General features: G+C 43.0%; 1 protein-coding gene across 1 annotated transcript; it reads left to right on the forward strand.

Annotated features, from left to right (window-relative positions):
- Positions 1-22,476: 22,476 nt before the first annotated feature.
- On the forward strand, positions 22,477-44,216 carry RCN1 (reticulocalbin 1). The gene is made up of 7 exons (XM_066638027.1): positions 22,477-22,649; positions 22,750-23,042; positions 29,962-30,155; positions 32,783-32,961; positions 34,214-34,274; positions 40,920-41,119; positions 41,870-44,216. Exons 2-7 carry the CDS (start codon positions 22,798-22,800, stop codon positions 41,975-41,977), a joined length of 987 nt encoding a protein of 328 aa, XP_066494124.1. The 5' UTR covers positions 22,477-22,649; positions 22,750-22,797; the 3' UTR covers positions 41,978-44,216.
- Positions 44,217-72,089: the final 27,873 nt, after the last annotated feature.

Raw genomic sequence — 72,089 nt, forward strand, 5'->3', positions numbered from 1 at the left:
TTTTTATCACTTAGGAACTATTAGCTGCAAATGACAGAATATAAAATAAGGAAATCTTGATATTCTCAATATGTGGAAGAGCCCAATTATCATATGGGTTGGCCTTTCAGCAGTGACACCTGAGATCAACAGCGGTTGATGGTGGTGCTAGGAGAGCCCAAGGGCCAGATAAAGAACTTCCCCGGGCCACATTCATCCCCCAGGCATTATGTTTGATACCCATGAACTAGAAAGTGCTGTGTCTGGCAGGAAGATAAGAAGTTCCAGATGTTTATAAGGTAACAGAAATGGGTTTTCCTAGTTAGTGCTGTTACCTTATAAACATCTGAAACTTCTTATTTTTCCCAGTTGGAACTAGTTGCTCATGACAGATATGGTAGCTTCCTAGAACATAGTTCCTAGTTTACTAGTCAAAACTAGTTATAATGGATTTTTTTGTTTTACTGTTATATACCAGGGGTCTCCAAACTTTTCAGCATGAAGGCCACATTGTATATATCTGACATGGTGCCAAGGGCTGGAAAAATTATTAAATTTAAAGAATAAATAAATATATTAGAGATGGAAAAGAGGAGAATGAATTTTGAAAAAGGATTGGGGGGAGCAGAAGGCAAAATTGATCTGCACAGGAAGGGGGGGGGATGAATTTTGAAGAGTAAAATTAATTTTGGGAGAATTAATTTTTGAAAGAAGGATTATGATAGAAAATCAATCTTGGGGGGGAAATTGAGGGAGAAATTATCTGGAGGGGTTGAAGAGAAAATTAATGTGTTGGAAGGATAAAGAGTTGTGGAACGATGGAATAATAAGTAAATTTGAAAGAAATCTGAGAAATAAATTAATTTGTAAAGAGAAAATATGCTTTTAGTATGTGTTAGGTGGAAGTGATTGGCCAGCAGTCTGATCCAGGACTTCTGGAACTCCTTCTCTCAGGTCTCCAAAGGGTGTGTTATTTTGAGGAGTTGAGAATCAGGCAGAATTTACTCTTGTGTTTCTCTCTCTCTCTCTCTCTCTCTCTCTCTCTCTCTCCTTCTGGGGAAATCTTCAGGGAAGCCTCTTCAGCAGAAGCATCTCTCTGCATAAGGCTCTGCCTTCCTGGCCCATCAGCAGGTTGCCACGGGCCAGAACAGTCAAACTGTTCCACCATGTGCAGTGGGCCAGATCAAATCCTCCCACAGGCCAAATGTGGCCCCTGGGCTGGGGTTTGGAGACCCATGATATATACCAAACATATCTTGGGGGGAGGGAGTTGAATTATCTAGGTCTGAAAAAATATGTGGTTTGTGTGTGTACACCCTTGTGCTTGCTCATCATGCTCAACTAAGAGCCACTCTTACATTGATATTGCAGCATTGATGCATATGCCCAGTAGTAGCATTTTTTTTTTAAGCAAACCACTACTGATAGGGAAAAAATGTTTGAGGAGACCGTTTGACCTTTTTAGTTTGAACAAAATGCCATGGCTTGGGCAATACAGAAACACTCCTTATTTTATCATATAGTTCTTAAAAACTGTTCCTTCAAGAGTCCACACCAGGAAATGACAATGAGAAGTCTCATGCTTAGATTTTAAGATGTGAATTATTTTCTATGGAAGTTTGATTTAATTTGTCAGTCTTTGCAAGCCTGGATCCCAGGCTGGAGATTTCATGAGATAACAGGTTTTTTCATGAAATTTTATGCTCTGGTCTAGTCAGAAATATAACAAAACAGAAGATGGAGTCAAGAAAACAATCAAATATTAAATAACTCCTTATTTATCTGTTAACATCTGGAACTCACATATTTTTCATAGTAAGGAATGGTTTGTCTGGTAGACTGAATGTGTGTGTTGTAGTCCCTACTATTCTGTTAATACATTGTTAATACAAGAATACTTAATTAATTGAAGCTGAGCTGTTTTGGGTTAAAGTCACAACATTTGTAAACGAAGGTAAGGCTAAAGAATCAAAGGATCACCACTGTTTTAGTTTGATTAGCTTGTTTTAAAATGGAGTTTTTAAAACATTCCTTCTGTGCCTTTTATGGGTTAGTGACTTTTTGTAGTTGTTATACGCTAGATTATACCACAAGTCAAGAACACAGCAATGAACATAGTTAATTTTTTGGACAGAAAATTGTACCTTTTTGCATGGAGTAAAACCCATTGTTAATGCATTGTCTCTGAATCTGTTATTGAGTCTTGTCCTAAATTATTTTTACAGTCATACAACTCTACTCTAAATAATGCTTCCATTTAGCCAAATGTCTTTTTATCTTAATGTTTTGGATTCTTTCCCCCTATCAATTGTGGATAAATAACCATAGGCTAAATTATATTGAAACAAGGTGGTGATGCAATCCTTCAACAACTTACTTCCAATGGTCTCAGCTGAAGTCTGTTGTGTTACTCTGGAGCGACTGGCTTGAAAGTGCATTCTAAAAAGAGGGGGAGATATGTGGTCTGTTTCCCTGTTTGGAGCACATTCAGCTTTCCATAAGCTGGATGTGATCCTTTCCCCTTGGTATGTTGCAGTGGAAATGTAAATTCAGTCTCCTATGAACTTAGCACACATGGGGGCAGGTCCTTTTATGGATCAATAACTGGTTAAAGAAGAGGAAAAAATGAACAGTTTCACAGTGGAGAAAAGTCAACACTGGAGCATTTGCATTAGGAACAGTGCTATTTAATGTATTTGTTTATTTAAAAGATTTATTTGCTGCCTTTTGGTTCCATTTGAGGGACCAACAATGCAATTTAGAATATACAAAACAATAAAGTTATGGGATTTTTTTTTTTTGCTGGATCTAAAATGGAATGTAAGTGGTCCTTTTATATATCCTCCAGCAGGTGGAGCTACAGCAGTTGCCAACAGTAAGTAATAAGGGATATTTGCAATTAGTATATCTCTTTTAGACTCAGGAACGATGTTTCAAAAGTTCAGGGCAAAAAAAAATCACATCTAGATGCATATCTTTTAAAAGTATCCAGTTTGTCACATGCTTAAGTAAAAGTAGCTGAATTTCCAAGAAGACCCAGGTGTGTGCTTCACTGATGTAGCCTGATATTCCAGCGTATGTTAGGCAAGGAGAATACTATTCAAGGAGATCTAAACATTTGGCAACCTACAGATGTATTAACAGTAAGTGAAAAAGAGACATAGGAAAACAGGGCTTCTACCTGGTATACTGTCCTTCACAGTATACCAAATATTTACAGTATAAGAATGATCTGTAATTTGTTATCTATATGCACTGCACTTGTGATCTTACGCCTCACAGTTCACTGAGGTAATTCTGTATTTATGAGTATTTATGTATTTATGAGTATGAGTATGAGTATTTATGAGTACAGTCATCATGACTTGTAACCCACAATAGATCAACCATCTCGTAGATAATGTGTGGAATTCCTCGCCTCATGGGGTTATGATGGTTCCTGGCCTAGATCCCTTTAAAAGGGGATTGGACAGATTTATGGAGGAAAAATCCATTACAAGCCCTAATGACTGTATGCAACCTCCAGGTTTTAAAGGCAGCCTGTCCCTGAATTCCAGATGCAAGGGAGTGCCAACAGGGTAGAGGTATCTTATAGTCTTGTGTGCTTCCAGAGGCATCTGGTGGGCCACTGTGAGGATACAGGAAGTTGGACTTGATGGTCCCTTGGCTTAAACCAGCAAGGCTCTTCTTATGTTCTTAGTGAGAGCAGCACTCCCGCTCCTACATCCTCTTTCTCACATCCAGTTCTCTAGCTTCTCTTGCTGCTATTATTCTCCCTCTCTGTCTAACTTTCCCAACCCATAACACATTTCAAATATCCTCCCACAGAGCTCATCATCACTCCAACATCTCAAAACTTCTCATCACAGTTCCTGCTTCTTAATTCCTCAGTGTACTCTTTCTACCTTTCTTCAATGCTTGAATTTTGGCAGAATAGGTAGTGGACTCTTAATTAAATTCCTAAACCCCTGACTCTCTCTAATTTGAGCCAATGCAGGCTACACTCTTGTAGCCTTCTTAAGGCCCAATCCTATCCAATTTTCCAGTGCCGGTGCTGCTGTGCCAATTGGGCATGCACTGTATCTTGTGATGGGGCAGCAGTCACAGAGGTCCCCTTAAGGTATGGGAACATTTGTTCCCTTATCCTGGGGGTGCATTGCGGCTACACCAGTGCTGGAAAATTGGATAGGATTGGGCCCTAAAGCAGGAAACTATGTTAAGATAATAACTATGTTAAGGGGACCAAGTCCTCTCTGTCCCCTGTGGTTTGAGGACTGCCTTTATCAGTCAAGATTATAATTAAGTATTCCACAGATGGGGGCACTGCTCTCTCCTTTTCATAGGCTCTGTCTTCATGAGGGAATTTACACTGGCACTAAGAACCTTTCGTAAGATATGGGCTGCTCACTTGGTTAAATGGGCTACAAAATCAGGACAGCACACAAACATATTTAAAAACAAAGTTTATAAAATCATATCCATTCACAACTAACAGAAACCAGTTCTCTTTCAGAGTTTCTACAGGTTACCAGTTACAGTTCCATGAGAGGAAGGAACAGACAAAGTAAGGAAGTACAGAACCAAGAGAGGCTTTTAATCCTTTGTCTTATTATCTTGGTGCTTTCCTGGTCCACTGGTGGGTTTTTCAGTAGCACAACTATTCTGATGCCTGTCAGAGCTCTCCATTGTCAAGTACCATTTTGTCTCACTGCTTTTGATGATAAATCTCTTTTGATCTAATATTCTTCTTGCACTTTCTCATTTTTTGGACATTGAAACAGTAAATGTCTCTCTCTTTCAATCTCTTTTCTGTCATGTTCATTACACATATTCTTCTGCCTGAGATTTGTGTGTTCTGACTTCTGCCATGAATTTATGATCACTACTAGTATATTTGGTAGGGCTCTGCTTAAGTTTTGCACATTTCAGAGAGCTAAAGCTCTCTGAAAGCGCATGACTAGTAACCATGGATAGACCTGTCCCCCATGAATATGTCCAATTTAAAACTACCCATGCTCATAGGAGTGCAGGGAGTTCCACAGACTGTGTGCTGTGTAAAGGAAGATTCTCTCATTTAAATGGATCAGTTCAGGCCAAAAGCAAAATCCACAGTGTAATCTGGGTTGTGTGTACTGAACCTTAGGGTGGGGCTAGTCAATAAATGCTCCTGTTTTGTAGCAGTTAGCTGTGTGACTGTATCAAAAAAAATTTTGCTCATTGAAAAAATGAGACAATAGGATTATGACAAACTGTGTGCTGATATATTTCATTTTTCATTTTGAAACAATGGAATTGTAAAGAGGAATTGGTTAAAAATTCATTGCATCTTCCTGATGATACATCGAAGGCTAATCAAGTGTCGATCACACTATGCCTTAGAACATGTCTTCACGGGAGAAATTTCACAACTGCTGCATATCTAGGATCTGTGTCATATTAATAGTTGTGATCTAGAACCAACATGAAGAACAGAAAAAGTAACCCAGTATAACTGCTGGTGGTTTCCTCATTGCTGTCTGCACTTGGATGGTGTAGTGTTGGCATGAGGTCATTCTAAACCAGTTGAGTGGTTTTGTGGCCCTTCTTCAAATGTCCTGCTGAAAGAGGTGCTGGAAGAATTTTAACTAAATAAGAACTTGTTTATGGGATGTTGGTATTATAATGAGTCCTAACAAGTGTACATTCCTCTTCTTTTTTAATGGCAGGGAGGTCTGTCTACTGCAGGGGTGCCCAAACCCATCCCAGGGGCCACTTGCAGCCCTCAGGAACTCACAATCCAGGGAGCCCCTAGTCTCCAATGAGCATCTGGCCCTTTGGAGACTTGCTGGAGCCCAGGCTGGCCCGACGCAACTGCTCTTAGCATGAAGATGACAGTTTGGCCTCTCGCATGAACTGTTGGACAAGGATTCCCTCCACTGCTTGCTATTTCATGTCTGTGATGCAGCAGTGGCAGTGAAGGAAAGGCCAGCCTTGCTTTGTGCAAGGACTTTTATAGGCCTTGAGCTATTGCAAGACCTTCACTCATTCATACAAGTTCCATCTCTAATATATTCATTTATGTAAATGTATTCAAATTTGAAATATACATTAATTCAGCCGCCAACACAGTGTCAGAGAGATGATGTGGCCCTCCTGCCAAAAAGCTTGGACAACCCTGACCTGGATAGGTGATGAATGAGGGATTGCTCACATACTATTCAAACCTTCACTTCCAAAATGTGTGACATGTCAAAATGAGGGACGTTTTCATTTTGGATGAGTAAAGCCGTAACATATACATGCTTGGTCAGACCTTCACAGTACAATCAAGGAATCCAAATGGAGTCAATCCTAATTATTTGTGCACTCCTTTCCCACAGATTCCCTTATCAGTGGGGAACAAGTGTGTGACTTGCTTCGCACCATTTGGATCTGTTCTTAGCTGGAGCTCAGAACAATTGAATGCTAACTAAACTGTTGTTCTCATGGCTTCTTAACAAGTGGTTTATGCTGTTTCAACACTCTGTACTCTGGTTTATAATTTCAACAAAGCAAACTATGCAGAAAAGCATAGTTCTAATGAAATAAGAACATAAGAACAGCCCCACTGGATCAGGCCATAGGCCCATCTAGTCCAGCTTCCTGTATCTCAGTGGCCCACCAAATGCCTCAGGGAGCACACAAGACAACAAGAGACCTACATCCTGGTGCCCAGGATGTGTTTTACCAAGATATAGAGTTCAATGTAAGATTCAGGTTTATAAAGTTCATACAGTGTATAGCAAAAAGGATCTAACCCCATTTTTCCCATAGTAGCAATGATTCAGTGTCCGCTGATTCAGTATGATCCACAGGGTTTTCCAGGAACTTAACCCTGCGGGTAACAATTTACTGTATATTTTTAAAAGCAAAACATGATGCTATGCACAATGGCAGACTGTTGAGAGGCATGATCGCTTGCCATCTTCTAGTGGCCTTCACGTTGGTGGACTTCTGTGATGTCCCCCATTGCCATGAGGTTCCTGGGAAGACTATACAGAAATGACTGAGTAACATTTGAGTGGCTTCTGTATACTGAAGACCTTTCTCCTTTCCTGTGACCCTGGTCCAGCATTTTGTGTATTCTTTCTAGCTGGGGATAGGATGAAGGCAAGCAAAACTGAATCCAGAAAAGGCTGAGTTTTTGATGATTGGCAGGCCCTGTAATACAAGGGGAATGGAGACACTTTTGGTTAATGTGGTTTGGCCTGTCCATTTATATTTGCAGTCTTGTGGCATTCCTGTGCTGAAAGACATGAAAGCCCAAGAAAAAAGGGAAACATGGAATGGGGGACAGAGGAGAGTTCAGTTTTTGCCTGAAAATGAAGAAAACAGAAATAGCAAAAAATCCTGAAAATAAAATGAACTGAACTGAAAAGAAAGTATGAAATGTTTTCTAACATGAACAGTGAAATCATTTTTAAAGCAATGCTGGAAATGGCATTGTCAGTAAAATGTTTAGTTAAAATAATTTGTAATAGATATAGCTTTGTTAGCATAGCATTAGGCAAATATGCCCTATGAAAGAGAAGCAAAATATATCTGTTTAAAACTCCATGGCATAATCTTGTAGATTTCTACTTGCCTTCAGTTGGGGTAGTTTGCTACTGAAAGGTAAGAAGCACAGTAACTTCCTGATCACCTTAGGAAAGCAGCCTACACATCACAGAGGCATTAACCCTTGTCAGGTGTTCTTCAAATGCATTGAGAAGATTGGATACATAGACATCTGTTTCAACCTTAAGCAGAATTCATGGTGATGAGGAGGCAGTGTTGTCAAGCCCATTGCGTGGCCTGTTCTCTATGTAGCCTAGGGCACAATCCTATTCAGGTCTACTCAGAAGTAAGTCCTAGTTTGTTTATTGGGGCTTACTCTCAGGAAAGTGTGGTTAGGATTGCAGCCTTAATTGCATTTCAGAAGGACTACTGCCTTTTCTCCAAAGCAGTAAGAAAGGGCAGGAGGTCTGGTCTAGAGGGTAGAGCCTCCATTTGCTTGAAGATAACATCCACAAGGTCGCCAGTTCGAGGCCACCGGCACCATGTGACCTTGAAGCAGCTGACAAGCTGAAGCCGAGTTATTCCATCTGCTCTGAGCATGCGAGGATGGAGACCAGATCAGAATGAAACATCTGAATTGTTGTGGCTCTTGAAAGATAGAGCCTTCTTTCAATTGTAAAAATCCCTACGGGGATTTAAATAAGCCTGCCTATGTAAACCACCTTGAATAAAGTCTTGAATAAAGACCAAGAAAGGTGGTATATAAATACCTGTATTATTATTATTATTATTAAGAAATGGACAGCCTCTTACAAACAAAGTCTATGACCAGCTGATTGGGCTTTCAAGAAATTTGTCCCATAAAAGCCGCAAAGAATAAATAATGCATTCCATCTTCAGGCCTTTGATGTTTGGGGGCTGAAAAGGTCTAGATATACTGAGGAATAAGTTTACACTGCCTGAACCTTCAGTTGCCCAATGGAATATCCTCACATTGGAGAGAAAATGACAAGTGAAAATTTTTTATTTCTCTTGAAATCACCCTATCCACATCTCGGGAAGCAAGGGCATCAGCAAAGCCACAACCTTTGCATCTAGCATTGCTTAGATGTGCAAGGCTATTTAATGTTCACCACACATACGATGCTTACAGTGCGGGCAGTTTCCTTTCAGTTCCCCCCCCCTTCATTTTTTAACAAGGAAATCTGCCCCTCCAAATAGAAAAGCTGCTTGTTATTTTGAGTCAGTGAGGCAAAACATGCAGCATGAAGACTACATTTGGCTTGCCGAACAGATGTCTACAAATCACTTGATGTTCATTTCAACATAAAAGCTATTATATTCCTGGCCTTGCCCTATTAGTTGTTAAATAATTATTTGTGGTTGGAGCATGAAGTCTGCGAATCTTAAAGAAGACCCATCAACACTACTGAACTAACTGCATTTGACGTGAACAGTCTTCTGTCATGAAGGAGCTTCAGTCTAATGTTTATTTCATATACAATTCCATTTTGTAAAATAAAAAGTAATTCTGCATTTCTATTTTCACAAAACCTAGACATAATGTGACCACTAACACTACCTCACTGGCAAGGAATTAAGACAGTTTGGTTCACTGACATTTACATTGGCTTATTCCAGCGCTCAGATTATTCCATTTATCAAAATAATCTTCTTCTGACTTCACAGCTCTGTTGTTTGTTAATATGTTTCAAGTTTAGCTTTTAGTATTCTTGGTCCACGCTACATGTGCTTTAAGGAAGATGTTATTCTTCCAGTAGCTGATACGCCTTAATAGTAACTGGAAAAGGCTGGCTGATATTTTACTGATTTAAATATCTTTTGTGAATAGAGAGAAATGGCCCAGATGAAAAATTTCAGCTGTTAGCCAATCTGTTTAAGTGAACAAGCCGAACTATTTCATACAAAATGTATCAAATTTGAATGAGTCTTAACAGGAGTTAAAAGTGCAAAGCACTGTATGGAGATACCGAAACAAACCTCTGGCTTTCGTATGCTGCTGTCGAAAGCTGTTTTGATGATTTGCTCATCTCGTAAGCATGCTTTTCTTTTGTCTAATTAAACTTTTGCATCTCTAACACTCAAACTAGAATGTTAGAAAGTTGAAGGACAAACATTCTGAATGTAGCATTAGACACAATTCAGTTGAGATGCCTACTTCAATTGCACTTGTCTACTGAAAGAAGCACTGTCTTTCCATTAAAAGAGGCGTTGTGGCTGCATTTTTAGTATGCCTTCCCCCTCCTCTTGTTTATTATTCTTTTGCAACGTCCATTCGAATAAAATGTAGTAATCCAAACAAGGCAGCAAAATGAATTCAAGTGCAGAATTTACACTGTAGTGTATCCTCGGCTTCCTGTCCTAAACTGCCATCAAGGGTCGCCAAGCCTAGAAACTGCAGAAATTATTACACTACAGAGGACATACCATTTATGCAATTGAGCCCGAGGTTAGAGCAACAGCTGAGGGATGGAAAAAGTCCCTACAAGAACTCTGTGAGATAGCTTGCTATTATTTCCATGTTAGAAATGGGGAACTGCAGTTGACAGAGAGGAACTAGCTCAATCAATGACTTAGGGCCCAATCCTACCCAATTTTCCAGTGCCAATGGGGCATGCACTGCGTCCTGTGGTGGGGAGGCAGTCACAGAGGCCTCCTTAAGGTATGGGAACATTTGCCTCCTTATCTTGGGGCTGCATTGCAGCTACACCGGTGCTGGAAAGTTGGATAGGATTGGGCCCTCAGTCAAGACTTGGAGCCCAGGTCTTGACTGGCAGATAAAATGTCAAGGTCAACACAGCAGATCAAATGGAAAGCAAAATGCTGAGGCTTTCCCTTATTTTTCCAGCTTTCTGGTTTCACTAGCTCTAGAGCTGATGAGTGCAGCCATGATCTTTAGGGGGTCCCAAAGACAATTGTCTTCCACGTTCTCTTTATCCCCATCAGAAAGCTTCCTTACTTGCTGGGCACTGTGAATTTCATCTGTGGCCTGAGCATTTGAGTAGCTTGGGGGGACTTGGAGAGGGGTTAATGTCTGCTTTCATGAGGGAAAGGCTGTGACCGAGGAACAGATTTTGTCATAGGATTGGTTTTACAATTATTATTAATGACAGAACAATTTCTCTCTGCAGGTGTCTGCTGTCTGTGATAAATGCAACGTTTCCTTGAACATTATGGCATAAAATAAACTAGCAGAGGAAGGCAGCCACCCAGGCAGAAACTGCAAGGAGGAGGGAAAGTAGCAAAACTCATTTACATCCATCTTTATTTATCAAACTTAGCAGATTTTTGACACGCTTCAACTGGAGGTAATTTTAAAGATCCCTGGTAAAGTCTGCCTCTTTTGCTAAATGTTGCATGCAATTAAACTTTAAGGAGGATGGTTGGCAAGCTCCTCCCTGTTCTCTCTGTCAAGTGAAAAATCACATGAAAAGCCTGAGCAACATATGAAAGAGGCAGGTTCATATCATACAAAGTACATAGAACAAAGCCTTCCCCTCAAACCTACTTCAATCAAATTAATGCTAATCCAAATTAGCTATATATTACTGAGTGTTATCTTTCTTGGAGGCTTCGATTTGGTTCTGAAGCCTGGGCTTTAGAATACATGGGCGGTCTGATCCGGCCATGTATTTTATTCTATTTCTAAAATATTTCTACCCGTTCTCCGAGGATCTCTGTACTACATTCAAAGAGTTCCCAGGAGGTGTACAGGCCCAAATAAACTGTTCCGTGATTAATATACCGGCTGTGAGTGAGCTCAGGTTCTTACAGTGACGCAGCAACTCTGCCACTCACCCCCAACTATAGCTGAGCTATTAGGGCTAAAGATATATAGAGTTGTTAGCTCTGAATTTGATTGTGAACACTTCCTGTGGGACTGGCATCACTTGTCTTGTTTCACTACATATATTCCAACTGTTCCCAATGACCAGTGTCAGTCCCTATTTTCTGATCCCTGACCATGGCAAAATAGTGGAGATGACGCTTATTGGTAGAGCACATGCTTTGGCAGCAAGAGGTCCCAAGTAGAGTTCAGAGTGTCTCCAGGTGGGATTGGTGGGATTGGGAAAGAGCCCTGTCTAGAGAACTGCTTCTAGGAAATACAGACAACCCAGAACTAAAAGGTCTAAAGGTTTGATTCAGTGTAAGGAAGCTTCATACTTTCGTGGTCCCAATTCTTGTCTCCTAGGGTTACCTGGTTAAGAGAGCAATCCAAACCTGCGTTGGAGCAGGCAAGCCAGGAGGCTTGCGCTGCATCCAAGCCAGGTTTGTGGGCAGCAGCGGCTCAGCCAGAGGCAAGGGGAAACTCTTCCCCTTACCCCTGGGTAAGGGCTGCTGGCCCCCATGGGTCTCCTCGGAGGTAGCGCAAGTCCGAGGAGAGCGGAGTGCCTTGAAGCCGCTCCGTTCTCCGTGGGGATGGGGGCTGGAATCATAACAGCCAGGTCCCAGCCCCGCCTCTGGCTCCCCACATGTCGTGGAGGCTTATGCCAGCCTCCGCAGGCCGGTGCTTCTCAGAGCACTAGCCTGGCTTCCCTGCGAGGAGACGCAAAGGTGCTTTATGGCACGTTTGCAACCCTCTCATGCCATCCCAAGGGACTTGGGCAGACATAAGGCACACTTTGGATTGCTCCCTAAAATGCTGTTACTGTAAATTGCTAAAGTTGTCATTCTTTAGGGCTGAGCTCTTCTTCTAGGGTCTCTGAAATATGAATGTCTGCATGAGGAACAGATTCCTCTTTTTTTCTAACATGTACCAATGTAAATGCCTTTCCATAAGCACTAAGGCTTCATGCCAGCCATTTTATGCAGAGCAGCAGTTCAGATATACTTTGAACTGCAGATAATGTATTCTGTTGTTGAACAATTTTTTTTTATAATATCATGAACTGGATGAACCAATACTATCGGCTTTAAAACCAATAGAGAATTGACTATCACAGAGTAGCAAACCAATAAAGTATCTGGCAGTTGGAGTACAGCTCACAGCACAACCAGATTAAAGCTACAATCCTATAAACCAGTGGTTCTCACACATTTAGCACCGGGACCCACTTTTTAGAATGAGAATCTGTCAGGACCCATTGGAAGTGATGTCATGACTGGAAGTGACATCATCAAGCAGGAAAATTTTTAATCCTATGCTGCAATCCTACCCACACTTACCCAGGAATAAGTCCCATTTACTATCAGTGTTAAAAGAATATACATATTAGCTTGTTAAAAGTACAGGTCTGTAACATTTCCCCAAATGCAGTCACATACCATGGTAGCATCAAGTCTAATTAAAAATAAAATATTGAAATGAATGGGGACCCACCTGAAATTGGGTCCCGACCCACAGTTTGAGAAAAACTGCTATAAACTTTCTTGGGAATAAAGCCCATTAAACACAGTAGGACATACTGGGGCCATAAGTTATGCCAACCTTAAGAGGCCCCATCTCAAAACTTTACCCCCAAAAGTTTATTATTCTAACAAACAATAGATATATGCAAATTTTATATTTGCATTTATCCATAGATATTAAGCATAAATCTCTTGCACCAAACCTATCTGCATTACAAACTACTTTCAAATTAAAATACTTTATTGTTTTTACAATTGATTGATTTGATTTATACTCCGCCTTTTCCCCGAAGGGCACCCAAGACGGATCACAATCAATAGATTGAAATACAGTATAAAATACAGATAAAAACATTATAAAATAATTAAAAACAAACAATATAAAATACACAGCAGTCAGCAATAAAACGCACAGTAAAAACATTAAATTAATAAATACTTGATTAATTAATAATTTAATAAATAAATAATTAATAGTAATTTATTAGCATATATACAAAATTTAAATATACAACAGAGGAACATTTACACAAATCAGCAATGGAAGCAGGTTTTAGCAGGAATACAATCTGATCCTGCAACATGTCTGTTTGTACATCATATAACATTTAAAACATTTCCTTTTGTGATTTTTCAAAAGCAATCTACAGCACAATTCTATGCATGTCTGCTCATAGGTTAAGTCAAAAAGTTTACATTTCATGTAAAATGAAAACTTTTGTATTTATGGATCCCTATAGTGTGAGTTTCTAACTGTAGCTTACTTGGCTTGTGTGTAAATCTGATCATGTATGCAGCAGTGTGTAGCAGTGGCGGATAGGCAATGAGCCTTCATGTGACAACTGCTTCAATCATGCCCTGTGAAATGGTGGAGGGTGTGACACTAGAGTTGGTGGACTAAGGAGAGGTACATTTCTAGAAGCATGAGCAATAGTATGTGCATGTTAGATCAGGATATCTTGATCTTTCACTACTGCCAGTTGCTGCTGTCTGGCAGTATTGCAGTAGAGAACTGCAACACCTCCGTCTTCCTAAAGAGCATATATCGCAACTGCCACTTCTATCCATTAGCCTTTTTAATTGTGAAGTTTAAAAGAGCAAACCTCTGGACCAAAGATTTATCACTCAGAAAGAAAACTGGTCCTCTCATAAAACATTCTGAGGTAGCAACTAAGGGCCCAATCCGATCCAAATTTCCAGCGCTGATGCAGTCATGCCAATGGGGCATACCAGTGGATCCTGCAGTGGGGGGGATCTGTCATGGGGGCCTCCTCAAGGTAAAGCAACATTTGATCCCTTACCTTGGAGCTGCATTGTGGCTGCATCAGTGCTGAAAAGTTGAGCAGGATTGGGCCCCAAGTTTGTTTGTGACAGCCAGCAAGGAACAACACAGTGGAAAGCAGCTGGCTTCTGCAACCTAACACTGCAGCTATTATGGTTAGCAGTTTACTATGCAAAAATACAAATATGATCCTGGATTAGGCCACCACCCGGTCCTGAGATGAGCTCCTGTGAAGCAAAGTAGAGAAAGGCTCTTCCTTGAGGATATGGTATGTCCTCATAAAAATAATGGACATTAGTGAAAGACAACCTCACACCCTATGAACGTACCAGCCCAATAGAGTACTCTGGGGAGGCTTTCTCTAAGTTCAAATACCAGGAGAGATGAGATTGGTAGGAACTTGGGACAAAGTCCTTTCTGCAACTGAGCCCAAGTTATGGAACTCTTCCCCCTCCCCCCCACCCTGCCCAGGTTCATGTGGCCACTTTCTGGAAGCAAAGAAAAAAAAACTCCACCATGTGTGTGTGTTCTTTTGAGTTTGATATGATTTTGCTTGGCTGTTGTGCACTTTATAATGTTTTTGATGTTTTAATATGTTTTAATTTTTAGTTGTAAGCCACTTTGATTCTGTTTTCAAGGTGGTGCATAAACATTTTAATTAATAAGTAAATAAATTATTGGAGATTCACTTGCCAGTGGGGTGGGGAGCTAAACTAGTCTTGTCTAGCTAAGTACAATAAATGCAAGGCGAGACTCAAAGTAGCTGTTTGTTTTGGGATTTGAGGGTGCGGATTGTTCCTTTAAGGATAGCACTGCCCGTCTGTATGCTTGCTTCTGCACCCCCTGCAATACTGGCTCCAGCCTGCATGTTTGATCATAGGATGTCCATTACAAAGACACCTGAAGTCTTCAGGGCTCTCTCTTCCAAGGAAAGCACTTGTAAAGGTTGCTCTAGAAAACAAATAATGAAAACAAAATAACACTCAAGTGTTAGCCCTTATGCAGAGTATAAAATATCTAAATGTACCAGTAAAAAAAGAAAGCAAATACATGAGAATATGAAAAGGTGGGGAACAAATATTGTTTATATCAGAAGGAAAATGTCAGAACTCAGCAGTGCTCCATGATCTATACTGCTTTCCACTCCATAAAACCCTCATGTTTGCCAGGCTTTCATTAAAAGCACATACAGTGTACGTCTCAGTTTTCTGATAGCTGCTTAAGCCTATCACTACTGAAACTGTAGTTCATGCAGCTGAAACCTAATATTTTTTAAAATGCTTTACGCAAGGCTGCTGAATGCTTGAAAACTCAGACAAGCCATTTAACAAAACAGCAGATTAGGAAAAGGATATCTTCATGCCGAACAATATTTATAATTCAACTTCAGTGGATATTTCACTGCCAGCATTATGCTTAGGCAATAAGCATGTTCATTAAAATATTAAAGAAAAAAAAACCCCACAAATCACAAGTGATTTAAGAGTCTCAAAACACAAACTCAGGATCAAATTAGATGTGAATTCGGGCAGTAAAAGAAAGTAACCAGGGTGTGGGAGTAGGGGCTGTAATGCTGTGCACCTGCTATAGTCCTCTGATCTTGATGAGATTGGGACTGATCTTGATGTCCTGCCCAATTCATTGGCTAGTTCTCCTGAAAGGAAAGTTCCCAATAGTGTCATTAACAGCTTCATGTTTGAGACAAGGAGCAACCATGGGAGGCCCAGTCAGGATTGGGGCCGTGGTGGAGACCAACAGTTAAAGATTCTCTTCTTTCATGCTTTACTCCAATCCAAAACAGCTCCCCCCCCCCCAGCTACTAATGAAAAACTCCCCACAACTCATCAAACATCACCAATGTGAGTTTTTAATTGCATAGTTAAAAATAATGTATTGTTTAGCCCTCAGTTCTCTAGGTTATGGATCTAGGAACAGTACTTGTCCCCCCTTGATTGGTACTACTGCTTTGCCTCCACATTTTTTATCTGCCACTCTTTGCCACACTTGTACCAAATGAAACGTATGCTACCCTGGTTACAGCAAGTGAGATGGAGGAGAGAAAGGAGGAGTTTGCAAAGGCTGCTTATGCAGCTCCCTGAGTGACAGTAGACCTCTCAAGTAAGTGTGTCAACTGGCACTTCTACGTTGGTTAATTATGGCCCTTTTCTTACACAGTACTTTTATTATTTTGGAGAGAACTCAATAATAATCTTTATAAATAAATACCCAAAATATTTTCATAATTGGGCAATGCTTCCTTGCAGGCAAAAGTGTGCAAAACACATGGAGATCATCATTTGTAGGCAGTTATAGTAGGTAGGCAGTTATAGTATATAGATAGTAGGCAGTTATGGCAGTATGTTAATACTCAGAAAGGAGTGCACATGCTGCTAGTCAGTGTGTATATGTGCTGGACAGGTGTGGCTGATTCTGATCTCCTAATGCATGTACACACCACATGGAGATACAGCGAAATTAATGCATGTGCATTTCACACACATGATAATTTACATCTGGCTCGCATACTTCAAAGTCACTTCAGTAAGTTCTTAAGTGTTCAGAAGATTATTGTTCTGAATGTGTATCAAGTAAAATATTCCACAATAAAGTAGACTTTGCATACTAATTCACATTACAAGTTTCCCTTGCCTTTCTGATTCAAGATTTTGTCTGTTTTTGAAAACAATGCAGAAGTTCTGCTTCTGTGTTTGCCTTTAGGAAGCTTTTCCCTTCTTTGTTTAATTATCCACTTGGCCTTCCTGTGTGTTTAAGCACAAGCAAATTTTAGACAAAAAGTGCTTTCTATCAATTTGCATTCTATTTGGGTTTGTCAGTACTGAGACTTTTCAGAGTCTGTGCTGCAAAATTAAGCCATTTCTGCCCAACGTTGCATATACGCAACAGGGATAAAATGTGTACACCTGAAGGCTGGGCAGAAATAGGTTTAAAAGAACCATTTAATAAAATCAGTGTATGGACTTAATTGATAGTGTAGATTAGTGTTAATCAATGTGCTCCTAGGAACCCTGGGGCTACCTGAGACCCATTCTGGGGTTCCCCAAGTAACTCAGATCTCTGCACATGCCCGGGTGGGGCTCCCTGAGATTCCCTCTAGGAGTGTAAAGGGTCCAGACATCAAAAAACTTGAGAACCACTAGTTTAGATTGTTAAATTCCTGTATACAGGTGTCCACCTCTTAACGGTTCGCTTAATGATGGACGGCATATATGATGGTGGTTAAAGCATAATACAGATGCTCTTAATGAGGCAATCATGTCTCCCATAGCCTGCAGCAGAACATCTGTTTACACAACAGATAGGCTCTTAATGCAAAGAAGAGGCAATCTATCTCCAGTAGCCCGTGCAGCCAACTAGTGTCTGGCAGGGAGTTTCTGTTTGCACAACAAAGGCAATAGACTGGAATGAATGTTCACTTAATGGCCTAATCACATAACAACGGAAACGGAGAAAAGGAAATGGAAATGGAGTTAAGTGGAGCACACTTGTATCTGCTAAGGCTAGCTGAATCTCAAAACACATAGACGAACAGGCCTTGCTGAGGGAGAATCAGCATGGCTTCTGTCAGGGTAACTCTTGCCTCACAAACCTTATAGAATTCTTTGAAAAGGTCAACAGGCATGTGGATGCGGGAGAACCCGTGGACATTATCTATCTGGACTTTCAGAAGGCGTTCAATACAGTCCCTCAACAAAGGCTACTAAAAAAACTCCACAGTCAGGGAATTAGAGGGCAGGTCATCTCATGGATTGAGAACTGGTTGAAGACCAGGAAACAGAGAGTGGGTGTCAATGGGCAATTTTCACAATGGAGAGAAGTGAAAAGCAGTGTGTCCCAAGGATCTGTCCTGAGAATGGTGCTTTTCAACCTCTTCATAAATGACCTGGAGACAGGGGTGAGCAGTAAGGTGGCAAAGTTTGCAGACGACACCAAACTTTTCCGAGTGGTGAAGACCAGAAGTGATTGTGAGGAGCTCCAGAAGGATCTCTCCAGACTGGCAGAATGGGCAGCAAAATGGCAGATGCGCTTCAATGTCAGTAAGTGTAAGGTCATGCACATTGGGGCAAAAAATCATTACTTTACATATAGGCTGATGGGTTCTGAGCTGTCTGTGACAGATCAGGAGAGAGATCTTGGAGTGGTGGTGGACAGGTCGATGAAAGTGTCGACCCAATGTGCGGCAGCAGTGAAGAAGGCCAATTCTATGCTTGGGATCATTAGGAAAGGTATTGAGAACAAAACGGCTAATATTATAATGCCGTTGTACAAATCGATGGTAAGGCCATACCTGGAGTATTGTGTCCAGTTCTGGTTGCTGCATCTTAAAAAAGACATAGTGGAAATGAAAAAGGTGCAAAAGAGAGTGACTAAGATGATTACTGGCTGGGGCACCTTCCTTATGAGGAAAGGCTATGGCGTTTGGGCCTCTTCAGCCTAGAAAAGAGGCGCCTGAGGGGGGACATGATTGAGACATACAAAATTATGCAGGGGATGGACAGAGTGGATAGGGAGATGCTCTTTACACTCTCACATAACACCAGAACCAGGGGACATCCACTAAAATTGAGTGTTGGGAGAGTTAGAACAGACAAAAGAAAATATTTCTTTACTCAGCGTGTGGTTGGTCTGTGGAACTCCTTGCCACAGGAAGTGGTGATGGCGTCTGGCCTGGACGCCTTTAAAAGGGGATTGGACAATTTCTGGAGGAAAAATCCATTATGGTTTAGAAGCCATGATGCGTATGTGCAACCTCCTGATTTTAGAAATGGGCTATGTCAGAATGCCAGATGCAAGGAAGGGCACCAGGATGAGGTCTCTTGTTATCTGGTGTACTCCCTGGGGCATTCGGTGGGCAGCTGTGAGATACAGGAAGCTGGACTAGATGGGCCTATGGCCTGCTCCAGTGGGGCTGTTCTTATGTTCTTAAGTTAAGAGACAAGCACCTAACAGGTGGGGGAGGAGAGAACAACAGCAGCAAGATTTTGCCAGTTTTGTACATTAAAAACAAAAGCACAGATAAACTAGTAGGAGATCATTTAATTTCTCAGAGATGTGTTTGATTATCCCAAGGGCAAGGGATAACTTCTGTTCCATGGAAGAAAACTGATATATAATCTACAAAAGCCACCATTCATTGTTAGATGAAACCACCTTTCATAATTCATAATCTCAGTTACTGTATTATGTCAGAGCCCAAACAAGCAAACAGCCTATCAACAGTAAAAGACACAGTGCCATTTATTTCAGTGATGAGTACTGCCACCTTCATTGCCAGTGAGAAAGTCATAGGGCCAGCCATAGCTAAGGGCTTTTAAGTCTCCTAATTCATCAATGGAAACAAATAGGAATTACCTTTGGCTAGATTATGGTCATAGTGACGTTTGTGCTCTACACTTCTTTTTGCACTGGGAAGTTCAAAGGAAACTGTTTACAAGGTTAATTCCTTTTTTTTGAATGAGAGCACACTGGAATAGAGACCTATGATTAAAAAAAAATGGTTTATGTGTAAATGTACAAGCTGAGCAGGTGGCAAGCAAGCTTGGATACTGTACGCATATGCAGCGCTAGCCCCAAAGTAGCATCAGTTCTATCCTACAAAGATTCTAAAAGCTGCTTTTACCAGAAACCTCTTAGCAATTTAATACACAAAACTATTTGTCCTCTTTTTGGCTTTCCCAGCACTCAACTTCTCACTCAAACTATGCAAACCAGGTTAACAGCTTCCCTCAACTAGATGTAAATTCAAATTCATTCCCAAATATGATTTTGGTAAAGATTGGCCTAATGATTCTAGTGTGCTTGGTTTCAGCTGGGAGATTCCTGTCTTGTACCTTTAAAACTGCCTTTATCCAAGGGGGGCAGGAAGTAGCTGTTTCTCCCACTCATCTCATCAATCTGGTCCTTTTTTTCTACCCCATCCACAGCCTGCTGAAGCAAGCAAGAAGGGCCTGGAAAAAATTACTGGAAGTAGCCAAACAAGCAAAAGGTACTGTTGGTCCTCCTCTTGAAGCAGCTGCAGAAGTAAAAGGGAATCTTCAGTTTGCCGTGGTCAACTATAAATAGGGCATAAATGATAATTAAGAAAACAACTATGAATTGTTGTGAATTCACAGACTGTTCAAGGATATCAGAAGAAAGCTATCCTTTCTCTTGGCACAAGGGAATGGCAAGGCTCTGACACAGTGGTTCCCAAACATTTTAGCAGGGATGGGAACTTGAGTCAGGTGACTTGAGTTCAAGTCACAACAACACATATTTTTTTGCAGGTTCATCTACACTTGAGTCATGTGGTCTGAGGCCACCGACTTGGAAATGAGTCCCCATGTGTTCAGACCCAAGTCTGTCTGTATCTGGGTGTGCTTGCTTACTTTTTCATGGTGTGAAAGTCCTTGTGGGGTTATCATTCAGACTGGGTGAGCAGTAGCAGGAAAGTTCCAGCCAGGAAGCAGGGATGGATTAATGTGTTGGTTTTGCATCAAGGGGGGGGGAAGAGGGAGGCAGGAGCGGGCTCCCTTGTCTGTCTCTGAAGGAACCAATGATCAAATGTTTTTTCCCTGAATAAGTGAGAGAAGGTGGGGAAAGTGGTTCCTAACCATTGAAGAGAAACTCAGGGCTCCAGCAGGCTCACTGAATGACCAACCATAATGGGACTACTTCTGAGTAGAGCTGCAAAGGATTGAGTCATACTGGTAAGCCTCCCAGCTGCTGTGCACGACCCTCCTCCCACTTGCTGCTTCTGTCCCTGCTCTCATGCAGTCCATCACACCCCCTCCCACCTTGCTAAGCTCAGGCACCTCCCAGTCCATGTTGCTCTGTGCCCTGGCATGCCTCCTTCTAAAGGTGTGATGTGAAGAGGGGGGGGAGGGAGATGTTTCATCACTGGGGTTTGTCATCGGCACTTTGTATACTTTATTTACAGATGGGATGGGGACACCAGGGGAATGTTAAATGAAAACTCTGACACACACACCCAGGAGTTGTTTTTTCCTGTGGAGCCACACCTGACATGTGTATCAAAAAGACTCCTGACTAGAGTCAAATAGAGTTCTGAAAATGCTCTGAAATGCCCCACAGCTGCTCATTAAGACTTGAATCAAAGAGGGTGGAGACTTGATAGTCAACTTGAGGCTAGCTGCAGTGGATTTGCTCATCCCTGCATTTTAGCATTGGGACGCACCAAAAACAAAAGTTTCACTTTACCAGCCTCTCAAGCCTCTGTAACCAAGAGAGTTACAGAGTGTTGGGCCAAGAGTGCTCCCCCCAAATAGCAGATTATTTAGCCCTTGATGCACATAGCCTAATCTACCCTGTCGGTTTTGCAAACCACCAAAAATGGGGTCATGAACCACTGGCTGGTCCCAGACCTATAGTTTGGGAACCTCTGCAACAGTCTTTTATTCTGCATGGGACATCACCTACTGTGCAAGCCAGAAGGAAGTGCCATCTCTTTTTTAAGGAAATACAGGTCATGGAGGGAGAAGATCGCAGCCCTTTGTAGCCCTGAACGATAATGGGCCATTCAAAGAATTTTAAGTTCAGGAGTAATCAGTGGCGTAGCTAGAGGGGGTGCAAAGCACTAAGTCTTGCAGGAAGCCTCACTGCACTGTGCAAGCAGTCCCCCTTCGGAGCCATTCCCATTCCCAGCAAATTGGAGGTCATATGCCTGGAATGGCCCTGAAGGGGAGTGGGACGGGCCACTTGCACCGTGCGGAGAGGCTCTCTGCAAAACGGAGTGCTTTGCACACCCTCTAGCTACGCCACTGGAGTTCTGCCTTGTTGTCAGCTCACCAGATTCATGGGAGAGGCTTGGAATTCACTCGCTTTTGCCATTTAAACTTTAACTGATGCACTGATGGATTCGAGTTTGCAAGCTAGCAAGAGTAACAGACCTTAGTCTGGGACTAGTTAAACTATTTTAAAATATATTTGAAACAGAAAAAGTGTCCTGGCCTTTAAAGAGGTCTAGGGGTGGCGTGCACTGGAGATCCACGTTGTTTCTAGCAAGGGGGGGGGGACAGCAGAGAGATACAAACTTGAAACATAGTTTCAGGTCGGCTCTTCTGTGAGTTCACTCAGATAAGTCCCAGAAAACTCAGCTGCAGTGACTTCCACATCCAAGTGCCTCTGGAACCCTCGCCCAGCACGCGGCGCTGGGACCGTCCCCCGACCCCTTCCCGTCTCCACCTCTGCTCTGCCTCCAAGGAAATCTGATCCGCCCTGCAAACGTGGCGATCCGGCAGCCCCTTCTGCTCTCCGCCCATCGCCAGGAAGCTGCCCTCGCCCAATCGCCAGAGTTGTAGCATTGGAGGGGCACGGGAGGTCGGTCTTTTTGCAAGCGCACTCCTGACTGGTTCATTCGGGGGGGGGGATTGCAACCCCAGCCCAAATTGGGTCATTCATGTGCATTGCTCCAGCGAGACTTTCCCAGCCGGGCTGGTGCGATGGGGTTGGGGGGAGAAGTGCCACCTCCCGCTGACTCTTGCAGGTGAGAGAGAGATCCAGGCGAGCTGGTGCTGGGGAGCTGCCTGCTGGGGCACGTGCCTGGAGTTGCATGACCCCAACTTGGTCCCTGATCCCCTATGCAGCCTCCCCCCTTGTAACTGATCGCGCCCTGCCTGGACCCCCACCGCACCATGGACTTGAAGGAGACTCTTCGCTGCATCGCGCTGGGGGCGACGCTGCTGCTTTGCCTCCCGGGCTCCTTCGGCGTCCCCACTTTCAGGAAGGAAAGGGGGGTCCATCCCGACCCCGAACTGAGCAACCAACAGCAGCACGAAGATAACCAGAGCTTCCAGTACGACCACGAGGCCTTTCTGGGCAAGGAAGACGCCAAAACTTTCGATCAGCTCACCCCAGAGGAAAGCAAAGAGAGACTAGGGTAAGGCGGGCTGGCTGGGACCTCCCCAGGACCCACTGAAAGTCAGCCAACTTCCCCCCTGTCCGTCTCAGAGCGGATCAGTAATAGAAACTTACTCTGAAAGGCCCTAATTGAGTGGAGGCGGAGTTAAAACAACTCTTCCAAGTTTTCATTGTGGATGGAAGTGCCCCAGTAAAGCTGTAACTGACTTTAGCTCTACTTTAAGCTTTCCCAGCCCGGGAACCTCTCTTACTATACTGGGAGGGGGGAGGAGGAGGAGGAGGGATAGAGTCCCCATCAGTTGTTGTTAACGTGGCAGAGGGAGGTCTCACTACACAGAGCTGCTTACAATGAAAAAGCTGGTTTCATTATTAGAAGGGAAAGTGTGAGAAACCAGAAAGGGAACATATGAATATTCCCCCCCTTTGTGTATTAGATTACAACACAATACCAGCTTTTAAAGCTTGGATCTCTGGATACAAAGATGAGGAACTGCTGGCTTTTATTACCCCCCCCCCCATGGGGAAACTTGACATTGCGTCTCTTTGTCCCAGTTGCTCTTGTCTGCAGTTTGAACTCTTTGGTGTTTGCATGGTCTCTCCTCAAGTCCTGCACTCCATCTCTGCTGCAAACTTAGTGTGTCTCCATCATGTCCAGGTTTTCTTGTCCAAGCTGTGTTCTGCTTAACATTTTATTCTCATTAAGAATAATTCTATATTGCTTTTCAACAACCAAAAAAAGTTGATCAAGTGGGTTAAATTAGTAAATGGTTCCCTATTCTCAAAGGGCTCATAAATCTGAAAAGATGCAAACATAAAGCAAACAGGCACTGGAAATGATGCTGTGCTGGAGTGAATATGGGAAGTTGCTCTCCCCTGGCTAAGTTTAAGAGGAGCACGACTTTAAAAAGTGCCTCTTTACCCTGTTTGCATGCCTGAATTAGAGTTTGAGAGCTCAAATGTTTGTTCACTATTTTGAGACATTACAGCTGGTCCTCATAATGGTACTGGCCTACTATGGTTTTCAAATCATGAAGTTTAGCCGCAGTTGAGAGAAGTGTGTGTGTGCTCACTTACCCTCAGTTCAGTGTGCTATTCCCTGATCCCATGGAGTGGCTGTTCGACCACCTCTTAATGCATGAATCAAATATGATTTTAAACTAGTGTTTAGTCTGCATGTTGATTACGTGCTGGTGTATCCAGACTGGAGGAGACATGCATGCCCCTGTGTTGTTGCATGTCGCTCTGTCCTGGCACCCCTCTGATTGGGAAGTATCATCAGAGTTTCATCTGAACCAACCAAAATGTGTTGTCACATCAGCTTTTGCAGGCCAGAGTCTATGTTGAAACCTACATTGGCAGGTAGATTCTGACACCTTTCTGTCTGTGAGCTTCACTTCTCCACCTCTAACACCCTCAACTGCCTGAAAGTCTCCTGCTCCCTCTAAGACCTCCACCCTTTCTCTTTTGCTATCCCTTATGCCTGGAACTGCCTCCTAGAATGCTTTCATGATGTCACCTTATGCCAAAAATGGGTGTGCTGTACCCAGCGAGGGGAAGGGGCAGATGAATGGCTTCAGAGCCATTTAAATTTAAATCCCCTTATACCTCTGTAAGACTTGCAGTAGGTCTCCTCAGACTCTCACTGGTGATTCGGCTAGCACATGTCCAAGGAATGAAAGGGGGTGGGGTGGCTGCAGAAAAGGGGGGTGGGCTCCAGCGCATTCCATCACCACTGGATCCACCTCCACCCACAGCCTCTCCACCTCATGTTATATCCCTCCTTGCCTAGTTTTGCCCCTCCCCCACCCCTTCCACGCCCTCCTCCACCCCTTCCAGGTTCTACCACTGAATTACCTGCTCCTGCGGGCAGTAGAAGAGCTGATGAAGTGATAGGAAGGCACCAGTCTTCCCATCAGCATTCCTGGCAGAACGCTACTGCACGTGTTGCCAGAGCACCTTTTAAGATGACTGCTTTAACAGTCAGTGCCATTGGAAAAGGTGCTAGGGCGTCGGCCGGTAAGTATAGGATTGGGCCATCAACCCATTACTTAAAATTCACCTTTTCTCCATCCTGCCAGAACCTCTGTTTCTCTCCCTATCTTTTCTGCATGTCAAATTGTAAATCCTAAGGCACCTAGACTCTTGTACTCTCTAAGGTGTCATGTGCATTAATTGAATAATATAATATAGACAACATAAGACAGAAGGGGGAGCATGTTTTTACACACTGTGGTCAGATGGCTTATGATGCAAAAGACAGATGTGTCCCTTTACCACCCAGAGTCAAATTCAAATAAAATAAGGTACAGGGAAAAGAATAAAAGATCAATTCAGAGTAGGTGTGACCTACTCCCCTGGCAATAAATAAACCTATCAGACATCTAAAATGGTAATGCTCAGAAATCTGTTCTGGTGGGGGCATTTCAGTCTCTCTGGACATTGAGTTAGACTTGAAAGTTCTCTAAGACTTGAAGGTTGTCCTACTGGAGCAAAACAAAAAAGTTTCAGAGGGAGACTCTGCTGAGCTGCAATTCATATGCAGATTTGATATTGTCACAGGGGCTGAATAGAGACTGAGTGGGTAGCTCTCTGCAGAAAGCAATTGTTCCCCTTCTGGTGTTTGTATACACTATTCATCTTGCTTTGCCAATTCATTATCAGTTGGGAATGGGTCATACTCACTATGACTGGAACTTTTACTCTTTTGACTGGATCCTATTTGCATTTGCTCCCTACTTAGGAATGGGGCACACCTGACTCTTGTGTTGCTTGGCCTTCTGGCCTCACTTTGTAATAACATGCCCCCAATCTTCTGTCTATTTGTATATATATACATCTGCCAACTGAGGGTAACACTTCATGCAGATAACGAAGTGGGCTGTGACCCGCAAAAGCTTGTCACAATGCATTTGTTAGTCTTTAGGGTGCCACAGGACTCTCTGTTGTTGTTGTTTTTTATGAATGATGTGTGCATAGTACAGATGCATCTCTAGGAAAAGTTCTCTTGGGGCACAGAAAGGTGTACTCTGTAAATCACCCAACTAACTAAAAAGTCTGGGTCGGTATCATGTTTGCTTTTTATGGGATTGTCACAGTATATAAATGCAAAACGTGTTCTAACCCTATAGCACATTTAGAACTTGGTATACAAAAGGATTAGGAAAATGAAATATATAACTTGAATTATAAACCTCTTTTATTTAAAAAAAATGAACTGGAAATAAAGATAATATTTGCAATAAAGGACATACAGGTTGGACTTCGGTATCCATGTGGGACCTGGACCCCTTCCGCAGATACCAAAACACATGGATAATGGAATCCATGGGTAGGGCCCAGCAGGACCTCTGGATGCACCCAGAAGCGTCTTCCAGTCATGTCCAAAGGTTGTGTCTGAGGCCTGCCTGGGCCTCAGAAAGCTTCCTGGATGCAACTAGAAGATGCTTCTGGTTGTGTCCAGGAGGTCCTCCTGGCGCGGGCTCAGAACCTGCGGTGGGTCAAATCCACAGGTTCCAAATCCACAGATAAAGAAGACTCACTATATATATATAAACTGTACAACAAAATCTTCACTGCTATAAAGATTATCATATAGCCTTTTAGGGCAAAAATTCTTTCCATCCTCAATTTGTTGTACAGAAGTTCTTTCACACTGAACACAGGGTGAGAGAATTGAAGGAGATTTCACCATCCTGTAGGACTGTTCCTGCATTATACTTTACCAATTGCACATAGGCACATGAAGATGTCATCCTGCATGGATCGCTTTCCCTTCCAACTTGCAGGCAAAGTGTGCTTCACAAACTGTTGTGAAGTGTTAGTGTTTTTCCTAGCTGGGTCAATCGCATCTACGTTAACAGGTATTTATATAGCAAAGCTGCTTTTGCTTCTCTGTTAGCTAAACTGTGAGATTTCTCCACAATGCTTTCGCCAGCTGTGTTTCACCCAAAAATGTTTCAATGAATTAAAGGAAATACTGCAAGTAGGATTTAGGTTCAGGTTTCCTGAATAGTTGTTGTAGTTTTAAAATAACCTTATGTGACATGCAGTCTCTACATTTAAACTGTGGAATAATCTGACACTTTTGGGTATGCTGTGATTATATTTAAATTTGGGAGACAGTTGTCATGCATTGTAATTATTTACATGTATGCATTATTTCTGTTGTTATTACAGAACTGATGCTCACATTTAGTATACTGGTGGTCAGGAACTGGTGCTTTCGGCCAAAAATGACTCTTTGAAGGCTGGCAAGAAGCCTTTGATTCTGTCATCACTTCTCCTCCAAAAAAGACTTAAAATGCTACATAGTTTGTCCAGAAGGAGAAAATAAGGAACTATCACTAGACAATAGCTTCACCTATTTCTAGTTCCTTCTGATGGAAGGGGGGAAAAGTTAGCAAGGAGCTAGTGGGAGAGAGGTCACAAGAACAGGCCGAAGAAAGCAAGAGGAAGGAGGCAGCAGTAACAAAGTACGACATGTCAAACATTACACAGGAGTATAGACGAGTGAGGGCCTACAGGTGGTGGCACTTCTGAGGCCTTTGACGTTCTACATAGTCTTATTATGTATGATCCACAAATCTAACTTCTGACTCCTGTGATCTGTTTGCTTTGACCTATCAAATCTTTTTCACCTCTATGGGGGGAAAAAGAAGAGACGAAAGATAGTTGAGTAGGGGAAATATAACCTATAAATTTACTGGAAAAACCAGGAGCAGGTATGCTGATGATGGAGTAGAGAAGATGGAAAAGATTCAGTGCTGACTAGATTTTGTAAGAAGAGGGGCATTTATTACTACATTAACCAGAGATTGAGAGTTTGCATGTTACAGTTTGATACTGGAAATCCTTACCTCATGGTATATTTTTTTGTGGTTTTCTTCATCCTACTGGGCAAATGCTACATTTTCAGCATGGTTTAGGGAACCACACAATTTCATTTGCTCAATCATCGCACACATGTATCCAATTAACAGAACTTATGACAAAGACTGGCAGGAGCTGTCCTACTATGACTCAGAATAAGATATTGACTACATGAGTTCTCTCCATACTATCCCCTGCACCACACCCCTCATGTCTGAGGAACATTAGGTATTATTTATAGTACAGTCTTATTCATGTTTTTTCAGAATTAAATTCCGTTGAGCACAATGAGATTTACTCCCAGAAAGTGTGTATAGACTGGCCTGAATATCTGTGGATCCGGTATGCACGATTTCACTTATCCGAGGATCTGGAGGACCAAAGCCTGCTTACTAGAGCATCACTAACAGGAAGCAGGATAGTGCCTTACGGCATGATTGCAACACCCAGTGCTAGCAATAGGGCTGCAGCACCGACACTGTAGTCCTGTAGGATCAGGCTGTTATTCTATTTTACTGTGTCACGTAAACACTATCAGGCTTTAAGGGTGATTTTGGGGGTGAACTTGGAATGACTTTGAAGTTAAAATTTTTCGCTTTGAAAATAATGTAATAATTGTACCCATTATCCAGATTTTCACTGTAAGGGCTGTATTCAGGAATAGATTAGGTACCTGTAAAGAGGGAAAGGCGCATTTTCAGTGGTAATGAACCTGCAGTACAGCCTCCCTAGATTATTTAAAGGGGAAGGGAAATTCATATTGTGAGAGATTGAGGGTGAGGCACCATAACGTGTCACCCCCCCCTCCAGGCAGAGGCGGGAAAATGGGGGCAGCCTATTGGCTGCATTATCTTTGGGGGCAGGCCAAGCTGTGCACCCAGAAGGCTCCTCACCTTCTGGCTCCAGCCTGCTGGTTTTCCTGAGCCCTGCCTGCCCAAGGACAGTCTGAGAGTAGCTGGTCGCTCTTTGGGGGGCTGGGAAGGAATTTTCTGTTGCCAGCCTAATTGGCCATGGCTGGTGATTTTTTTCGCCTACCCCAGAATGCCAGGGTGTGGGTGTTGGGTTTATTGTATGTACTACTTGCCTTTGGTCACTTTGGCAGGTTCGTGCGGGCAGGGTCGGTAGGGATGTAGGGAATTGGTCTACATCAGGAGGTCAGCAAGGTCAGGAGGTGAGCCAGAACCGCTCAGATGATACTTGTCTGGGTCACTGAGACTGGCTGGCAAGCCCCTGGGCTAGAGCAAGCAGAGATCACCAGTGGGTGTGGCCTGTGGAGTCTCTGCTGTTCCGCTGCCTCAACCCCTTGGGGTTGGTGGTCTCTCGGGCCAGGACCGAGGATGAAATGGAGCCACGATGTGATGTCTGTGTAGCCCGGGAGAGGCAGATGGTTAGCACTGCTTCCCTCAACTTCGTTGCCCGCACGTGGGGGGTGGTTTAGTTAGTTCTCCCTGCTGCAGATTTTATGGTTTTGATTAATAAAAGTGACCCTTTATCCCAAGCCTTCGTCTGGTGTGCTTATTTTGGAGGTGCAAGGGTAAAGACTTTTATGTATTTAGTTCAAACCATTAAGGGCTTGATCAGTCATCGCTAGCACTTTGAATTGTGCCCAGAAAAGTACAGCCAGCAATGAAGATGATACAAAAGGAGTGTGACAAAATCATGAAATTGCAATTTTCAAAGGGACCTCACAGGTAACCCCACACAGTACAATATTGATGTTACCAATGTGTGGGTAACCATAGCCAGAGCTGTCTGGGTTACAGTGATTAGGATACATCTTCCAAATGCCCACCAAAACATTGTGTTCTTAGAGGGTTAAAACACATGGAAAAGCCTCTTAGTTTGAATAGCATCTCTTGGTCCTACTGTTTTGTTCCCAAGGTCAGGCCTTCTGGCCAATGTATATTATGTCATCTTCAGAAATGGGTCAGGATGAGTACCAATTGGAAGCCCTATAAGCATAATGATGCAAAATATGACAAATCAATAGCAATGATACATACGGCTTATTCAAGAAAACGCTTAAGAATTCCTTCTAATAATCAATTTACTTCTTCTGTTAATGGCAGGAAAATTGTTGATCGAATAGATGCCGACAAAGATGGCTTTGTCACGACGGAGGAATTGAAGAATTGGATCAAACGAGTTCAGAAACGCTACATCTTTGAAAACGTGGCTAAGGTCTGGAGAGATTATGACCTCAACAAAGACAATAAAATTTCCTGGGAAGAATATAAACAGGCCACGTATGGCTATTACCTAGGTGAGAAAATTCCTTGAGGATGTCAATGTGAGTGAATACAGCTCAGTAATCCTACAGATAAAGCAATCTCCATGAGATGTCAAGCTCTCATAATCTTGCTTCTTATTCCTAGCAAAACTACTGGTGCCTTATTGCACAGGACCAGCAAAGAGAACAGAGAGCAAGACCCTGGGCTCTGAATCTGCTTAAACAGGTTGCCTGGTAAAAAATCTGGTGCATTGTCTTTTGGCTCTTCTCCCATTCCTTGCAATGCAAGACTGTATTGCATTTCTGTAGCTGCTTAAGAAGATGCTCCTGAAAATATGTTTGTTCTTTGGTTGAAGGAGCCATGATTGGTTCCATGACGTTGAAAGGTCATGGATGGGATTCATCTATCTCAGCACTATGCAGTCATTGGCAACATTTGCCTGAATTCAGTTCCTGTTGATTAATTTATAGCCGAATCCTAACCTGCCCTATAGCAGGCAGGCTGGTAGGCCTGTCCCGCACCCAGAGCAGGGTTGGGGTCAAAAGCAACTCAGCCCGGGGCAAGGGCAATAACTTCTCCTTATCCCAGGTAACACCGCAGCAGCCCCAATGGGGCTACTCGAATCTGCGCCACCTCGAGGTGGTGCAGCCTGGAGTTGACCCGGGCTACCTAGGAATGGGAATAGGCATAAGTACTGGATCCTGCCCCTGCCCCTTGCTCAATCCCACCTGCCCACAGGCCCGCCTGCCACCTGCTGTCCCCCCACCCCGAAACACATCCTCCCAATGCCCCCTGACCCCCACGCTGGCCTGACTTGGCTGGCGCGAACTCACCCCTTCCTGTCGGTGCAGAGACTGGATCAGGCCTCCATGCACCGGCACACCTCCAAGCACAGGCCCAACTCACTCCAGAGGAGGCATGAACATGCTTTACAGCATATTTGTGACACTTCCGGGCTGGCGTAAGGGACTTACGCCAGCCCAGCGCAATCTCAGGATTGTGCTCTTAGGGCCCAATCCTATCCAATTTCCCAGTGCCGGTGCTGCTGTGCCTCACTGGTGTAGCTAGTGGAGGAGCGGCACATTATGTTTTGCAGGGAGCTTCCTTGCAGCGTGCAAGTGGCTCCTCCCCCTCCCCTTGGGAGCCATTCGCCTCTGTTTCCCCCCCCCCCGCCCACATGGTCCAAAGGGGAGGGGGAGGAGCTGCTTGCATGCTGCAGGGAGGCTCCCTGCAAAACTTAGTGCGCCATCCCGCCTCTAGCTACTCCATTGCTGTGCCTATAGAGTATGCACTATTTTCTGTGTTGGGGGGGGGCAGTTACAGAGGCTTCCTCAAAGTATGGAAACATTGGTTCCCTTACCTCGTGCCTGTGTTGCAGCTGCACTGGTGCTGGAGAGTTGGATAGGACTGGGCTCTTTGTTCTGAAAGTTCTGTTCTTTGTTAGGGCTACTTCCTTTGTACATTGTATGTATTGTGTAGGGAAACCATTTATACGCTGGCATGAGTTAAATGTGGCAAGAGCGTTTGATTCACCGTGGACCCACTCACTCTTCTATATCACACGTCAGTGCACATGATTTATTTCCTACATGGAGATCTTTCTTCCACTTCGAAAAATGAGGCATATGAAGGGAGCCCTTTTGTCAGGATAACTATTTAAGGTTTCGGTAGAGACAGTCTAAAATTATTGGCAAGGATCTAAGACTTGCTCTTAGACATAGAATTAAATGTTGAGAAAATTGGTGTGTTTTAAGAGCTTTTGTTGTGGTTATGTTTTAAACTTCATAATAGCTATAGCAATATTATCAAAACCGGTCATGGTTGCCTTTCTTAGAAAAGGAATCTGTGCCTTTGGCATGCATACCTAGTACAATTGTCTACTTACCTGTTAATAATAATAGACAATAACTCAGTGCTCATATTCCTCCATCCTCCCACTCACATCGATGTGCTGAGTGTGTGGAGGAGGAGCAGAATAATACTCACTGGCGATGCACTCCAGCATCCGTATGTTCAGCATGTGTGTCTGAGGGACCATGCACACATCCAGCTGAGCTTGTGATGGATTCCCCCATGTGATAGGGAGCCATGGACAGTCAAGGTTTCCAGCTGTGTGAAAGAGCCTCTTCCTTATGTGTGGTAAATGCCAGCATGTACAAGCCTCCTCTACATGTTCAGTATACATGTGGGAGAATGTGCATATAGAACTAGAGTCTTGAACAAGTGGACTGGCAAGAAAAAGCAGGTTCTACTGAGGAATGGTGTAAAATAATGGGTAGGAGAATGGACTCCTTGGTTCCCATTCATCCCCTTGATGTACCTGGAACTATATCCAAAGTCCCAATTAGAATTTTTAATTAAAATTTTGATTAAATTATCACATGCACTGTGCTTCCTCCCCCTCACTTGTATTTATAGAAAGATAATTTTTCCCCATTTATTTTCCTTCTGTTTTAGCTTGTGGGAGTGGCAGCAAGAATAATACTGCACTGTGGTGGGGCTGAAGGGAAGGGGGAAGGCAGATATGTGGGATAGGGTGGGGGGGGACAGGTACAACTGGCATGCTGTACTAATTTGTCTTCTACAGGTATCACTCCAGGCTTTGCTATATCTGCTGCCTCTGCTTGTCTCATGGTCTGATTATTCTGGCTTTCTCTAGAAAATGAAGCAGAATTTCAAGATGCAACAGAACAAACCAGTTTCAAAAAAATGTTGCCCAGAGATGAGAGAAGATTCAAGAGAGCTGACCTAGATGGTGATTCGGAAGCTACTCGTGAGGAGTTCACAGCTTTCCTTCACCCAGAGGAGTTTGAGCATATGAAAGATATCGTTGTTCTGGTAAGCCAATCTTACGCCTTTCGGTTTCTGTTTCCTGCATAAATTTGAAAGCCAGCTTCCTCATCTTTCACAGCAAGCCTTCCCAGACAATAGAAGCTGACCAGTTCAACAGGAAGAAAAGCTGTTTAAGGAATCTGGCTTCAGTTATTTAAAAGTGACCTGCTTGGTGACCTGCCTAATACCTTGATCTGTACCACATGATTAGCTCAAGGGCAGCAAGCTGATGGATGAATTCACGTGCATGGACCAGTTTTTGCCCTGAAATGTTGACTCCTTTAAATGTACCATGGGGCACCCCTGTTGGATAAACAGCCTGATTTTTATGCCACCACTTTGTCTGGAGTGATGCAAGGACAAAGTTTGTGCTATTGGAGCTAAAACAGCATGCTATACTGGGGGTCCGGAAGATTAGAATTATTCATTTCTGCCTCGCTTCTCTTTGGTGAACTCCTTCACTCTCCTTGCTATAGTGTTTACATAGGCAAATAGTTGCTTCAGCCCTTTAGGGCAAATTCACTCTGATTGCCTACAAGGTGAGATGAAAAGAGCCAGCTGTGCTCCATTTATCCTTCTCCCCACCACATCATTGCTCCCCAAAAGCTTGTTGTATATCACAGCTGTACTTAGAGGCTAGAGGGGGTGCAAAGCACTAAGTTTTGCTGGGAGCCTCACCATGGCATGCAAATAGCCTCTCCACCGCCCCTTCAGAGCCATTCCGGGCAGTGGGAGCAAAATGGGGCCATTTGCACACTTCTGTTAGGCTGCCTGCAAAACTTAGTGCTTCACACCCCTTCTAGCTACACTACTGTACACCAGTATCAATCAGAGCATTTAAACACTGACTTATTTGTGATCTTTCTTCTTTAATTATTTGGATTTTTATTTTCTCTGAGGATTTTTATTTATTTTGTTTTGGAGAACTCCTTTTTAGTATCGTACTAACTTCTGATTTCTATAGACAGGTGGTACAGGAATTATTTTATGTGCATGTGCTTAGTGACCCTCTTAACCTAAAGTAGTTTTCATATGTTTTGTTTTAGTTGTTTAATACATTTTTGAATAAGTACTGTGTGATTTTATAAGCTGGGGTTTATAATTGACAATATGTTGATACATATTTTGAGGCATGTATTTCCAAAATTGTTCCCTTGATGTAAAGTGACTAGTCAGAGTACAAATAGTTTTCTAATCAGTTCTATAACCAATAAACAAATATGCACCTTTTTATCATAATGTTGTTTTACCATTATAGGAAACATTAGAGGACATAGACAAAAATGGAGATGGATTTGTAGATCAAGATGAATACATTGGTAAGCTATGGCATGGAGATTGCCAGTGTTTATTATAAATTTTATTAGCAGTCCAATCCTACTGGTGCCAGGCTGGTTTGAACAAGCATTCCAATGGCATTAGGCACTTTCCTGCTGTCACAAAAGGTGAGGTGAACTGGAATGCACAAGAAAAGTGGGGAAATAATCTATAGATGAAAATACATAAAGGTTTCACACATCCAGACTTGTCAGGTGTCAGTACATAGACATAATGTTTGCATAGCTTTTTGTCCATAAAATTTAGGGCTCATAGTCCCAACCAAGAATTAGTATTCCATACACAGTGGGCATTTGGTATCCATGGGTGATCCATTCCAGGACCCCCTGCAGATACCAAAATCCATGGATGATGAAAACCGCGGGTCTTGGGCCCTTTAATCCTCTGGAGGTTATGGGAACTGAGCTTTGAAGGTCTTTTAAGGCCTTTAAACTTTATTTCTTTTTTATGATAAACAGGAAGTGACCTTCTAAGTCTTTCTGAGGCCCATGGAGGCCACGCACTGCATCCATGGGCCTCAGAACACATGGGCTCTGGTCAGAGGGTCCATGTCAGGCTGACCCCATGAGTTAGGATCCCGTGGATAGTGAAATCTATGGGTTCTAAACTCATGGATTTAGCAGGCCCACTGTACAATATAGGAATCAACTGGACATTATGCCCATAAGTGAACTTCCAGTGTGTCCAGAGCTGGGATAGGCACATTTGATGGTAGGGGAAATGCAATCATGCTCCCCTATCCCACATATCCTCTTCTTGGGAGAAGACAAGTAGAAATCTGAGGCTTGTTTAAATCATAAAAAGTACACTTTTGGGTGTGATGATTGGAATTGGGGTTTTACCTTGAGGTGGTCTCTCTTTCATTTCTATACAGCTGCAAAATCCATAAAGTGTAGTGCCTAGTGTGCTGGACAGACTGTAGGCTACCCAGGTTCGAATCTCTACTTAAATATACATTGCTTCTGGTTAGAAAAGAAAAAAATGTTGAGACAAAAAGCACATGTGACTGTGCCACATCTAGTTTGGAGCTCAGATGGTCGATATGTTGCACAGCCGGTTTTCATGGAAATGCATCTCTTTGGAGAGATGGTTGCGTCAACCCTATCTGTTTCAAAGTAAGGAATAGTCTGGATGCATATAACTTTAATTTGTTCCTACTAATCTCCTAATAGCTCTTTGGTTCAAAAGCACCATGGGCATGTGCTTAGTACTAAGGAGAGTGCTTAGTACTAAGGAGAATGAATTAAGAAGTACTTCTCTTGCAGAGAGGCTTTTTTAAAAATCAAAAACCCTCAGCTAGCCCTCCCTAAAAGCCATTCGTGTAGCTGATTTTTGTTTCCCTACATTTTCTTATGTCTTTTATTCCCACTGCTGCTCTTGCTTGTTTGATTCTGATATTATCCACACAGACACTTGCTGACAGAGACAAGATGCAATGTTGCTCTGGGTTCCCTTTCCTCCCATACTTCTGAACATAGCCTAAAAGATTATGAGTGCATCTTAAGAGGGTGTCTTGAAAGAACTGTGACTGTCTTCTACAGCTTTAGAAGAAGCCCACTGGGTGAGAGGCATTTAGGGCCAAAGTTCTCCTTTACTTGTTTCCTTTGCCTTTTATTAAAATAGATATATATCTCCATCAGATGGGATAAGTAACAAAGATGATAAAGCAAGACAGGCGCATCAGAACAAAGTGACTATGGTGTTCATGATATAAACAAAATACAGATGGAAACCAGAAGTCTACAGCACATGGAAGAGGTGAAGAGAATAGTGAAAAGGACGCTTTTGCATTTGAGAAGTGGGAGTTACACTTCCATATTGCATAGAGATAGACTGTGACCTGCTTCAGACATTTCAGTGGGTGGCAACAGACACTGTGTGGAAGAATGGGCATGAACCCTTTTTCTCCATCATGCACATAATGTAATGTGTGGCGTGAGCACTCCACTCCTTACAAATGAGGGGAGAAAGCTCATGTTAATCATGCACTTTTGTGCATGCAGGCCTCTGTATGAAGTATCTGTGTTACACATTTAAATGTGCAGAAGAAGAGAAGGGCATACTTTACAATGAGAAGTGAAGGAGTGGGTGTTCTCTCTTTTGTTCTGGGAGAAAACAGTTGGACCAATTCTTAGAACTCATAGTTTGGAAGTGATAGTAAACAGGGAAGACTAATATGGTGCAATTGTGATTTAACATGTATTTCCCAATGCATTTGGGCTGCCACATCAGGGGAATTGATGCAACAGTAATCTAGACACAAAATTGCTTCTCATTTTAAGGTTCCATTTGTAGAGAAGCTTAGTCTCCAACGATGACATGTTGAGAACATAAGAACAGCCCCACTGGATCAGGCCATAGGCCCATCTAGTCCAGCTTCCTGTATCTCACAGCGGCCCACCAAATGCCCCAGGGAGCACACCAGATAACAAGAGAATTACGTACTCAGTTATAAGTGCACTGTATAGGCCTTATGGTACACCCACTTTTTTGTTTGCCATGGAGAGGATATTACAGTTCAGAAGAGTCTTCAGATGAAGGTGGTTAATATAATTTAAGCTTGTAGTGGATCTCTTGCTTCGGGTGGTGATTGATATTATCATTCAGAACAAGAGAACAGAGTGAGCAGCAGAATGCTGACTGACGGTAGACAGGCGATGAAGCTATCACTCAGGACGCACAAACACTTAGAAAAGTGCACGGTGCAGTTCAGCACTGTGAGAGGTTCAGTACAAAGTGCAACCCCCTCCCCCCCTCCCCCCAGGTGTTTGGAACTGGAGAAATTGATGTTTTCAATTCTATACCTGCTTACTTGGGAGTAAACTCCCTTGAATAGGGTGGGACTTTTGAGTAACTTCCATAAGATTGTACTACAAGTGTGAAAAAGTTGTTTCGGCTTGGATTTGGTGCCTCTTTTCCTCTCTTGCCTAATAGCTGATGGGCTCAGATAGAGACTGCAGTGTTTCCCTGTATTCGAATGAACTGAGGCAGACAAACATGTATGTAGAAGAAGATGGAAAGTGGAGAGCATATGAACCTCCAGCTTGTGTCAGGTTGTTAGATGTGTTCAGTTCAGTTCAGTTCAGTAAGACCTTTATTGGCATAAAATACAGAGAAAGAACAGAACAAGACAGGAATGTACAAAGACAACACAACATAAGCAAAAACATCAGTCACTGCCCAGAGTCCCAGGGCTCTGCCTGGCTATTACCCCAGATAAAAAGGAAGCAACATTATCCAGAGTCTCAGGATCAGGAGTGGACAGGAGAGACTGAAGCATGGTTGAATCCTCCCAGCCCTGCATCCTAGCTAGCAATGGACCTAGAAATTTCTTGCGTGACACAGCATGTAGCGGGCAATAAAAAAAGGTATGCATTAAAGTCTCAACGCAATCCCTACCACACTTGCATTTCCTCTCTAAGTAGGGGATACTGCTGAACCTGCCCGTTAACAAGGCTGATGGAAGAGCGTTACACCTTGCCAGTGTAAATGCTCTCCGGGCCTGTGGGCACACCAGGTGGTAAAAGAAGGAGGCCGGTTTCCCAAAACTGACTGGAATATGAAGATGGAGTGGAGAACATGTGGTTCTGGCGGCACTAAACAGCTCTTGTTGTTCAATATCTAGAATTCTTCCTTTGACAATTCTGTAAGCTGCATCACAACCAATCATACCTAACTCTTCAGTGTCCAGCCCTATTGACTTAATTTTAGTTAGAAGATCAGTGATCTCAATAGGCAGGACTGGATCCGATAATAATTGTTGCATTAGATCAGAAGAGGTGGGGTTAAATAAAATCCTAAACCAAAATTTCAAAAGTCTTAACCATACAGTAGTCCTTAGTCGAATTAACCCCACCTCGAGACACAGGACCGAGTAGGGAACGCACCTGGGTAAGCCCAAAATCTTCCGTAAAAAGGAGGCTTGGACGCGTTCTAGTGATTGGTTAATAACCTTATACCAGACAGGAGAACCATAAAGAACCTGGGAAAGAACCTTTCCCTTAAACGCCTCCAGAGCAGCCGGAACATAACCATTTCCACAGGTGAAAAAGAAACGGGAAATGGCTGAGGAAGCTAGTTTGGATGCGTTCTGCACTGCCCTGCGATGAAAAGCCCAAGTGAGTCTGTAATGGAAGTTGATACCCAGGTACTTAAAATGCTTAACCTGTTCCATTTTGTTACCATTACAAGACCACTTAAAAGCTTTCCATCTGTTAGCAAATACCATTATCTTAGATTTAGCATAATTGATCTGCAATTTGTTGGTCAAAAAATACTCTGTGGCACGACTGAGCAGACGTTTCAGGCCAGTCCTAGTACGAGATATCAGTACTGCATCATCCGCGTACAGAAGTAGCGGCACTTGGCTTGCGCCAAGCTTTGGACAATGGCCATCTACTTCCTTCAGGGAAGGGGCAAGATCATTTAGAAATAGGTTGAAAAGCATGGGGGCCAAGACACAGCCCTGTTTGACCCCTTTGTTAGTGATGATGGAGTGAGTTAGATTCCCCCTCCAGGAGCATCTAACCCTACACGAGGTATTTAGATGGAGGGACCTAATCAGCAGCAGTAATCTTTTATCAATCCCCATGTCTTCCAACTTGGCCCAAAGAAGCTCCCTATCCACAGAATCAAAGGCACCTTTCAAATCAAGGAAGGCTACATAAAGACGGGCCTTACATATCCTGACCTGCTTATAGGCCAAATGAGACAGGATCAGGCAATTATCCAAAGTTGATTTGCCCCGACAGAAGCCAGATTGCTCGGGGCCTAAGATGCCTTGCGAAGTAACCCAGAGAGTGAGTTTATTGCAAAGATATTTAGCACAGATCTTACCTAGTACAGAAAGCAAACTAACAGGCCGAAAGTTTCCTGGTATGGTAGGGTCACCCTTTTTATGAATAGGCACGACTGTTGCTGTAAGCCAGGCATTGGGTAATAGGCCAGAGCTGTCGATCATTGTAAAAAAGTGGGCAAGTAACTGGGCCCACCATTCTGTGTCACCTTTTAAAAGCTCGGGTGGTATTTCATCTGGCCCTGCGGCCTTCCCTGGCTTTAATTGCATAATTAGCTCTTTAATTTCATCAGGGGTCACAGGAGGCCAGATAGGCAGATCCACAGAGGTAAAGTCTGGGTTGGTGTCCGGGGATTTGCTCTTATCATAAAAAAGATCTGTAAAGTGTTGAACCCATGTGGACAAAGGGATAATAGCAGGGTCGTATGTTTCTGATCTACATGAACCCGCTACAACTGCCCAAAATTGTTTATTATTTTTGTGTTAAGAACATAAGAACATAAGAACAGCCCCACTGGATCAGGCCATAGGCCCATCTAGTCCAGCTTCCTGTATCTCACAGCGGCCTACCAAATGCCCCAGGGAGCACACCAGATAACAAGAGACCTCATCCTGGTGCTCTCCCCTACATCTGGCATTCTGACTTAACCCATTCCTAAAATCAGGAGGTTGCGCATACACATCATGGCTTGTACCCCATAATGGATTTTTCCTCCAGAAACTCGTCCAATCCCCTTTTAAAGGCGTCTAGGCTAGACGCCAGCACCACATCCTGTGGCAAGGAGTTCCACAGACTGACCACGCGCTGAGTAAAGAAATATTTTCTTTTGTCTGACCTAACCCGCCCAACACTCAATTTTAGTGGATGTCCCCTGGTTCTGGTATTATGTGAGAGTGTAAAGAGTAAAGTGTAAAGTGTAAAGTTGAAAAGTGTAAAGTTGTAAAGTGTAAAGTGTGAGTGTAAAGAGTAAAGTGTAAAGTGTAAAGTTGAATCGCTTGATGCAGCTTGTTCCATTGAGTTAAAACAAACTTTTTCTTTTTCTCTGTCAATAAAACTCTGAGTTGTTTTTTGAGAATGGAGAGTTTAACTAAACAACTGGGGTCGTTGTACTTTCTAAAATCTAAATAAGAAGCCCTGATACACATCTTAAGATCCCTACATTCACTGTCAAACCAATCCTTTTTGTCAAAAGCACTGCATGTCTTAACTGACATGGGCCTGGTACTCAGGGCCTTAAAAATGTATCCAATAAAACCTTCAAAGGATTTGATTTGAATAAAGGGATCAGAGTCCTGTCGAATGGCCGATAAAAAATCTCTGCTTGCTGGTTCCGTACATAAACGATGGAAGTTTGAAGAAAGAGCACTGTTAGCCACAATTTTATACCTACACTCTAGATTTGGCTCTACCTCAGCTTGTGATGGAACACTCCCAGAATGGAGGTCAAGGACCAAGATTAAAGGTAAATGGTCACTATAGGTTACATCCCCAATGGTAAAATCCTTCACATGGTGCTTCATTTTAGTGGATACCAAAATGTCATCCACAACGCTGGCGCCACGAGAGGATACAAAAGTAAATTCATCAGCATTGGGGAATTCTTTTAGACCATTAAGCCAAATCATGTTAGTGGTAATGGAAAACTTAGCAAGGGCCATACCGTTGGCATTATAGTGTGCATCTTTGGACCACATTGTTAGATGTGAATGTGCCTTGAGATTCCTAGTGAACTAATCATGTCCGATTCCTGTTATAACGCTCTTAAGTTTTTTCTGTGCCCCCTAATGTTTTGCCTGCCAAATATGATTTCAAAATGTTTCCTGCCCCTAGCTGATATGTTTGCACATGAAGATGGTGGTCCAGAACCTGACTGGGTAATAACTGAACGTGAACAGTTTGCGGATTTTCGAGATCTAAATAAGGATGGAAAGATGGATAAAGAAGAGATTCGGCACTGGATCCTTCCGCAAGACTATGACCATGCGCAAGCTGAAGCCAGGCACTTAGTCTATGAATCAGACGTAGACAAGGTAGACCCCATTTCCTCTCAAATTTCATAAAAGTTAGATTGTGGGTGTAACTGGTTCTTTATTCTCATGTCAGCTTACTAAGAGTCAAACTTTAATAGCTTCTCCTCTGATTTATAAAAGTGTGATAGAAAAACAGTAATGTTAATATCATTAACTGGTCAAACAAACAAACAAATATATGGTGAGGTCAGAAAGATCCCAATGTTAATCTGAGTTTCCAAAATAAACCAAATCTCACTTGAGAGTCCTTTTGGACTATAAAGAGGAACAGGAATTTGAATAAAGGAAACAAAAATTATGAATTGAGTTCTGAATGCATGCGGTAAGAAGGTGGGAATGATTGCTTGAAAAGATTTGTTTATCTCCCCCCCAAAAAATTTGGGGGTAAACAAATGGCCCAAAAATCAGTGGTCTAAAAATCACTGGACTATACAGGAAAATCTTTTGCAATGGAAACAAACCATAACATTTCAGATAAGTATTCAAAAGGGGCACTTTGGTTAAACATAATGAGTGCTTGGATTGCTGTATTGTTGATAATCCTGTCTGGCAATTAATTAGGAAAACCATAATGACGGCAGCTTATGATTTCTGAATATATTGCCTCCTCCCATGAGGGACTTTTGCTCGTGTGACTGTTGTAGAGCCAAGTGAGGTTTTTGTTTTTAGATGCAGTGTTAAAACCCTGTAATAGAGGCTTGTTATTTTGTGTCTCTTACAAAGGTTTTGCATTTTTTTTTCCCTTTTCAGGATCAAATGTTAACCAAGGGAGAGATTCTTGATAACTGGAACATGTTTGTTGGAAGCCAAGCTACAAATTATGGAGAAGACCTCACAAAAAACCATGATGAACTATGATGTTCTTTGGAAACCAAATGCATCAGAGACTTGGATCTATTTTTTTCCTGACTATTACCAAAGTAACAGTGGTTATTTTGGCCAACTGGTTTTGCATCAATGTATTTTTTTAAGAAAACAATTTTATTAGCACCATAGTTACCTTTTTTAATTGCACATTTTTATAGTTTTCTGTGTACTTTGGGGAATGTACTTTTCAAATGTACAATTTTTGATACACTTTCACCTCAGTCCTAAATACATCCACTTAGAATTCTCACTGAAATAGGAAAATATAGTAAGTAATGATCAGGAGCCTCCGGGCTGCAGCATTCACACTGCAAGTGGGAGGTCAATGGTGAAATGCTCTTTGTGTAAAAGAAAAGGTATATCCAAGCACATTCAAAACTAGTATCTCAAGGAGAGAGGTAGTCTAGAAATTTCTGTCTGTTTCCTGTGTGAAGGAAATGCTTCATGTGGGAGAGCATTCAGCATTTAACACTCACCGCCACCCCGCAGTCCAGTAAGAGAAACCTTACAAGGGGCTACTGGCTGTGTTCAGCAACCCTTTAGTTCAAGCATATGAGCTCAGGAGTGTAGTATTATCGGAGAACTCAGCAAGATTATGCATACTCACTGCTAGGCCCTCATGGTGCCCCCATCACTCGACAGTGGCACTATCAGCTTTGATGGTACTTGTGAAGGAGATACTGGCAATGCCCAACACTCACTCTCTTCTGAAAAGATGATCAGTGCAGTGATGTGGCTCATAGGCAGTTCTTATTGGATTGGAGTGTTAGAAATCTTTCTTGCTTGTATTTCTAGAAATATAGCAAAGATAAACCCTGCAGTTTGAAAAGAAAAAAAAATAAATATTTAACTAGATTGTGTGAAAAACAGGAATGAATGTATGTGAAATGTATATTCCATCCTTTCTAGCTTGAAAAGAGGGTTTCTCTTTCATAATCTATGGGCCTATCTTTCTGTTATCTCACCATCTCCAGTGGAGTTAGTGATGCTGAATAAGATATCAAAGATAGAGCTGCATTTAGAAAGAAGGGGGGAATCAATAAGATACTCCATGAATACTTGCCATTTTTCTTTATTATTGTCCAGTTTACACCACAGGCCAAACAGAAATCCCATATTACAGTGGTGGTAGGTGGTACATGTTTACACCTGATGCCTGCAATCCCTCCTCAAAAAAAGGGGTGTTGTTTTTTTTTGCCACAATATGCCACATATTGATTGTAGTCCACAAAAGCTTATGCTGCCATAAAGTGGTAAGTATTTAAATGCTACAAGGCTCTTTATTGTATTCGGAAGTTTGCTGTCACTCAACAGCCACAGTCCAGAATTCCACTCAAGTTGGAACTTCAGTTGTCGATTATGCCACCCAGGTTCTTGAAGCACATAGCAGTTCCCCCCCCCATCAGTGGGGAAAATCTGTATTGCAGATGATGCCCCAAATGTAGGGAGACATTATGTGCTCTAACATGCGCATGCATGAATGAATTTTCCTATTGCCTCATCGGAGTCAGGAGCTTTGCATGCTTGCTCCATTCTGCATGTGGAGTTTCTCTCTTCATTGCAGTGAATGGAGAAGTTTTTGTGGTTGGAAAGCACACTGAATGTTTTGGAGTTCTTGCCTTGGCTCAAAGTCCGAAACAAGAAGCAGTAAACTGGACATAAGCATTTTTCTAACAATATCACCACATCCTGTGATGTGTTTCTGTTTCAACGAATATCCACAGCAGAGCTGCTGTTTTCTGTACTTTCCCTCCGTTTGGTAAAGCAATGCACTTCATTTTTACAATGTAGGATTTTGCTGATTTGTTTATTTTGTATGGTTATGGTCATTCACAGTGGAAAGGAAAAGAATACATTTGAAATTGGAATACATTTCCAGTCTAGTCCTTCTACAAGGGATTTAAGGCTAAAATCCTATACACTTATCTGGGAGTAAGCCCCACTGAACAGAATGGGATTTATGAGTAGACATTCATAGGATTATAGGAGCCTTTGCATTCTCTTATATTTCAGAAGAGGCTGTATGCGGCATAACATTTTGAGTTCATTGTTGTTTATATACATAAAAAGATTTGCATTGCCACTTTAAGGAGATTTTCTGCTCTGAGCTAATATAAGCTTTTAAAATGTGCTGCCTTTAGTAATGGACATGAACTGTTACATATACAACTGCATTTTAGCTGTATTGACTTGAAAGTGTGAGCAATAAACAAATCTTTTGTGGGAATAATTTAAGGTGGTATTTAATAAGCCTTTGAGAGAAAGTATGATAAATCCTATGTATTTCTAGATCAATTTCTTTGTAGATTGTGACTAACTCGTGAGAAGAAACACAGGCCTGCCTCTGAAAATGTCAGTTTCTCTGTAAAATGTAGTACAATTTACCTCTTGACAATCATTTTGCTGAGATTGCTCTATCTGCCAGCAGCAGACAGTAATGTGAAACAAGGGTAGTGAAGGCATACAATGTAATGATGTCAGGATGTAAGATAAGTTACCTTGTACATTATGGAGAGGGGTGGACTGGACACGGGGCTGCCTTTTGGGAAGGCTCATCTTTGTTGGTTGCTTCTTAGCAACAGTTACTATTAATTATTTAAACATTCATCAACAACACAGGGGAGGCAGGGATTGGCTCTTTCCTAATGGCAACAGGGTTTGTGTTGTAATGAAATAACTGTCCTGGATGGAAGTTGCTATGAAAGCATAATTCCCCCACTGTTTCTCTGTAAAAAAACAAAACTGTGCTGGGTAGTGGGTGCAGAAGAAATGCCCTTTGTTTTCAAAGAAGACTACTGACTACTACAAACAATGCTTGACTACTATAATTTGTGGGCCCTTGTTGCAAATCCTGATGTGTGACTGCCCCCCCCCCCCACATGGTTTGAGATGTAGAAATGACGCTTCATCTGCATAGGCAGTGAAATACAACTGCTGTGCAGGGTGTGTAAAGAGTCTCATCTGAACAGTAACCAGGCTGCCACCAAGTCAGTTTTTAACAGCAAAGAGCTTCATAGGATGTTAGGGCATTCTCTCTCCGCAGATCAGCAATTTAAAAAGTGCTCTCTCTCTATACGTCTAGTCCAACCCCCTACCTGTAGCAGGAAATCACCCTAGAGCAGGGGTGCTCACACTTTTTTGGCTCGAGAGCTACTTTGAAACCCAGCAAGGCCCGGAGATCTACCAGTTTTTTTTACAATGTTCACGCCATCATAACATATAACATTTATGTGTACAGTGTATGTTGGTGTACCTTGAGCCCCACTGAGTATAACAGGACTTACTTCTGAGTAGACATGCCTAGGATTAGGCTGTGAGGCTGCAATCCTAGCCACACTTACCTGGGAGTAAGTCCCATTGAGTACAATGGGCCTTACTCCCGGCGTTTCCTCCCAGAGGCACCTGAAGGGGGGGGCCGGACTCCGCGATCTACTCATTTTGCTTCGCGATCTACCAGTAGATCACGATCCACCTATTGAGCACCCCTGCCCTAGAGCATCTCCAGCAGGTGCTTGTTGAATCTCTGAAGATCCCCACTGAGGGAGAATCCACCACCTCCCTTGGTAATTGGTTCCACTGCTAAACCACGTTTACAGTTAAGAATATCTTCCTGATTTCCAGACAGAATTTCTCCTCTTACAGTTAGTATCCATTTGATCTAATTCTACTCTCAGAGGCAGTGGAGAACAAATTTGTTCCTTCTTTCATATAACAGCCCTTCAGGTATTTGAAGAACACCATCATATCCTGAACGGCTGTCGTATAGAAGGAGAACAAATTTGTTCATTCAAAAGTCCAGGGGGCTTTTATCCTCCCTTTCTATTGGAGTAGCCTCCAATAGCTACAGAAGGAATTATAGGATGCTGGCAAGTTCAAAGCTGGTTTCAAATGCATGGTGGCTTCAAAGTTGCAGAAAGGATGGTTTATTAGCCCAATGCATTTTGAGGCCATAGATTCTTCCTCAAGCACACTGGATTAGAGTCCACATGGGGTGAATTATGTTTTGGGTCATTTTTTGTGAGAGCCTAATGGAAGGTGGGAGGAAGAGTAAGGGCGCAATCCTAACCCCTTATGTCAGTGCTTTCCAGCACTGACTTAAGGGCAGTGCAGCTCTGAGGTAAGGGAACAAACATTCCCTTACTTTGAGGAGGACTCTGTGAGTGACACCCAACTGCAGGATGCAGCACACGTCCCATTGGCACCGCTATGCCAGTGATAGAAAGCACTGACATAAGGGATTAGGATTGCACCCTTAGACAACAAATTGAAAATGGGCTGGACCCAGTGCATCTTCTGTGCAACTTTGAGGTCCCTTCCTAAAAGCTCCCCCTGGAGGTTAGATGCCTTCTAGAGTTCTATTCCATGCAGTATGGAGAATGAAAGCTTTTTTCATGCATGAACAGGTCTCTGGATTCTACCGAAGCCATTCCATTGGAGATCCACGAATTTTACTCTCTTGAATAAAGCGTTCAAACCCAGATCAAGTTGTCCCTGTATCAACATCTAAAGCTCTCTACTTTAGTAAGTGTAAAGTGATGTTTTTAACATACAGTGGGTTAATCAATGGATTTTCCTCATTACACTAAATGTAATCAGATTTAAATGATCAATATTTTGGAACACTCCATTGGAAAATGCTTGCTGCAAATCTTAAGACTTTTTAATTTCACCTTATTTTTTAACTAGGGTTGTTGCTGTTTTATTGACTGCTTTTTGTTACTAGGAATTGTTTTAAGTGTTTTGTTGTGTGGCTTTATTCTGGAACATAAGCCACCTTGAACACCTGGAAGGCTGGAAAGGCAAGATATAGGTGTACTAAATAAAAGATTTGGAAGATATGCACAGAGGCATCAACTCCATGCATGCAGTTCTTGTTAGTCTTCTTGCATGCCTTCAGTAATGCTGAGCGAATGTGTGTGCTAAGTTCTCCTTTCAAGCTCAATGCACAGAGGAAGAGTAACTCTGAAAGAGACTAGGGCTCCTGGGTTTAAATTTAACACTATTTAAGGAAAGCAAACCTTTCCTAGGGGAGATAACTGTTAACATTGTGATTTTTCAAGCCTAAGGTTTCTAATGGGGTTTGACTGTTCCAGGGATAACATATTTTTTTCTAGGTAACATATTTCAAGTTTGATTATGAGCAAATGCTACAAAATTTTACTGTAATGTGAAATACTGTAATGTCACATAGCATTATTTATCTGCTTAATATGACAAAAAGCATTAATTGCTGGGAGCAATGATTCAGTCCAGCAATACGGAAATCCATTTTGTGCCTATCTCCTCCATTATTGCAGATTTTCCTAATGAACTCTGATGTGAGATTCTGCTGGGAAATGTGTTTGTATTTTTTTTCCACCTGCAGGTTCTATAGGCATGCTGTTGTGACACAGATCCTCCATTAGCTAAATGCTTTCATTATGGCAATGCCATGACAGATCAAGGGCACATCCCTCCCCTCTTCGATATGTGGAATAGCCTTAATCGTTACTGCACATGCAGTTTTAATTATTAGAATTTACCGAATGAACTAAGTGGCTTATGTTCATTGTTTTAAAAGTCCTATTTAACTATTCAATCAGATTAAATGTGTCATCCATTTCCGATCAAGGTGGTGTGTGTATATCCCACAGGAAAGGCAAAATGCTGCACACAGTGATCTAATTAGTTTTACATAAGGGTTGCCTTAATGCTTTACACTTTGCAACACAGAAGTTGATCTTATGCCCACTGAAGTCCATCGTAAACTTTTCACAGTGGTTTTCAAATGGTTATGCAGTGATGCGCAGAGCATGTCACTGGCGGCCATTCTGGAATCATAAATGGCAGAAGTGTGGGAGACTTGCTGCTGCAGCTGGTTACATATGGGACCACAGGTAAGCTATGAAGTTACATATGGGACCTTACAGGTAAGCTATGAGGTGAGGCTGTGGCAAGAATGGGGAAGGGAGGGGAAGGAACCAGGGAATGTTTAAGCAGCAAGGGAGCAGGAGGCAAAATGAGGAGGAAGGGGCACCAGGATCCTATCCTCCTTCATCTCCCATTTCCTCTCCCTTACGCTCTTTGGTTCTGAACCAGCAAAATGGATGGTGCAGATCCAGAGGCCCATTGGGCAGTGGAGGCTTGTCCCATGGTAAGGACACAAAAGTTCCCTTGCCTCAAGAAGGCCTCTGGAACTTTGCTAACCCGCCCCCCTCCCCCAGCAGGATACAGTGAACATTCCATTGGGATTTGGCTGCAACTTATTTATATAGCACTCCTCTCACTGCTGACCACTTTTTTTCCTGTTTTCCTATGAAGTTTGTGCAGTGCATTTAGTGTTGTCTGATGTTCAAATCATAGATAGGTGAAGAGGAGCATCCCACCCTATACATCTTCCACTTTATCCCCTCAAATCTCCCCTTTCACACAGGAATTCTTCATTCCCAGTTGTAAAGATAACTGTGGTTAGAAGTGCATTTGCACCAATGGTTTTGCCAACCCCAGTCTGCCTAAATCACAATTTTAAAACATACTTCTGACCATGGTTTCCAACTGTGATGTGGTCCTAACTGTGGGTAGTGAGAGTATCAGTGCAGATGTAACGCTTACCACCATTCTTTTCTAACTGCAAGGGGGAATGAGTACACAAGACTTGAAGAGAGAGGGAATGGTGTGGGTATGGAATGTTCCTGATTGCCAAACCATAGGTTGGTAACTTAGCATGATGTTGCACCAAGCCACAATCCATGACTTTTTTGGCAATCCATGACTTTTTTGTCACCTGAAAGCTTTTCTCAAAATAATTCTAGCATGTTGCCAATGACCTTGTTCACCAGGGAGTATGAAGACCTTGAAATTTCCAGCCTCCTGAATGGCACTGCTGATGTCTGTGGCACATTAGATTAGTATGCCTGGTACAAGTCTTGGTAGTTCTTTATACCGTGAACTTGAGTAAATATTGTCTCCACTATTTGGAGAGCATCTCTTTCAAGGTATGGAGTTCTATTCCATTATAGATTCTCAACACAATACTTTTGCAGGTCAGCTGCATTTTGTGCCTTGACAACTGTGGCCAGATATGTCTGCAAAGACCTTTTACAGGAAGGCATAGCTGGATATTTGATCCTGCTGAACTCCATGTTCCAGTTATCATGATGTATAATGCTAACTACACACCTGCTAACCAGGCAAAGAGACACTTTTTCAAATGGTGCTTATATTCAGTGGGGGGAGAGTTATGGTTCCTCTTCACCCCAGCACAGTGCCTTTTCTAGTGGCTGATTGCTGGTGTTCTTCTGCATTTTTTTAGATTGTGATCCCTTCTGGGACAGGGTCCCATTTAATTATTGATTTTGTCTATAAACTGCTTTGAGAACTTTTTTTTGTTGAAAAGTGGTATATAAATATTCATCATCATCACATCATTTTAATCATAGTGACTTTTGAAATTATAGAAGTTTGCCCTCTTAAGTTTTTCTGGTTGTAGAAGTTGTTTTTGTATGTGCAGCTTTTTCTAGTGGACTACTAGAGACAGGAAGTGTCTTTTGTTCAGTTTTGTTCCTACAGCTCTCTTGGATAGCTCTAGGCCACCAAACCAGAAGCTATGAGAATGGAAATATCCTGAGTTGTAACAAAGAAATAAAAATAGACAAGCCCATTAATATTTCTACCCACTCCTGTTAAAGAGGTAGGTTCCCCAGCCCACAGTTCTAAGGTCTCTTCAGCTATGAAGTGAACTAGGATAAAACTACAAGTTTGATCATGGCTAGTCTTCTGTATTCCCATGGAACAAGCAGACTGTACTGTAGAGTCTGTTTTTAGGAACTGGAAAGATTTCTCAGTAAGGTCAAGAGACTCAACCTGTTCAGAACAGTGGGCAAGTAATGATACTTGTATATTGTTTTGACAAGCAAAATCTGTTGTACCTTGTTTGCTGATTAAGGAGAGGAGATCAGCATGCCACAATATTAAATCTGAGACAGGTAAACTTATTAAGTTTGAACACCAGGTTCTCTTGGGCCACAGGAGTCAAACAGATACAATATCTAGTGTGACAGCCAAGGATGACTCTCGGTCACTAATTCTGAAATGGCTGCATACAGATGAAATGGATATTTTTAAAATAGTATTTTTACATTCTACAAGATAAAGCATCAAATAAACACAATTCCATTAGACATGTTAGGCAACCATATGCAAACCATATTTGACATTGTGCTATTTTGGGTATATGTTTCTCAGAAAAGATTGACAGTATTCTTCTAAGTTTCATTCTATGTCACATGCTCTTCAGGCAAGATATATTAGCTGTTCAAATAAAAATGCTACATTAACCACACATGTTTAAACCAGCACCAAAATATTCACCATGTCCAAATAGGAAGTCACCTTGCTTGCTGTAGATGACAATACAGGGGGGCCCTTGAATCTATGGATCCTGTGTTCGCAGTTTCACCTAATCGCCTTTTCTCATTGTAAAGTTCAGCCTGAGCCCCGCAGAGGTCATAGATGGTCCTCTGCTGGGCTCAGAGGACCCTCTGAAGGTGAGGAAAGTGGAGCTTCCTTCCTCTCCAGAGTGTGGGTGTAGGCATCCCCTCATATTTGCGGATTCAGGTATCCATGGAATGTTCCAGGATGGAACCCCTTACAGATACGGGGGCATGCATGAACTTCTGGTTTTACAATGAAACTGGAAGTGACTTTTTAATGCCTTATTAATTTAATGTTTATCTGCAAGAGGGATCTGAAGGCCTTAGGGATGGACCTCAACAAGTGGGAAACCCTGGCCTCTGAGCGGCCCGCTTGGAGGCAGGCTGTGCAGCATGGCCTTTCCCAGTTTGAAGAGACACTTGGCCAACAGTCTGAGGCTAAGAGGCAAAGAAGGAAGGCCCATAGCCAGGGAGACAGACCAGGGACAGACTGCACTTGCTCCCGGTGTGGAAGGGATTGTCACTCCCGGATTGGCCTTTTCAGCCACACTAGACGCTGTGCAGGAACCACCTTTCAGAGCGCGATACCATAGTCTTTCGTGACTGAAGGTTGCCAATACAAAAAATTTAATGCCTCCCAATGCATTATAAGGCATTAAAAAGTCACTTCTGGTTTTATCATTAAACCGGAAGTAGCTTTTCTTTTCAGGTCATTCTGAAGCCTGCAGTGGCCATGGGCAATCATGCGCAGCTTCTGCTGGCCTCAGAATGCCTCTGGAAATGAGGGGAGCTGGGCTCCCCTCACCTCTGGAAGGCGGGGGCATCCTGGTTATCTGCTGTTTCAATTAATCTTGGAGGGGGCTGTTCCAGAACAGAACCCCCAGGATACCTGTATATTCAATTAAGGGATCTGTCTCTTCACTTTGAGTGACAGACAAAATCACTCAGGGCCCAATCTTATCCAACTTTCCAGTACAAATGCAGCCACATAGCAGCCTTGAGATTAGCGAACAAAAGTTCTCTTTTGGATAACAAATGTTCCCTCCCTGTGACTGCCTCCCCCCATTTCAGGATGCAGTACATGCCCTGTTGGCATGGTTTCCATGCTGGAAAGTTGGATAGGATTGGGCCCTCAGTCACTGTCCATAATTCACTTTTCTTAAATCAGTTTACTTTATTCTTGATGAACAAGACAAAGGGGCATGGACTCATGTATGTATTATATCTTACTTCTCATAAAAAAAAGTTCTCAATGTGATTTACAAGCTAAATGAAAAGAACGAGTCGCTTTAACAAGTGAGCCCAGCCAGATTCCATACTTCACATTACAGAAGGTGCAGAAAGAGGAAATGTTTCTGGTTCTTGCTTCCTGCTTCTGATTTCATTCCATAATTTTCCCTTTTGTGGTAAATTAGGAAGCACCTGAGATTTTCTTTGTTTTTGTTCCATTAGCAAACCATGGCAGTGTCACATCTTCTTTATCAGGGACCACCAAACCATGGCCTGAAGTGTGACTGAATAATTATTCCAGATGCAGCATGGCAGAGGCAAGGCATGCAGTCAGCAGTTTTTGTACCCAAATGTTGCCAATCCTCACCCAGGGGAACTACTTGCCCAGGAAATTGCCCCAGAAGGCTCTGTACGCTGATTTCCCAGGAGTACTGCTCTCTGGTGCAAGGATTGGCAACATTTGGGAGTGAAAACTGCTGGCTGTTTGGTGAAATGGTAAGGTTTCGCACTGATGCACCAGATCTAGTCTGCGGGCTGGAGTTTGGAGGCCCTTGTTCTGTATCATCACTTAACAGGGGGATGCTACACTACAGCTTTACCCCAAACTCAGTACTTGCAGGGGATAACTTCCTTTATTGGCAACCCGCACTCTGAAAGGTGGTTCTGGCACAGTGTCTAGTGTGGCTGAAAAGGCCAATCCGGGAGTGACAATCCCTTCCACACCGGGAGCAAGTGCAGTCTGTCCCTGGTCTGTCTCCCTGGCTATGGGCCTTCCTTCTTTGCCTCTTAGCCTCAGACTGTTGGCCAAGTGTCTCTTCAAACTGGGAAAGGCCATGCTGCACAGCCTGCCTCCAAGCGGGCCGCTCAGAGGCCAGGGTTTCCCACTTATTGAGGTCCACTCCTAAGGTCTTCAGATCCCTCTTGCAGATGTCCTTGTATCGCAGCTGTGGTCTACCTGTAGGGCGCTTTCCTTGCACGAGTTCTCCATAGAGGAGATCCTTTGGGATCCGGCCATCATCCATTCTCACGACATGACCGAGCCAACGCAGGCGTCTCTGTTTCGGCAGTGAATACATGCTAGGGATTCCAGCTCGTTCCAGGACTGTGTTGTTTGGAACTTTGTCCTGCCAGGTGATGCCGAGGATGCGTCGGAGGCAGCGCATGTGGAAAGCGCTCAGTTTCCTCTCCTGTTGTGAATGAAGAGTCCATGACTCGCTGCAGTACAGAAGTGTACTCAGGACGCAAGCTCTGTAGGCCTGGATCTTGGTATGTTCCGTCAGCTTCTTGTTGGACCAGACTCTCTTTGTGAGTCTGGAAAATGTGGTAGCTGCTTTACCGATGCACTTGTTTAGCTCGGTATCGAGAGAAAGAGTGTTGGAGATCGTTGAGCCAAGGTACACAAAGTCATGGACAACCTCCAGTTCATGCGCAGAGATTGTAATGCAGGGAGGTGAGTCCACATCCTGAACCATGACCTGTGTTTTCTTCAGGCTGATTGTCAGTCCAAAATCTTGGCAGGCCTTGCTAAATCGATCCATGAGCTGCTGGAGATCTTTGGCAGAGTGGGTAGTGACAGCTGCATCGTCGGCAAAGAGGAAGTCACGCAGACATTTCAGCTGGACTTTGGATTTTGCTCTCAGTCTGGAGAGGTTGAAGAGCTTTCCGTTTGATCTGGTCTGGAGATAGATGCCTTCTGTTGCAGTTCCAAAGGCCTGCTTCAGCAGGACAGCGAAGAAAATCCCAAACAAGGTTGGCGCAAGAACACAGCCCTGCTTCACTCCGCTTCGGATGTCAAAAGGGTCTGATGTGGAGCCATCGAAGACAACAGTGCCCTTCATGTCCTTGTGGAAAGATCTGATGATGCTGAGGAGCCTGGGTGGACATCCGATCTTGGGGAGAATCTTGAAGAGGCCGTCTCTGCTGACCAGGTCGAAAGCCTTTGTGAGATCTATGAAGGCTATAAAGAGTGGCTGTCGTTGTTCCCTGCATTTCTCCTGCAGTTGTCTAAGGGAGAATACCATATCAGTGGTGGACCTGTTGGCTCGGAATCCACACTGCGATTCTGGATAGACGCTCTCTGCAAGTACCTGGAGCCTCTTTAGTGCAACTCGGGCAAACAGCTTTCCTACAACGCTAAGGAGAGAGATGCCGCGGTAGTTGTTGCAGTCACCCCTGTCACCTTTGTTCTTGTACAGCGTGATGATGTTTGCATCCCTCATGTCTTGAGGTACTCCACCTTCTCTCCAGCAGAGACAGAAGATTTCATGCAGCTCAGTGACGATGATCTCTTTGCAGCATTTTAGGACTTATCCCCGGGGACTTAGTCCCCGGGGCTCATAAATTGCAGGGGATAACTGCAGGGGATAACTATTCTGCCACTTAAAAAATTAGGATACTGCATTGTTGTCGCGCAAAGACACAATTAGTATCCACAAAAAATTAGGATACTGCATTGTTGTCGCGCAAATTTATGTGGTCACATAAATTGCAGGGGATAACTATTCTGCCACTTAAAAAAATAGGATACTGCATTGTTGTCGCGCAAAGAAGAGATCCTTAAAATGTTAAACTTTCTGCACTTCTCATGCTTTAGATATTCTCCAATTACAGTGGAAGGGATGTGTGTGTGTGTGTGTGTGTGTGTGTGTGTTGAGGAAACAGGAGTCATCATCAGAAGAGACTGTCCAGAGTGCTTTATTTTGCATCAATTTAAAATGTGTTTTTAAAAAAACATTTTCAATCAAACCACCTTCTGAATAGGATATATACCCCCCAGCGGTTCTGAAGTGTTACACCAGCAACAGATCTGATGCAGTGCTGAAGAGTCCCATAGAGGGGGCTGCAGAAGCTGGGAAGCACAGGCAAGGATTGCCCTTCTTACCCTTCCTGACCGGCCTCTCCACCAAGACAGCTCATTGGACAATTCCACCAAGACAGCTAACTGGGCATCAGAGGCGTAGCTAGGTCATTTGACACCCGGGGCTCATAAATTTTTGACACACCATATGACTTAATTAATTAAGTCAATCAATCAATTATTAATTATATTGTTTAATTAATTAATTCACTTTTTATACCAACCTTCCTCTAAGCAGCTCAGGGTGGTGTACATGGTTCCTCCCCTTATTTTGTCCTCGCAACAACTCAATGAGGTAGGTGAGACAGAGATACTAATGGTCATGACATGGAATGAATAATAATAATGACCAGAAAAATAAATGCAGTGAATATTTCCCCACAAGCAATCAATGAAATTCTGCATCAAATGGTATAGTGGATGCTGAAAGTGACATCATCAAGCAAAATAAAATAATTATAAATAATTAAAGAAAAACAGATAAATAAGGGGAAGCCAGCCCTGTTTCACCAAGTGAATTTTCTCTGTAGCCTGCCTGCAATAACACCCCCCCCCAACAAATAAATCTGTGAGATTTTCAGCCCTCCCCAGTGCCCACCTTACCAGCTCCAGCTTCTATTCTTGGGGGGGGGGGGTTTGCTGCCTGCAGTAACACCCCCCCCACAAATAAATCTGTGAGATTTTCAGCCCTCCCCAGTGCCCACCTCACCAGCTCAAGCCTCTGGTTTATTTGGGGGGGGGGCTGCCTTCTGGAGCATTTGTTGAGCTCCACTTTCATCAGCTCCGGACCATGCAGCTAGCCTTGCATTCCTCTTTGCCTGATTTGACCAGGAGCCAAGGCACATTTGCTTACTCACAAGTAAATGCGACCATGTGGCTTACTTTTGCTTTCCATAGGGCTCAATACATTTGTCTGCTTGGCGGGAGGGACTTCCTTCTTTGGTGTCTTTTGGGGGCTGCGTTCATTGGATAGGAACCATTCTGGTGTCATTGGATTCCTCTCAACCTGCCCTTTCCAAGGAACTATGGCAAGCTTGCCTACTCATGAGTAAATGCATGGTATGGCTGTTTTTCCATAGGGTTCAATGCATTTTTTAGTTTCTGGTTTTTTGGCCATAACGTTTGATGGAAAGGAGATATTTCAATCCGGTTTTCTGCGTTGCATTCTGCTGGAAATTCCACATCCAACGGTATATAGCATGATGGGGTTACTCCTAACCTTTGTGATGTTAGCGATGTTGGGGCATTTGTGGTGTTACACCCCCCCAAGAGGGGTGCCTGAGGCGAACTGCCCCCTGCTAGCTACACCACTGCTGGACATTGTGCAGGTAGCCCCACACTCACAATGCGGTGGCCACATAGAACTGGGCCATTAATCACATGGGAGGGTAGTTTGTTCGAACTGCCTTTTGAGGGGTGTGTAGAGGGGTGGTTCAGACAAATTCCCTCATGTAATTAAGAAATTAGCCCCAACTCATCTGGAAATAAGGGAGGAGACAAGACACAAGCCTGCCATGAACACACATGTCTTTTAATGTGTGGGTCTGCTGGAAAATAGAAGTATTAGCCAAATAGCATAATAATTTCCCAGCATTTATTTCCCAGCATTCCCACATCGTACATGCTAAAAATACATTAGCAACTTAGCAGGCTTTCATTTGGAATGTTCTTCTCATCAGCTGGTCTGCCTGTTCCTAAGCAATGGCACAGGACCTGCTATCACAACAGAGGCATTTTGGAGAGAAAAGCCTATTAGAGACATGTTCACAGAAATGTAAACCGTGAAAGTTAGGAGCGCTTTCCCTATTGTTGGATATAATTATTGAAACTGCAACAGTGATTGTTGACAGCAGGCAAAATTCTAAAAATCACAGATTATTATCTGTTCTTATCATTTTTATTTGATTTTAAAGCTTCTCACAAGCATCTTCAGGTTTGTGAGATACTGATGGCAGACTATAATGGATGTGTTTATCAGCTGCCATTTCGGACAGATTACCTCTTGCTATAAAAAAGGAAATTGCTATTAAAAAAGGAAAGGCATGGTCCAGTTCTTATTCAACTGCAGAATTTCCTTCTCTCTCTGTTGATCATGGAAGAGAGAAAAGTAGCAGCATCACAACAGCTGCTTCTTTCTTCGTGGTGCAGGCAGGCTTCTGATACACAGCCACCCAAAAGGATCTTCAGCTTCTCTGTTGCGCTGCAGTAATGCAACATAGTGATCAACCTGTGATGCAGTCCTAAGGAAGCTCACAGACAGGTGTCATTTCTTCAGGAGTGTCAGAAGAAAGTGGGAAACTTTAAGACAACTTCACTGGCATCTTCCAGGTTCACACAGTTCATGCAAGTTCCCTGAAGACTATTATAATGCCATTAGCTAGGGAAATGTCCAGGGAAACAGAAAAGCTATGGAGGGGAAAGGATTAAACAGAAATCTAGGTCTTCTAGGAGAGGGGACTAGAAAAGGCCTTTAAACAAGCCCAGAAACAGTGAAATAAACATATTCTTAAGTTTAAAATAACTTCATTTGTGGGGGGGGGGGGGGTATTATTTTTTGTAGGGGTGTTGTAATACCCCCATTATTTGTGTGTGTGTGTGGGGGGGGGTGTTATTGCAGGCAGGCTACAGAGAAAATTCACTTGGTGATTAGGTAAGAATCAGGGAAGATTATAGAATTGTTCTGACAAAATACTTGAGCAAAAATATTTTGCTCAAAATACACTACATATTTAAGTGATTTCTGATTTCTGAACAGACCGATTTCTGTTCCAAGAGTCAATAGTTGTCTTTAAGCACCTGCAAACATGCCTCTAATCACAAGCTACAAATTTTAAGCCAGAGATAAGTGAGACTGTACAAGAAGTTATTCTTAGGCCTATGACATAACAAGGGCAGATGGCTACTCCAATTTATATTCTATGGCAGTGGTTCTCAAACTTTTAGCACCAACATCCACTTTTTAGAATGACAATCTGTCGGGGACACACCAGAGTTGATGTCATTAACTTGAAAGTGATGTCATGGCTGAAAGTGACATCACAAGTAGGGCTTTCTTGACAATGCAGCTAGCACTGAAATTGTCCATGGCAAGCAATGAAATTACATCATTTTCCCTAGATAAGTGGGCTATAAATAATTAAAATAAAAACCATAAACAATTAAAGTAAAACAATAATTAAATAAAGGGAGATGAGATGGGAAAGCCAGCTCTCTTCCACCAAGTGAATTCTCTCTGTACCTTGCCTGCAATAACCTCAAGCCACCCCCCCCCCCCCAAATAAGTAAGACTTTCAGCCCTACCCAGTGCCCAGTTCAGTTTCAGTTCTTATATTTAAGCCGGTTCAGCGTGATTTGGGACAAAATCAATTTTAAATCCAACATGTTTTTTGTTTGGGCAGGATTGAGATTCAAAGCTACCCTCTAAAAACCCCAGAATGATGAGGAGAGGAAATAAGGCTCCACTCATTTCTGGGAGGGGGGGGGGGTGGGGAGAATCTGGAAAAGACAACTCCTCTTTCCAATAAAGCACTGGTCTCCAAACCTTTTAGCACTGGAACCCACTTTTTAAAATCACACACTGTCAGGACCCACCTAGCTTTACAAGACTAGAAAAGAAAAAAATTCTTACCAGCTCAAGCCTCTTTTTATTGTACTATAGGGGGGCTGCCTTCTGGAACACCTGTTGAACTCCACGTTCATCAAATCAGGACCATTCTGGAAGCCTTGCATTCCCCTTTGGCTAACCTTCAACATGAGCCAAGTCATGTTTGCTTACTTGCAAGTAAATGCAACTGTGTAGTTTAGGGCACGATCCTACCAACTTTCCAGCTCTGACCTAGCTGCAATGCAGCCCCAAGGTAAGGTAAGAAACATGCCCTTACCTTGAGGAGGCCCTCTTGCCTGCCTCCCCACTGCAGGATGAAGTGCATGCCACATTGGCACAGCTATGTCAGTGCTGGAAAGTTGGTTAGGATTGCGCCCTTAGTTTCACTTTCCATAGGACTCAATGAATATGTCAGCTTGGAAGGAGGGAGGGATGGAAATACCTGTATAAATAAATAAATAAATTTCTCAAATTTTTTTTTTTGGGGGGGCTGTGTCCATTGGATCGGAGCTGTTCTGGTGGTGTTGGATTCCTCTCAGTCTGTCCTTTGCAGTGGACAAAGGCACTATCATCTACTCCTAAGTAAATGCACAGTGTGGCTCAGTTTCACTTTCCATAGGGCTCAATGCATTTTCTAATCTGCGATCAGCTTGTCAGTTGCAGTTTTGTGACCCACCAACAATCAGGTCACAACCCACCAAGTGGGTTCTGACCCACCAGTTTGAGAAACCCTGTTCTATGGTTTTAAACATTCATTAGGAACAAACTGCGGAGGGTCTAAGTAAATAAAAGTTAGCCTACATTAGTACAAAAGAGTAGTACAGATTGCTGCATCATTGTAAGAAAAGAACAAATGCCTTATGCCTTAGCGATGGATAATATAAAAAAGGACTACAGTACTAAGAAAATCGAATCACTAGACAGATGCACATATGCAGAAAGAAATATTTAAAAGTGGATCTCATGTTGCAGTTGAGATTAAAGGTGAGTTTCAGATCAAGGAAGATTGAGTTTCACTATTATGTTTTATATAAATATTGTGCACAAGCTTGATTTACAAGTCACATTACTGTCTAGAATTTCGGCCCAACCTATGCAGTGCTTGCACTGCTGGAAGTAGCATTCTGGCAGTGGTAAGAGCTTTATGGCATCATAAAACATTTATGGCATTTAACCCCTGCTAATTGGGTAAGAGGCACTTTTTCAAGTGGGTGCTCCTTTTTTTAGCAGGGGGAGAGTAACTGGCCCACCTCACCCCAGCACTGTCTGTTCTAGTGGCTGTCTGCTGGTATTCATTTGCATCTTTTTAGATTGTGAGCCCTTTTGGGACAGGGAGCCATTTAGTTATTTGATTTTTCTCTGTAAACCGCTTTGTGAACTTTTAGTTGAAAAGCGGTATAATAATAATAATAAATGCTGATCTGGAAGCACTTGTAGCCACATGCTTCTGGGCTACTGCCACAGATGGCAGGGAGGACCCTGCATGTGGCGGTGGCAGAACCCCACGATTGTTGGTAAATCCGCAGGGTGGTCAGGATGGAGCAGGGGGTTAGAGGATTGGGGCAGATTGGAGGGCAGCCAGCAGAAGGGGTGGCACAAGTGACTTGTGCCAGATGCGATCCCCTCTGGAACCAACTGAAAGAGCTGTCACAGGTCCAAGGACACCCTTTGCCAATTGAAGCGCTTGCGGATAGATAAAGAAAAATGTTTTCCCTTACCTTTCCCATGTCTCCCAATTCCCCCCCCCCCCGCAGCATGCAGAGCAGCCTGTTTTAGCGTAGCTACATGCTAGGGCAGGGAAAGGATTAAGCTGTTTGTGGGGCAAAGCAACCAAGAACTAGATACATTCATAGAAATCAGATGTTTCCACATTGCCAATATAAGAAAACGTTATTGCTCTATCTTGTAAAGTTATTGTTTAATTTTAAGCAAAAACTGATTTTTGAATAAAATGTTAGAGGTCTAGATTCTAAATATATCAAAGAAGTTGAAAGATAACATGAGAAGGACTCTGCAGATAGCATTGGAGCCTGACCAACACCATTTTTGGAGGGCAGCCAGATTCCGTTTTGCATTGCTGTCCAATGCCTGACAACATACATTGCATATATTTTTACTATGCTAATCAATTCATATTGGCTATTGATTATTAGATTTAGGGCGCAATCCAAACCCCTTATGTCAGTGCTTTCTAGCACTAGCATAGCAGTGCCAATGGGCTGTGTGCTGCATCCTGCCGTTGGGTGTCACTCACGGAGGCCTCCTCAAAGTAAGGGAATGTTTGTTCCCTGACCTCAGAGCTGCATTGCCCTTATGTCAGTGCTGGAAAGCACTGACATAAGGGGTTAGGATTGTGCCCTTAGTGAGTGAAAAGTCCTCCTTTTTACTCCTCTTCCGCTCCCTACCCCCTCTCAGAATGCCACTATCCATGTAACACAGGAACTAGCAAAAATGAAAGTGTGTGCAGGCAGGGGAGAGAAAAGTATCAAAGGCTGATGACTGAGTGGATGAGGAGATCCTGGATGCAGGATCAGGTCAATTTACACAAACATGCTGTAATTTGTTAACAACCTCTTGTAGAACAAAGAGATCCACTGATTGAAGGAAGAAGCTAGAGCAAGATTTTCTTATCAGAACTCAAGCCTGTGTGGAAAAGGAAGCAACAGAAGCCAAAATACAGCAAGAGCAAATAGGGGAAATTGCATAGGTTCTCCCAAAGAAGCAAGGTAAGATGAATTTGCCAGCCTAAGAGAGAAAGGCTGTGTGACATGTGTGGAGAGCCCATCCCAGAAGGTGAGTAATTCCAGGAAGAGCCACTTCCAGGGGATAAGAGTTCTGTAGAGATCCAGGGGAGAACTTAACCAAGGTTCTCTCACCCCAGGTTCCATAATCGTATGAGCACTGCAACCAGTGATAAGAAAGGGTGCAATCCTAACCGGCAGTTATGCCGGCATAGGTGGCCCTGGAGGGTCGCAAACGTGCCGTAAAGCATGTTTGCGCCTCCATGAGCAGGAGCCGCGTCGGTGCATTCAGATGCTTCAGATGCACCGATACGCGGACGGAGGCAGAAGCCTCTGCTGCGGCTCCCATGCCGCCGCTTGTGTCGGCGCAAGCACAGCAACACAAGCAGCAAAGGTAGGCATGGGGGGTGTACAGAGGGGGCGGGAGGGGTGTTACTGGGCAGGGGGAGGGCGGCCCTGGGGACAGGCGTGCTGGTAGCTGGGGGCAGGGCTGGGACCCGGTGGTTATGCCGGATCCCAAACCCCATCCCCGGGGTGAGTGGAGTGGCTTCAAGCTGCTCTGCTCTCCTCACACTTGCGCCACCTCCAGAGGTGGCGCAGGTCCGAGGAGATCCTTAGGGGCGCGCAGCCCTTACCCACGGGTAAGGGGAAGAGCTTCCCCTTGCCCGTGGCTGAGCCGCTGCTCGCTGCAAACCCACACTGATGCAGCGCAAGCCTCCTGGCTTGCCTGTTCCAGCATGGGTTTGGATTGCACCCAAAGATATATGAGAGGGTGCAATAAACTAGGAAATATTTACTAACACTTGCTGAAAATCAATAAAATGTATTTAAATTTACAATCACTGACTGGACCTAACCTTTCATCTAATAGTGGTATAAGAGCCACTACCTTTTGTGCAAAGGGATGTTTAGGGCCTGGTCCTCAGGGAGGGTTGTCTTAATTTGGGACTTGGGACTTGTCATCCAAACCTCTTGTCTTTTTATTTTATGTCCTACACATTTTTTTGCTATTGCTTTTAATTTATTTCTATTTTAAAAGGTTTATACATCCTCTTTTTCTTCAAGATGATGTGTGATGGCTAACAACATATCAGTCTGATTGTCCAAAAATGGTTGGGTCAATAGTTGAGGAAGTTTTCATATATCTCATAAACACCTCCCTGGGTACCGATACATATTTTGCTGGGATTCTTGGATCTGTATGAATGTTGCACAAGTGCTCCCATGCAGGTTGTTCTTCATTTCCTTCTTCAGTGAAATTGAAGTGAACATGGGCTACAAGGAGAAGGAATTGGGAGGGAGGGGGAGGAGCCAGCACTGCATTGGATCGTCTGATCATGAATGAAGAAGGCATAGGAGCCATTTAGTTATTTGACTGTGTCTGTAAACCACTTTCTGAACTTTTTTGTTGAAAAGCGGTATATAAATACTGATGATGATGATGGGAAGAATCCAGGTATTGCAAGGGACTATAGTTAGTTGAAATACCTCTGCAGGTCTCCAGCATGACTTTTGAACAACACTTGGAGGAACTCAATATTTTATGCAAACCATACAGGGCCCAATAGATTGAAGTTGCCGCGCTGTATTGCCAAAATTGTCCCAAAGATTCCAATGAGAATCTAATAATAGAATGCAAGTGGATTTTAACCTCTGCCTAAGATTCCAGTTGTGGCATCTTATAGTCTAAAATGACTATATTTGCTGCTTATTCCATCACAACCACTTAATATAACATAAGCACCTTTGAGATGTGCCATGTAGAGAAAGGTCTCTCAGAAGTGAAATCTCCATAGGAAGGTACTGGAGTAAGTGTAGAAAATTCTGTATGAAGTTAACAAAATATGCATGACTTTGTTTCTTGTGAAGAAGGCTCTTAACACAACTCAAGGGAACAGGTTCTAGGCTGATGGAAATCGACATAACTCCATTAGCTTCAATTCTTAATTGGCTTAATTGAGTTTTGTTGAAATGAGGTTTTTTTTTAAGTTGCTGATATTGCAGACTAAAGGATCAGGATTAATATATGAAACATCACCAGAAATCATGATCTCATCGAAATAACTAATGTCATTTCTCTTGCAGAAATGATGAATGCAGGCTTACAGCATAAAGCCTCTCCATGGCCTACTTATGGCTTGAATCAGTATACTTAGTGTACAATCCATTCTAGCGTTGGCACAGTGCCCAGAAGGAGAAAGCTTGAATAGAGCCTGTTCCCCCCTTCTTTTCTTGACATGTATACATAGGGTCATGGACAAGCAGACTGCCAAGGAATGGTAGACCTGTACATGCCTTCCATAGACCCATCCAGCCCTCCCTTGCTAGTCAGGCTGCAATCCTATCCACACTGACATGGGAGTAAGTTCTACTGACTACAGTGGGACTTACTTATAAGTAGACATTCATAGGATTGTGCTCCACATCAAGGTACTTGTGCTCCAGAACCGAGCTCCATACAACTTGGCCAAGCAGAGAAGGAGGGCTGGATGGGACTTTGAGGGGTTTTCTGTAATGATTGGCCATTCTACTGCCTGTGCATGTGTTGAAGGAAGGAGAGAGAACAACTGAGCTCTCTTAAACCAGACTCCTGCAGACAGAGATGCTATGATAATGCAGGTATTTGTTTAGAACAGGGGTGTCAAACGTAAGGCCCATGGGGCAAAAACGGCCCCTGAAAGCAATTTATCCGGCCCCCATTGTAGTTGGGTTCTCCCAGCGCAATAATTGAGCTCTCTCATATCTTGAAAATATGAACAAGATTTGCACATTTTCTCTTCTGTCATTTGCAGCTAATGAGTTCCTGTGTGAGAACAAAGTGCTTATTCCTGGCCATCAGCTGCCAAATGATGTCACTTCCTGCTTAATGATGTCACTTCCAGCCCTCAGCAGGCACCAGGAATGCTAACTTTGTTCATCTGTATGAAACAAGTTTGACATCCCTGGTTTAGAGAGTTAATCTAACAACATTTAAAATAAGTGAATGCCACTTGAAAAATTGTAACTACTATTCAGGAAGCCTTTACTGACACTAACTATAGAAGACATATAGCTTTCTGTAATTAGTGTGCACCCTTTAGATGTGGCTAATTACCTCTTATCAATTCATTTTTTTCTCATTAGGTACTGTAGTCATGAAAAGGAAGTGAAAGGTTCAGACTCATAAGGCAGCAGAAATTTCAGCTAGATAATGTCTTGGATTTGGTTAATTCCAGGTGACTATCAGGTTATTCAACCTAGGAGAATTTAATGGTTCCGGACTGTTCTTGCAATGAATGTCCCTGTAAATCATTTATAATTACAAACATAAAAATTAAAAATCAGTCTGAAGAGGAAGATAACATAATATTAATGATGGAGAGCAATAATCTAGAAATGGACGTCTTGGTCCTTTAATCAAGGACATGCTGATGGCAGACCTGTAAACCTCATAGGGACTGTACTAGAAATTCAGAACTACACAATTTAATCAAATTAAGTCATTAACCAAAGATGAATCCCATATTTTTTTCCACAAATAAGTAGGTTTTTCTTTCTGTCAGGAAGAGTTTCATCTATTCTAATTAAGAGCCCAATCTTATGCATGTCTACTCAGAAGTAAGTCCCATTACTGTCAATGGGACTTACTCCCAGGAAAGTGTGGCTAGGATTGTAGCTTCTCCCAGGAAAGTGTGGCTAGGATTGTAACTTAAGTCAGAGAAACATGTTTTGGGGGCATCTGTGATTAACCAGAAACAATTAGTAAATTACCCAAACTCAGGGTGCCCAAGGATCCAGGGTGCCACTTCCTAGATTTCACTCACCTTACAAGCATTTATTTTACAGATCAATCTTATAGAGGACTGGGCTGGCGCATGGAGCCCTTTGCAACCGCAGAAGGTGTTGTACCAAGTTCCTGTGCTAAACTCGGCCTAGAGAACTTATGCCCACTTTAAGCTAATTAGTTCCCCTGGCTCAAACACAGCTAGCTCTAGTGGGGCATAAACCTACTGCTGAACCCCAGCGCCAGCAGGAAGGTGACTTGCCTGTAGGGCTGCAGGGTCCCTCCTCCCAGTTCTTTAAGCAGCACCTCTTCTAGGTACAGCAGCACCACCTCAGCTCTCCACCACTCAGCAGTCTCTGTTAGGTTAGTCAGTTAACTAGTTCGTGAGGTAGTCCACCAGTTTGTTGTCTGTCTGCCAGTCAGTCAGTCTGCCAGTTCGTTCTCCGTTCGCCAGTCTGTTGGTCCATCAGTCAATCAGTCCTCCTTCCTTCCTCCAAGCTCTCCTTCTTCGATTACCCACACACTTTTCTTTCCTCCAGGTCCTGCTTTTATCCCTGTGGGCCTTTTTTATGCCTCTAAGTAGCTGCAGCTGTGTAGCACGCTCACTGCAAGCTAAGGCCCTGTTGTTAAACCCATGCTTGCCTACCAGAGCAAGGGGTCGCTGTTGACGCCACACCCCACCTCATTGAGGAATCTCCCATGTTTCTATTACAGAAGACACTTTTGCTATGCTGCAGGGCACACAGTGCTCTGTCAGCGGCCGTTTTAGAAGCACTGCTGCACATGGCAGCAACTTTCCAGGACCATCACTGGGGCTTCCTACACCCACCAGAGCAGGTAAGGCTGTGACAGGGATGGGGAGGGGCAAAACTAGATAGGGGGGCATGCAAAGCAGGGGAGGGGAAAAAAAACAGGGCAAGGAGGCTGTGGGAAGGGATGGATCCAGTGCTGAAAGCACATGCTGGATCCTATCCCCTCCAGCCATAGCATCCCAGCCTTCTTTCTCTCCTATGATTTGCACTAGTGAAATTGCTAGCAAAGGTCTGAGGAGACCACTGTAGGAGGCATATGCAGGGGAAAGGGAATTTAAAATCCTTTTCACCGCTGGTCTCCTGATCTGATCCTCGTTGGATACAGTCCACCTGTTTTTGGCGCAGCTACATCAGTGAGTTGGGGGGTGGAGGATGGGATTTGGCTCTTTGTTTTGTAGTAAACTTTGTCATCAGGCCTACAGTAGAAAGTCCATGTCCATGTTTTTGGATGTACCAACAAACCTCTTGTGTGAAAGTATGTGTGTGGAGGGGAGAAAGAGAGAAAATTGAAGTGCTGTAAAACTGTAGTAAATATAATTGTTTCTAGACAAATATGACATATACAGAGCCACCATCAAGGGCTAGCCACCATCAAGGGCTAGCATCACCTACTATTGAGGGTCCAGGAACCTTAGAAAGGCTAACTGCTGAAACCTGAGATCACTATTGCCCATAGTGGGGATGGGTGACGGAGAAAATCCTCATCCAAGAGAGTTGCTCTATAATTGCATTTTCTTTCACATGCCATCTACTAAGGTAAGGTCCACCCTGGTAGGACGGCATTTTGCCAAATGTCCCCTGAAATCTGGAACTGTCCCTGATTGCATTGGGTGTATTCTTGAGCATTTGAGCTGATTCTGAAGATAACCTTGCATACTTGACAAAGAACATGTCTTTTTAATCTTTACAACTGAAATATCTGGTGGTTCACACAATATTCATGCATGCAAGAGCTTCCAAATGTCCACAGCAGTTACTAGTAGTATGAATCAATCCTATCGTACCTACATATAGGTTTCATTAACTAACTCATTGTCTTCACAAGCTGTGAAAAATAGAAAGAAATCCATATTGCTAAAGTCCTCCCACATAGAAACACCCCCTAATAATAATTACCACTTGGGTCATTGGATGGCTTACCTCCCATTCCTAGTGAGAAACCAATATCTTGTTCCAATTTCTTAAATCACACTTTCTTCCTACTAAAATACAAAACCATTGAAAACTTCCTATTGTAGCATATTTATAGCATATCAGTCTTTGTTTTCTCCATATAAACTACTGAAGTGAAGTCACATTAGCACATTTCAGAGCAAGTTAGTAAAGATGAAAGTTAATATGTCCAGATCCTAATTTGCCATGGCAGAAAATTCCTAATACGATAAAACTTTCATATCATATTAGAAGAATAAAGTCTGTTCTTGCCTGTTTCAGGTTACTTTCAACGTTGCCCTTGAGCATCAAGTAATTGCAAACATTTGTCTGCTTGCACACACAAAAGAAAACCTCTCCTGGATAATTCAACAGCAAGCTGAAAATGATATTTAACTGTGCATAATCACGGTCTCATACTGGCCACCACTTAGTGGCTGGCTGGGAGGCCAACAGAGGAGTGAGACAGGCCCCAATGGTCAACTGCAAGGTGGTGCCAGATCAGCATACTCAACCCCCATTGAGCTGGAAATCTTCATGGCACTTGTTCACCCATCCTGGCAGGCTATACAGGATTGTGGGTTGCTTGGAGGTCTAGAAGGAATATTTAACCCTAACTCACATTGACCTTGATCTAGGAGGAGTTTAAGTGAGGCCTTTTCAGCATAGCTATAAAATGATCCGCAATCCACCAATTAGATTTCATGTTTCGGGGATTTTAATTCATACGGAGGTCCCATCAAATAAATGGGGACATCCTTGTTTCCTGCATTCCTCGCTGCAGAAGAGGAACAAAGATTAAGCAAGAGAACTGTGAATGCTTCTTGAATGCTTTTTTCATTTGATGCAAACTCTGGACCGACTGGTGGTTGTGTTTGTTTTTTTTTAATTCCCTACAAAAAAACACTTTTCTTTAGACTTTAGCACAGTTCTTTAGCATAGCTGAATCAGAAGCTTTCCAGTCTGGAACTTAAAAATTATGACTAATTGCATAATTGCGATGGATGTGTGCTTAAATTGGAAACTCCCATTAAGAGAGAGAAGCACTCATACTCATACCTAAACTCCTGTTGAGAGAGAAGCGCTCCTAGTTAGCAGACTGATAGGACTCTTCCCCCCCCCGAAAGTGGTATTCAGAGGCACACTGCCTCTGAACCTAGAGACACCATGACTAATAGTCACTTATATATGTGGCCTCCATGAATTTGTCTCTTGACGTATTATGTAATGTTGTGGAATTACTTTATTTTGAAAAAAATCTTGGGGAATGGGAAGAGCATGCTAGCTTGGGGTCATTATGTGTTGAGCCATCATCCCCTGAATTTGGGGATCATCAGGTTATATCATATTTATTTAATACTGATCCGACTAAAGGCTTAGTAAATGCTTTCCTGCACAAAATGTATTTTCAAAATCCATTATGCATTGTTGTTACCTTGCTTTTCTGTTAAAAGGGAGGAATGGGGGTTGAGAGAAGTGACCAGGTTAAAAAAAAGTGCAAATTTCAACAGTATCATTGCCTGTGAAATATTCCAAGTGCAAAATGTAATTACCTTAATGCTATTTTTGATATCGTATCAGCAAATTGCACCGAGTCCCCACTGTGACACTTATATTAGGGTAAGAATTATCCTGTTGTGAGTGTCGATCCCAGGGGAAAATGAGGCAGCACAAATGACTGTGATGCTTCAGCAATTAGCTACCTCAAGACAGCAACTGCTTCCATTAAAAAAAATACTCATGGAATGCTTAACCTGTAAATATCTAGATCATTTATATTCCAGTTTGTTTTGATATTTTAAAGCAATTAATTCTCTAGAGATTTTCAGATGACACGTATATCTTCTTTAGCTTTCGTACTCCTCCTCTTCCCCCATTTGTCTTTTTGTTTTTTTGTTTTTCAAAATAATGAGAAAAGTCCCTTGCTGCTCTTGAAATGCACACTGTGGAAATTTGGATGTTTGCAACAAGCATGCCTTATCATTAACACTAATACCATAATGCCATAAAACAATAAAGTAATGTGTTGGAGGATTGTATAACTTCATGTCGAGCAAACAAAAATTAGACGTGCTAGAGCCCTTTTGATGATTTTTTAAAAATCCCTTGGGGATTAGGAAGCACAGAGGAAAGAGATGCTTATAGCCTTACCTCTCTGGGTAAATTCTTCCTACTTATTCTTGATCTGTAGGAGATGCCAGCACGAACATCTGAATAAGGTTTAATATCCAAAAGCTACATTACTGTATGCTGATTTATAACCACATAGAAGGTATTGGAACTAATATGCTATTCAGCAGAACTTTGTATTATCAACACAGTGTGAGGCCCTCACATTTTATATGTCTGTTCTTCAGCAGCTTGGCTGGCTTATAAGGCTAGCTATAAAGCCACCTGTCCCTTCTTATTGGGAAAGCCACCTGAACACTTTGCTGAAACAACTGCCAACTCAGAGTTGGACTACAATTTCAGTGAAACCAATTAACAGTTAAAGCCTTTTTTAGGAACCTGTCGGCCTGAAACAGAATTTCATACCCAGCCCCCTGCCCCTGAGTTTAATGTATTTTCTCAACAGTAGCCGTGTCCCTTCTGAGTGGAATACTGAGAATGCTGAAGTAATCTTAACATGAAGGGGGAGATAGTCTTTTCTGGGTACAAATTCATTCTAACAAGAACAGTAGATTTCCATGACAAAAATGTCCATTGGTTATGCAGATCCTATGTACTGAGGATCCTTCAGCAAGAAAAAAAAAATGTTCAGCCATTAATGGCCAGTGATGCTAAGTTGTTGCTCTTCTGTCAGTCCAACTACTTTTTATCTTGGGTAGGACAGTATGGGTGCCATCCTAACCCCTTATGTCAGTGCTTTCCAGCACTGACTTGGCAATGCAGCTCTGAGGTCAGGGAACAAACATTCCCTTACTTTGAGGAGGCCTCTGTGAGTGACACCCAACTGCAGGATGCAGCACATATCCCATTGGCACTGCTATGCCAGTGCTGGAAAGTACTGACATAAGGGGTTAGGATTGCATCCTAAGAGATGTTCCCCCAGCACTGACTGAATGTGCATTCTATCAGTGCTGGCTGCTTAAAAGCAGCCATAACCACCACCAGGGCCTAAGAGAGGGGGGTAAAGGGGGTAATTTGTACCTGGACCCAGGTTCAAAAAGGGGGCCCAGGAACCAAAGGAGGGGGCTCAGAAATTTCCTGGGATCTTACATTTTCCTATTTACTCAGACTTTTTGCCCACATGAGATGCTGGGGACACTACCATGAGTGTGTGGCTGCAGCTATTGACAAGCCACGTACGCTGGGCTGAGGAATGCATACATGACACTCCTTAACATGGTGTCAAATCTGGGAGGAAACTGGCCTGCTACAGTAGCTCTTTGGCTTGTGAATCTGTTTACCATGAAGGAGTGTAGAGCAGTAGGAATAGAGGTGTAGGGTAGACCTGCGCTCCAGAGACCTTTTCTGCTGTCTCTACCCTCCCCTCCACCCTTTCACCCCTTCCTGTGCCCATTCTGCTCACCTGATCACCCTCCCCCCACTCTTTCACCCCTCCCCCTTTGCAAAGGGTCCCAAAATAAACTTTGTACCCCCTGATAAAACTCCTATCAGAGGCCCTGACCACCACCACCCAGACCACCCACACTCTGCCACAGTGCTCTGCCAGAGTGCCGGTGGGAAGGCTGGAGCCCTCCCATATACATTGTCAGAGCTCTGATCACTACCTAGAGCAGGTAAGTCAACAGGGGAAGCAGGAAGAGCGGGGTAGCACAGAACAGGCCCAAGAAAGGGAGAGTCAGAACAGGGAGGTATGGAGTGGGGAGGCTGTGAGAGGAGTCAGATCTGGCAGCAATAGCCTGCTAAATAGCTGACGCAGGTCTAAGGAGACACATTGCAGGGCAGGAGGCTTATGGAAGGGGTAGGAGATTTAAATTCCCTTTCTCTTCCAAAGGCCCCTGCTCTGAGCCCCCTGCTAGATTCATCTCACCTTTCTAATAATATTCACTTACTGTAAAAGCCAATGACCCGCATGCCTGATTCTATGGATAGATCTGCATGGTTTGCACTGGTTGGAACAAGCATAAGATCCTGTTGCTGGCATATGAACCATTGGGTGATGGAGCCTTACTTGTTAGAAAACCCCCCAAAGTTTACCCTGCAGAGGAGAAAGAAGAAGCTGGAGGAGGGAGAGGGATATGATGACCAGTTTTGACCTGCAGAATTGACTATGGAAGAGGCTCAATTCCCATGCTAGTGCATGCCACATGAGATGCTAGCCCCCCTTTGCTCTATCCTTCCCTGTGTAGACCCACACTGGTAGTAGCATTCACATCTTTATGTCAGATGCCATGGGCCTCAGCCTTGACACAGCAGCTCATAGGATGGAGGTGTCCAAAAGGTATAGAAAGACATTGTCAACAAAATAAAAAATAAAAGAGACTGACCTTTCTATCAGTAAAATTGTTCAATATCTTTTAAGGACATGGAACGACATACTTTCTGTGACTTCAGAAAAAGGAAAGCTATTGTTCCCTGTCTCACTCTTCAGTTGATCAGAATACATCTAGATGTCTTTCATCTAGCAGAAAAATGGAATATCTCATTCTCCATCCATGCATTAGTGATCTGTTGATCCTAAGAGCCTCTCTCTTGTTCCTCTCCTCTGTAGATACATACTGTACATGATAGCTCTCTCCTATAATCTATACTTCAGGCTATTAATGTCAATCTAATGCTAAATCTATGCCAGTCTAATCTCCACCAAAGACAATGAGCATAATTATTAATGTTATGTGCTCTGCCTATGTGTGTGAATAAAGGAGAATGGCAATAAATAGAAGTGAAATAGACTGCTATGTGCAGAGAAGTGATAAGAATTCCTACTTCCTATACAAGAGTTTAAAGAAATGTTCTCTTTTTTCTTTCAGTATACTGTTCTTTAAAAAAAAAGCTAACATAGAAAGATGATTTAGGGCCCAATCTTGTAGAAAGCACTGGCTCACCGCCACGGTGCACTGTTGCAAATGTGCCGTAAGGCACGCCTGTGACAGCACTAGCCCAGTCCGGTGCTGGCCCAGCGCAAGCCCGCACTGGGCCAGCACTGGTAGGAGGCTGGTAGACTGCCACCCAGCACTCTGTGAGAAGTGTTGGGCGGCAGAGAGGTGAGTGGGGGCATGGGGGGAGGAGTTACGGGGTGGGGGCAGGCAGGGAGGGTGGGGAGAAGGCATGACGGGGAGGGAGCGGGGCAGGAGGGGGAATTTTATAAGTTTCAGGCATCAATGACTGCATGCACACTGGATCAGCTGACTACATCCAGCCTGGCATTGCACCTTAGAGGGCACCTATCGTCAGGCATATACTTGTCCTGGTTTGTTGAAGGGCCAGGGAGTGAGTGCATCTGGAGGTAAAGCTCTAGATGTGGACTGTGAGGAGACTTGATCTGAAACCTCTGTCCAAGATGGATCATGTTAATACCATAATAAACCCTTAAAGTCACAATTATATAAAAAGTCACTTCATGGGT

Source organism: Tiliqua scincoides, chromosome 1 (assembly GCF_035046505.1).
Source record: "Tiliqua scincoides isolate rTilSci1 chromosome 1, rTilSci1.hap2, whole genome shotgun sequence".
NCBI lineage: Eukaryota > Metazoa > Chordata > Lepidosauria > Squamata > Scincidae > Tiliqua > Tiliqua scincoides.

What these genes read in the sequence shown, in the direction of transcription:
- RCN1 (XM_066638027.1), top strand. Translation starts at nt 22,798, where the DNA reads ATGGACTTGAAGGAGACTCTTCGCTGCATCGCGCTGGGGGCGACGCTG. An exon ending in GAAAGCAAAGAGAGACTAGG is followed by an intron (nt 23,043 to 29,961) that starts GTAAGGCGGGCT and finishes TGTTAATGGCAG; the next exon opens with GAAAATTGTTGATCGAATAG. An exon ending in TGAAAGATATCGTTGTTCTG is followed by an intron (nt 32,962 to 34,213) that starts GTAAGCCAATCT and finishes TTACCATTATAG; the next exon opens with GAAACATTAGAGGACATAGA.